The sequence below is a fragment of the Notamacropus eugenii genome, chromosome 2, assembly GCF_028372415.1.
Source record: "Notamacropus eugenii isolate mMacEug1 chromosome 2, mMacEug1.pri_v2, whole genome shotgun sequence".
In the NCBI taxonomy this organism is placed as follows: domain Eukaryota; kingdom Metazoa; phylum Chordata; class Mammalia; order Diprotodontia; family Macropodidae; genus Notamacropus; species Notamacropus eugenii.
Window position 1 is genome coordinate 508,449,725 of NC_092873.1, and position 71,590 is coordinate 508,521,314.

At 45.1% G+C, this 71,590-nt stretch overlaps 2 protein-coding genes across 2 annotated transcripts in view; both read left to right on the top strand.

The window, feature by feature from the left end:
• The first annotated feature begins 8,099 nt into the window (after window positions 1-8,099).
• CMPK1 (cytidine/uridine monophosphate kinase 1) lies at window positions 8,100-39,906 on the top strand. Its single transcript, XM_072649358.1, has 6 exons — window positions 8,100-8,518; window positions 29,734-29,880; window positions 34,545-34,697; window positions 36,019-36,095; window positions 36,495-36,591; window positions 38,886-39,906. The coding sequence occupies exons 1-6, from the start codon at window positions 8,294-8,296 to the stop codon at window positions 38,925-38,927; spliced, it is 741 nt and encodes a 246-aa protein (XP_072505459.1). The 5' UTR covers window positions 8,100-8,293; the 3' UTR covers window positions 38,928-39,906.
• Window positions 39,907-70,952: 31,046 nt separating this feature from the next.
• FOXE3 (forkhead box E3) overlaps window positions 70,953-71,590 on the top strand; it is a 1,257-nt gene continuing 619 nt past the window's right edge. Inside the window, exon 1 of the mRNA XM_072638201.1 lies at window positions 70,953-71,590. This exon is cut by the window's right edge and continues 619 nt beyond it. Coding sequence (XP_072494302.1) covers window positions 70,953-71,590 — 638 coding nt within the window.

Consider the following 71,590-nt stretch of genomic DNA (forward strand, 5'->3'; position numbering starts at 1 on the left):
CTTGTTCTGAAGGGAGTGAGTGGGACTGTGATGCAAACACAAGAAACCGGATCCAGGTTAGATCCAGTCTGATGGCTTTTTGACACACATAACAATGTCCGCTTTGTGATGCAGCTGGTATAGCAACAGAGGATCTTGATACAAGTCCCTTCACAATGTACTTGTGCTCAGGACCTTAAATAATTTTCTTTCTCAATTTTCTCAGTTAGATTGGGCACTGGGGGAGATTAATAAAAAATTAGACAGGACTCTTGGCCTTAGAGATCTATCGGAGGATATCAGATAGGTACATCATAGTCCCACAATAGAAAAGGAAGCACAATGGGTGTACAAGGGCAGTACTGGGCCACTGAGGCAGCTCAGTTCTGTATGGAAATTTTCCCTATCAAGGTGGCCCCAGGTACAAACAAGGTGCTATTCAGATTCAAGGAGGAAAAGATTTGAGAAGCATTCGGGTTCAAGCCATGTCAGCTGGCTGAGGCACCAAATGCCCTACTTGGAAGGAGTCCAAGGGCCCTTTGCCTTTGGTGCCAAGGCTATCTTCTTGACTAAGTTCTAACCCTGCCCTGCCTGATGAGTCTGCATTTATCCCTAGGCTCAGCACAGCACTAGGAAATTCTTCAAGGAATTTTCCCTTTCTCCTGGTGCTACATCCATAAGTAGCTGCCCAAGTCTGTCATCTTCCTCTTTCCCTTCTCTCCCAGTCTGTACATGCCCTCTAGACCACCAGAGTATATATCTAGGGCATACTCACAAGAGGAAAGAGGACATATAAATTAAAAACTAGGCTATGAGGAAATGGTGCTTGAAAGGCTAAATAAAAGAAATTAACCTAGCACCGAGTGAGGGGAGTTGGTCTTTAAACTCCCTAAGGAGTTCTGTACCATGTACTACCAATACTAGTAATATTTTCTCCTATTTCTGAACACTTATGAAATGCTTTTCTCACAACCTGCAGAGATAAGTAGTATAAAAATTGTTACAGTCATCGTATAGATGAAGAAACTCAGTCTCTGAAGAGTTGAGGGACTTAGTCATAGCAGGTACCTAATAAATGTGGTTAAATTGAAACGAATTGCCCAGCTTACACAGCTAGTCAACGTTGGAGTTGGGACCGAAACTCAAGTGTCCTGGCTCTGAGTCCAAAGTGGTTTTGTTCCAGTTTTATCTCTCTCCAGTTGCCCCCTCCCCTCCCCTCCAGGTCTACCTGACATCACAATATAATCTACTGCTCCCTTGTGGCTCCCTAATGAGAACAGAGCCGCCAAACCTTTGAAACATGTGAACTAAGCTCATTTATGTGCTCTGAAAATCCCAGGCTGCTTCCAAGACAACCTGAAGACCTGAGCTGAATGGTTATCTCCTCTTTCTCCCAATGTGTTCTTCTGCTGTTGTCTCAGCTGGGCTGGCTCCAGAATGTTGTTCTTTGCGTTTTGGGACACTGATGCTGGGCCTGCTGCAAAACCCATCAGGGACCCAACTCTCAGACTCTACGACATTAAGTGGTTTATTCCTTTGACCTTTTAAAACTCCAAAAGTCTTAGTTTCAAACTCACCTAAATGAAAAAACAAATACCAAGGGCAAAGGATTGAGTGCCATATTCATAGGGCACATGCCAACCTCAGAGGGAGAGGGCCAAAATCTCTCTTCTCATCATAATGTCTCTCACCAGATGCTGAGAGCCAGGGAAGGATCGATGAAGACAGGAGACATGCCTCCTGTTCTGGCCATGCACCCACAGTTAATCAAAGAGGCTATTATTTGCCAGAAGTTTGACCAGACTGGAACCAGTTCCAGGTTTGCACAGGATCCAGATATCTTTTAGGTTCTTTCATCATGATGTGTCTCCCAGAAGCAGACTTCCAAGCCATCAGCAACCCTCTGAGCCTGCTTCCAAGGATTGAGCTCAAGTGGCCAGCATCCTGCCACATCAGGTCTTGTTCTTTGATTCTTTTCTATTACTAGGAACTTATTTAACTTCACATGTCAATCAAGAGCATAACAATTTATAATGAAAAAACCATAAGTAAACACACGAATAGCAGCAGCAGTTTATCAACGACTCCTTCTCAATCCCTTTCTGGGGCCTAGATCTGTATATTCACATATATGACAAAGGGAATATGGCAGAGTGACGCGGTCTGGGCCTGGAGGCAGGAAAAGCTGGGTTCAAGTACTTCCTCTGCCATTTACTAGCAATGCAATTCTGGACAAGCGTCATGGTAAGCCTTTGCAAGCCTCATTTGGAAAATAGGGAGTCTAATCCTTGGTGGACCCTCTTTATAGAGCTGTTGTGAGCCTCAAATGAGATAATGCCCATAAAGTGTTCTGTAAACTTTAAGGGGCTTTAGAAATATCAGTGGTCACTGTAGACTTGTAGTCATCATGTACACCACTCTTTTAGACCTATCTTTTTTTCTGCTTTGCATTATTTTGTGTGTGGGGATGGGGATGGGGGTGGGGGTGTCTTTCCACACTTAAATTGAGATCTCAGGATCCTAGGTCTAAAGCTGGAAGGGACCTCAATCCCTCTATTTTACAGCTGAGGAAACTGAGGCCCAGGGAAGTTAAGTGACTTAGGATCTGATAAGATCAGAGAGCTATAGATGGAAAGGAAGTTAAAGCCTATCTAGTCAAATCCTTCCCCACTCCCATTTTACAGATGAGGAACTGAGGCCCAGGGAGGTTAAGGAAGTTGCCCAAAGTCATACAGTGTCAAGTTTATGTTCTCTGTTTCCACGACAAGTGGTCTTTCTACTATTTACATTTTTCACTATCATTATCTTTAATTATAGTAAATGACAATAACATTCATTTCAAAACCTCCAGGAACCAGAATTTTCCTGGTTCCTCAGTAGACACTCCCCTCATCAATATAGAGCACTAAGCCTCTCTGCCTGTGTAGTGACTGTGATGGCAAAAATTCAGCACCTGGTGGCTGGTCCCCGGTACAATTTGCAACTCAGAGACGTTAAAAGACTCACTCAAGGTCATAGAGGTATGGGAAGCTCCAGGTCTGGCACTCAGTTATTCTGATTCCAAATGCAGAGTTCCAATGGGCACTTAGGGGTTTTTTTTTTCATTTTTACACTATTACATGATTTTGTTATAAACAATTGCCAGGTGGTTGTTCTGTATTTTTTTTTAACTCCAACTCTGTTATAATAGATAGGAAATGAAACCAGAAAAAGGAAGCCACAAAATAAAAGAAGCTGATGCCTTGCAACAGTTGGACAAATCAAAGCTATTTCATTGGTATTGACTAAAATGATTCATGGAATTGTTTTTTACCTTTGTGGGGAGATTCCTGTATGATTCCCCCTGATTTTCTGGCTCCCTGAAAGCTGTTTTGAGGTTTCTGGAAAGAGAGCTGTACAACTTATCTAACAGGAGACCTCCAATATATGTGACAAAACTCAAGAGCCAACATCAGACTCAATTAGAATGTGAAATATTCCTGGCAGACCAGCATGGCTGGTGACAGCATGGCTCACTTCTGGGAGATCACAGATCCACCAAAGTCGATATACTAGCTGGCTAGTCATCTCTAAGCAGGAAATGCAGAGAGCTGCTGCCTTTCCCCTGCCACTACCATAGAGAAAGGCATAGAATAAGTGCTTATTGAGTTGAGAAAGGGGAAGGGTAATTATACAGCTTATCAGTAATTATACAGTTTATCAATTACATAGTTTATTCAGACTAGAGTAGACCTTCTCCCATTCAACCCTGCTCTGTAGACTTCTTGTTAGTAAAAGAACTTACAAACCTACTTAAGCATTCTCATAAAGGTTAAGAGACGCTTCCCTGAAGGTGAGGATGGATAGAGATGTAGCTCCCAGCATTTAATGAATTGACAATGCTGGAAATGAAGCTGATGAAATTTATGAGAACTTATTAGGGAAGGTAGAGAGAATTTCCAGCTTTATGGAATCAGACTTGCCTCACAAATATTTACGGACACATAACAGGGCAGGACAGGCCTGAGGAGAAAAGATCTCATTACCTAACCAAAGCAAACAGAGACTCTGTCAAACCACAGGATGTTAATATCCTGTGCGTACACGGTGTGACCAAACAGTGATATTGTGGTTATTTCAGGGATACTCTGAAAGGCCATGATTTTTGCTCACCACAGGTAAGACTGAATGCCAGGTATCTATCTTCCTTTCAGAATCCCAAAATAATGCTCAATTTTCTCCTAGTAGACAGTGTAGTGCTTTTTATGGCATTAAGTAAATCCTTAATCACCTTGGTTATTTTTACCAATAGGATGACATCAAGGATGAAAAGACTAATTATCACCATGAAAAGAGAAGTTGAAATTTGTTTCTGTAACCCCTATGCCTACTTCTGTGACTCATTTTTTCATATGTTGTAGCATCCTGCTGACTTCCTGGAGCTGTTTATACCTATCTTTCTGTCCAGAGTTAAGCTTAATCAGAAAGTTCTGAATACAAATAAGTACCACTTACTGGTCATGTCACTTACTAGCCCTTCCTCTGTATGTTAACACATCTGTTCCAGGAAACTAAGTTCACAGTAGCTCTCTTGGCTTCCATGTCACACTTTTGACCCCTCACATTATTCTTGTTGTTGAATCATTTTCCATTATGCCCAACTCTTTGTGACCCCATTTGGGGTTTTCTTGGCAGATACTGAAGGGGTTTGCCATTTCCTTCTCCAGCTCATTTTACAGATGAGGAAACTGAGGCAAACAGGGTGAAGTGACTTGCCCAGGGTCCCACCAGTAGTCAGTGTCTGAGGCTAGATTTGAAATCAGAAAGATGAGTCTTCCTGACTCTAGGCCAGGTGGGCTATGAATTATGAAGCCATCTAGCTGCCTCAAGTTACATCCCACTAGAAAGCTTAGGTCTTTTTCACAATAGCAGCCTCCTAGACACATCTATCCGAGAACAGTTGTTATTTTGTGCTGAAAAGTTGTCTGAAAGTAATTGCCAAGCTGCATTAAAATCTTAGCCTGTGGGTCTTCTGTTTTATCAAGTATTGAATCATTTTCCTTTGTTCTGCGGTATTTGTTCACAGCTGTTGCCACTCATTTACTGGCGGGGAGCCATATTTCCTTCTGTTGTTACTGTTTTTCCTGTTGATATGCTTATGTTCAAGGTTGTTGAGTTTTCTTTTTCCTGAAATCTTCAGTAACTTCACTCTTTCCCCTCCCTTATTTTTCCCTGTATGACTCATTTTATGAATCCCTCCTGATTGTGGTTTCCATAATGGTTAGGTCTTAAAGCCTCTCAGCCTCCTCTCACACTAGGCAGTTCACAGTTTCACAGCCTAGATCTCTGTCCCAAGTAGCTTTAGGTCAGAATTGGCCCCATTAGGATGTTGTACTTTTCCCCTCAGTGTTAAACAACCATCTCCCCACTCCCCCAAATAGTGTCCTGTCCTGATGTCCTATCCTGCTCCCTCTGTTCTTTGGTCTGGCATCAGCAGTTTGGAGTTTTGAGGTATTGATATTATAGGGTTGTTGGCCTGGCTGCAGTTCTGCTAGCGTTACAGGGTTGTCCACTAGACAGCATTGGCAGTTCAGAGCTTTGCAGTACTGGTGCTATAGGGTTGTGGCCCCTGGCTCATGTCCTTAGGTCTGCTAGATAGCTACTGCTGGTAGCTTCAGAGGTGGAGAAGTGACAAATGAGCTCAAGGTGAAAAAGTATCAGTTTGTGGGTTTGGATTTTGTTTTTTAAATTTATTTTGGGTTACAGGTGTCCTACATCATGGATGCAGCTGACATTGCTTTATCTTTGATGTGTAATTTAAGACGTGTAGGATCAGAGAAAATGTCTACTCCTCCATCTTGCTGCTCATGTGATATTCTATTAACTCTTAATCAGAAACATTTACAAAACAAAAGCCAATGCAAGAAGAATATTAGCATACCATTCAACCCATAAACTAGGGTGTATACTGGGGGAAAGTGGGTACAAACTTACAGAACTATATCAGGGAAACCCAAGCAGAAGGAACACAAATGCCCAGCACAACTGACAACTACAGATGATAGACATCATATACTTTGCTGTTCTCAAGAATGGCCTGAACAATTTACTGATGGGCTCCTCTCCTGGGCCTTTTGGCTCTTCTGAGTGACAGTACTGGCTGTCTCTTCTGCTGGCTTCTCTACTGGGACCACTCTACATCTATATTCTATCAGAAAAAAAAGCATACGCCCAAAGTTTGAAAATCTTCAGAGCTTTCCTACATCTCTTCTCTTGTTTGGGCTCTCCTGGTGGAAGTATCGATTGGTTTTTCCAGAGACAAAATCTTTTCTCTACTCAGTTCTTGCGAGTGGCAGGTAAGAGACAAAACTTGTTATACTCCAGCCTATTCTTCCAAGCAGATGATAGTGCAAGCTCTAAGTAGAACCTCTTCCCTGACCCAAGTGGAGATTTCTCTTGGGATCAGCATTGCTTCTGAATTAGCTCTTCTGTGAGTTACCCTATGATCCAAAGTAAGGTCCCCTCAGTGGAATGATTCACTTCTATCTTACGGTTATAAGCCCAAATCCACATTTTTGCCAACTAAGCCATAACTTGGCAATATACATAGTCACCAAATAGTTCTAGGGATCAGAGTGTCCCAGCTATTAACTAAAGTCCTCATAACAGGAATTTGCAAGTTATATGCTTAGAAAGAGGACACTTGGGACATTTTTATCCAAAGTAAGTATATTTTCTCCATGGGTTTTTTTTTTAAAAAACATTTCTCTCACAACTGTCTTTGTTTTTGCCCCTTTCAATGAATAAAACTGTCCATTTCTGAAAGGGATAGTCCCTTACATCAAGATATGCAAAAAATTACAAGGTAATAATAGGGGGAGGTACTAGTAGTTGAGGGAATCAGGAAGTCTATATGTTGAAGGTGGAGTCTGAGGTAAACTTTGAAGGAAACTTCTCAAAACTGGAATTGAGGAAGGCGTGCCTTCCAAGCATAAGGCACAGCCAGGTAGGGATGGGAAATGGAGTGACATGTATGAAGTTCAGTAAGGCTAGTTTGCCTGGACCATAAAATGCATGAAGTGGTGTAACATGGAGTAACCTTGGAAAGGTAGGTTGGAACTACATGGTTAGGGCATTCAATCACAAAGGAGAAAAGTTTGTATTTGATTCCAGTGGTAATTATGGCCAGTGGAGTTTTGTGCTGGGAAATGACACGGTCAGACCTGTGTTTTAGGAAGATTAGGTTAGCTGGCAGCTGTACAGAAGATGGACTGCAATGGGGAAAGACCAGAGGCAGGGAGTTCTATTAGAAAGATACTGTTGTAGTCCAGGGAAGCAAAGATGAGGTCTAAGCCAGTGAGTGGAAAGGAGAGGACACATTGGGGAGCTGATATGGAGGTCAGTCGCAGAGAATAATCCAGGCCCCCAGCCCTCTCTGTGGCCTCCTTCACCTTCGCTGCTCTGGGGCCAATGTTGGCCAGTTACACTGGCACAATCAGCCTTTCGGGATGATTCGTAATCGTGTCCTTGCCTGGGATTCCTTTAATGGATCATCTCCGATCCCTTAACAAAGGTTCTTTCTGGAAACCTATGACAGTAATTATCATGAAAGCTCTTATGCAAAGGCCTTTATTATCAAAAGCACATTAAGAACAGATTGGTGATAACATGGCCTGGGCATCCATCCAGGGTCAACAGATTGAGACTGACACGGACAGCCCCAGACAGGGCTCGGAGCTTGGAAGCCCTGGCTCCCCAAGGTCCTACTGGCTGTGTGACCCTGGGTAGGTCACTTAACCTCTCAATGTTTCAGGCAGCTCCAAACTCTCAAGAAGTGGCCGGAAGGGGCAGCTGGGCTTTGCTCATTTAGCAGTTCTCTACGGCAATCCTACTACGTGCCAGGTGCTGGGGTAGACAAAGGGCAGTCCTGCCCTGAGGGCTTACGGTCTAATGGGGTTAGACTGAAATCACAGGCCGGCCTTCCCCTGAATGGGGTCACAGGGAGTGGAAAGTGGTCCAGACCTCAGATTCTCAGCGTCAGGGATGGGAGGGGCGCTGGCGGGGCGGGGGCGGGGCCCGGAGCAGGGGGCGGGGCCCTCAGCAGGTACTGCCCAGGCTCGGTTGACCCAAGCCCTCTGGGCTCCCAGCACCTTCCGGCAGCCTCCCCTCCTTGCCCCGCCCCTTCCTGCCCATACGCCCTCCCTCGAGGCCCCGCCCACCGCGAGCGTTTCCCGAGCCCCTCCCTCCGGCCCCGCCCCATCGCCCTCGCGCCCCTCCCCATGCTCCTCCTCTTTCCAGGCAGCCAGAAGGAGACCGGGAGTCGAGGTTTTGGCGCATGCTGAGCTGCTGCCTTCGCCTCCGCGTCTCCGCGCCCGGCCTCACGCTCCCGCTGCCTTTTCTGCTGCAGCCGCCCCGGGCTCCGGGTCCAAGCGTCCGCCGCCTGCTGTCCCCGACCTCTGTCTTCGACTTCCGCCAGCCTCGCCTCATGAAGCCGTTCGTCGTGTTCGTGCTGGGCGGGCCTGGCGCCGGCAAGGGCACCCAGTGCTCCCGCATTGTGCAGGTGAGAGCGGGGCCTGCGGCTTCGGGGACCCCCGGACTACCGCTCCCGGCGTGCTCCGCGAGGCCACCCCGCAGTCCAAGCGCCGGGGGCTCGCGGGGCATGTCGGGATTTGTGGTCCTCCGAGGCGGGAGACGGAGGCCGGGACCCTCGGAGCCCAAGCGCCCCGCGGGGCATGTCGGGACTTGTGGTCCCAGGGCGGAGGGGAGGAGGCCGGGACCCCTCGGTGAGGGCCCGGGTCCGTGGGGCATGCCGGAACTTGTGGCGCACCGGCCGGCCCCACCTCCGCTGGAGGGCGGTGCCTCGGAGCCGCCAAAGGTCGCGGGCTGTGGCCACGTAGCGAGTGCCAGGCTGGCAGACGCGGCCCTTCGCTGGGCCTCAGTTTCCCCTTCAGCCTCGGCCGTCTGTGCTCCAGTCCCCGCCCAGCCCTTCTAGTCTGTGGGGCCACCTCTCTGAGCCTCAGTTTCCCCCTCTGTAACACACTAGATGCTCTGTCTATCCCTTGCAACTCTGCCTTGCCCCGAAGGACTGGGTTGGGGGCGCGGGATCTCCAGGGTCCGCCCTGGGTGTTGAGGATAAAGCCTGTCCCCAGGCCTCAAGTGGGAGGCTCCGAGCTGGGACAGCCTGGCCAGAAGTTCTCGGCTGCCCACAAAGGAGCAGCCCCGGGGCTGGAGCCTCCCTGGGGGTTAGCCCGGAGCTGCTCACTTGGGCCTCGGGGGGTTTGCAAGCGGCTGTGTCAGAAGTCTGGATTCGGGGTCAGCACTGTGGGGGCAAGCTCTGTCCTCCCTGGCAGGCGGTGAATTAAGTACTTCGTTATATCCTTTTGTTATTTATTGTGTTAACTATTTTCTCCAGTTACATCTTGATCGGGTTTAATTGGGGAGTTTTTGCACACCTTGAGTTTGACCCTGTGAGCTGTCCCAAGTCTTTCATCGAATCCATAAAGGATATGAGACCCAGAGACCAATGACTCATCTAAGGGTGCAGTTAGTCCAGGATTAGACAGTTCGGTTAGACAGGATTTGAACCCATATCCTAACTTCCCTTCTGTGTGTGTTCGTCCTTCCTTGCTGAAGAAGACCATGCCATCAGAGAGATGATGACATGACTTGCACTTGACTTCGTTTTGAGTGAGGGAGGGCTGTGCAGGTCACCAGCCTCACTTCTCCTCCAGAGCCATCTGAATCCAGTGACCAGATATTCATCAGGATGACTGGAGATGACCCAAGATGAGGCAATTGGGGTTAAGTGACTTGCCCAAGGTCACCCAGCTGGTGAGTGTCAAGTGTCTGAGGTGAGATTTGAACTCAGATCCTCCTGATTCCTGCACTGGTGCTCTATCCACTGTACCACCTTGCTGCCCGACTGCCCATCTAATAGTCTTTTAGTGGCAGTAAATAATTTAAGGGCCTGCTTGAGCCCAAGATCAGAGTTGGAAGTGACTTCAGAAGACAGCCAGTCCACCCTGCACCTGATTCAGGATACCAGTGAGACATCCCAGACCAGAACTTGCCCTGTACTTGCCAGCTTTCTCTGAAGGGCTCCAGGGTGGGCTGGAAACTCATTCTAGCCTGAAGCTGCCCATCCTTACACGTTGGACAGCTCCCACTTTGGGAAGGTTTTTTCTTACAGTGAGTCAACATCTACCTTGGCCACTGAGGAGAAATGAATGAATGGGATCAGCATTTGCATGGGCTGTGTCACCAAAATGCTGGCCTACAGAGAAGGAAGTGATTATGAGGAAAAAGAATCTGAAGGGGGGATCTTGACCTGGGCAGCCTGCAATGGGAGAGTTGCGGAGCTGCTGTTTTCCAAGATAATATCCTCCTTGGCCTCTCTGCTTCAAGGCCTTCACTGAATTGGGATTTGGGCCTTTACTAATTTGTCAGTGCTGTTCTCTTGAATTTCCTCCTGGGTTCTCTTCTGGACCATCCTAACAAAGTTGCTTTGTCCCAACTCTGAGATTTCAGTGTGTGTGTGTGTGTGTGTGTGTGTGTGTGTGTGTGTGTGTGTGTGTGTGTGTGTGTGTGTGTTGCATGGCTGTGCTCACTGGGTTCAGGATCAGAGGTTGTAAGCTCCCCAGCAGGGTTTTGTAACTGCAGCCTCTTTTTTTTATTTTAAAGAAAGAAGAAAAACAAATCCAACATGCTGACAAGGGAAATAATATATAAATTCCACTTTTCCCTAGTCTTTAGATTATTTTTGCCTCTTTCTTTCCTCCACTTTTTAAAAGGCAAATGATAAAGGGGAAGATTGGAAAAACAGCATGATTGTCCTCAAAGACTTGTAAATGAATAATTGGTCACAAACATAGATTCTAAATGATTTTCATAGTGTTTCAAGGCTAGAGGCAGTATTTTCTAGAGGAACTAATGCTGGATTCTTGTCAGGTGATCTGACTTTCAATGCCAGGTCTGTTACTTTCACCCTTTGACAAGCATCATGTATCTGAATTTCAGTTTCTCTGAAAAAAAAAAAACTGAGAGGGTTGGATTAGATTAGGGATTCTTAGCCTGAGGGCCACAGACCACCCTGGAGACTTGTGAATGGATTTCAGGGGGTCTGTGAACTTGGATGGAAAAAAAAAATGACATCTTAGTTTTCACTAAACTCTAATTGAAATTGAGCATTTCTTTCCATATGAATTAAAAACCAAACCAAACCTAAAGCATGATTGTGGCCAGGGGCCCCTTCTCAGGCCACCCCAGCTGGTGTACCTAAAGTGTCCAGCAGGTCCTGAAAGGTGAAGAGCCATTGGTCTTGAGGATCCCTAAGGGCCTTTTAAGAAGTCGAAATCATTCAACTTCATCAATCAGTTTCAAGTCCTATTATCCTCCTCTTTGCAGATAATAGGAAATCAAGGGTCAGGGAGGTGAGATCCTTGCCCAGAGTCTCTGAGGTAGGGAAGGTCAGAGCTGTGATTTATCTCTCCTGCTTTCTCCAAGTCTTGGGCTTTTACTAAACCCAGCCTCCCTCCCCCACCCCCAGCACACACACCCCCACTTGCCAGCTCCAGACATTTGGCTGGTTTTTACTTTAGTGACAAGTTTTGTTTTAATGTAGTTGATCAAGTGTGCTCCAACTCCCAAACCCAGCAACCAACCTGGTTTGTGCCTAATAATACCATATATAACTGCACCCTTATTTTAAAAGAGAAGAGATGACTGTGTGCTTTGACAAAGGTTATTGAGATAGGGCAGGCAGCCTCTGTGGTCTTTGACCTGAATTTTGTGGCCATGCAGTGTCACCTGTCTTGCCCCATGACTGCTTTCACTGTATATGTTTTTTCTCTTCTCTCTCACAAACCTCAGTTCTTCTTTGGGCTGGGATTGAGTTGTCCAGGGCAGGAATGTTAGCTGTAGTAAAATTCCTTTTCATGGCTAGGCTTGAGCTGTCTTAGATGAAGCTGTGGGTTATTCTGAGTGACTCTTAGTGATTTAGTGATGAGGCCAGTGATTCTGAGTCAGGAGTCACATAGATAGATCTCCACTCCCAAAGGGCCTACCACCCCCTGCTTTACTGAATCCAGAATGACCTCCAGGGTCTGGAGTTTGGCTTTTCTCATTGCTCGGCATGTCTCACCAGTGACTCCAAACACCTTCGGAAGCTTTGCATTGTCCATTCATTATAGGCTTGAGTTCCTGAGATCCAGGGATTTTAGGGTGAAGGATCATCTAGTACCTTGAACATCTGGGAGCCTTGTAGACCTAGATGGGATGCAGTCTCACAGGGATTCAAAGCCCCTGCTCCCAAGTGAGCATCTTGAGCTCTGTCCATCATCTGACCACCTGCCCTGCCTTGGGTCTTCTCTCCTGTCCTTTCTCTTTCCAAGCCTCTACAGTTTGTCTAGACCAGAAGTGTGCTGCCTACAACCCAGGACATTCCTGACTCTCCAGACTGCTGCCTGAACCAGATGAAAGTGTCATTGAGAAATATTTAACAGAATAAATAAAAAGACAGTAAAACATAGATAATGCTAATATGTGGTTTTCTAAGTCAGTATGCAGCCATCCCAGTTTCTATTTGAATTGGACCCAACTGATCTAGATCTTAGGCTCCTCTCTTCCCATTGTCTGTCTTGTCAGTCAACTTCCAGGGTCCCTACCACCTTCCTCAGTGACTTTAGCACCAGCACCAGCCACCCTGCCTCCATGCAGTCCCCATTTATCATCCTTAGGCCTATACTACTGTCTCATTGTGGGGAAAGCATTTGTTAGCTCTAAAGCACCATAGAAATGTGAGTTGTTATCATATAATGGCCAGGAAAATGATGAAGAGTCATTTTATAACAAAACTCTCCATCTTTAAATTGTAGATTTGTTCTTGACATAAGCCAGTTATACCAGACCTGAAATCTGCTCCCCCAAGGGGATATCCTTGCCAGGCTATTATTACTGATTGCTTCTTAAAATACCAGAAAAGCCTCTGTCCTTCTGGAGTCAATCACAAAAACTCAAGAATCGGGCCCTTAGGCCAGCTGATTTCTCCTGGAGAGCCTCCTTGCAGGTATTTTCCAGCTTGTAAATTCCTTTGAGGGCAGGGCCCTCAGTTAAGTTATTTTTACTTTGCCACATTCAGTGACCTGACCCAGGCTTGAGCTAGACCGCCCAAACATGGAGCTCACACTGGCTCCCAGAGGATGCCCAGGCTTTGGTCATCTCTTCATGGTCAGTTGCCTCAAATAACCATGGAGTTGTAGAATCTGAATGAGAAACTGATGGGAATCTTTAGGGGTCCTCAGAGAATGGGGCTGGACTGGGGCTGAGGTGAGGTAGGGGAGACAGTAGGAAAAAGGGAAAGGTGAGATGGTGGGAGATGGAGGGAGAGGGGGCTATAGATGAGGGAACAGCAAATGGCCTGCCTGGGCTGGGAGGCGAGGCATGAATGGGGAGGTGGAGATGAGATGATAGCCTTTGGCAGTGGTGGAGGAGAGGGAAGACTCCAGAATGGATTGAGGGGATCAGGAGAATGGTGGTTTATCCAGAAGAAATAGGGGCGTTTGGAGGAGGGTTGGGTTCAGAGAGGGAACAAAAACAGTAAGAATAATGGCTAGTATTTCTGAAGCAGTTTAAGGTTTGTAAAACACTTGCTTTATATACAGCATCACTTTCATCCTCACTACGACTCTGTAGTGGACATCATTCTTCTCCCTTTTACAGATGAGGAAATGGAGAGAAACAAAGGTGGAGTGACTTGTCCAGGGTCTCATGGCTAGTATCTGAGGCAGAATTTGAACTCAGGTCTTTCTGAGTCCCAAGTCCAACTGCGCTACCTAGTTGCCCCACAGATACCAGAAAAAAAAAAAAAAAGACATCCCTTGGCCTCAAGGAGCCTCTGGTTCGGGACACCTCCACATAGAGGAATAGTGACTGGGGAGGGGCACTTTGGTTGCATAATTACAGGGGTGGGGGCCCTAGGGGAGTAGGTTGACATATCCTATCCAGAAATAATAACAGAGTTGATTTGATAGTGGTTCCTGAAAAGGGGTGCAGGGGTGGTGGACAGGGGAAGGAAGGCCCAGCAACTGGGGAAGGCAGTTGGCAGTTTGAGGGTTGCCTGTTGTGTGTAGTCACAGAGGAGATATCCAGAAAGCAGGGAGGGCATTGAAGTGTGGTGGTTCGGAGGGACGCTGTCCTCGTGCTGACATCTGGGCTCCCAGGCATGCCCTGTGTTTGGAGAAGAGAGAGTGAAGTCTGGAACCACAGGATGCAGTACAAGCAGCAAGCTGAGATCCAGGCTGACCTCCACACACCACGACTGGCTCCTCAGTTTCCCTGCAGTGCAGATCCAGCATTCTGTTCCCTGCGCTCCAGGGGAGGAGGGGTCATCATGTCGGAGGCACAGCCTTGCAGGGCTGTGAGCCTTCCCTGGTGGTGGAGGAGATGCTCCCTTCCCTGTAGAGGTGGTCTTTGAGCCAGTCTTCAAAGATCAATGGGAGACTCAGCAGATGATTCACATTTAAGTTATTTTTAATCCACATTGTATACAGAAGTGAGGTGAGGATTAAAATTGACTAAAAACTTCATTCCCTCTCCTCTTCTCTTACCAGAGAAAGGGGTTACAGGGTGAATGCTGTGTCTCCCTGAATCATTGCTATGGGAGCGCCCCCTTGTGGTAAAGGCTGAGTGAACTCTGGGATTTCTCTATGAAGCCTAGATGTGGGCAGACTTCCGGAGGACCAGGGGCATGTTCCCCTTCCTCTGCCCTTCCCTGGCCCCAGGTGTGAAAAGTAAAGATACCTCTGTCTTAGCTGCAGGATTTGGACAAGCACTTCCTTAACTTCCTTCCCAAAGGGAAGCAAGAGCCTTCAGGATTTACTCTTCCTGTCTCTTGTCCAGAGCAGCTAGAGGTTTCAGCACCTCCCACAATGCTACCAAGCTGCTTGATTAGCGCTTGTTGTTGATTAATGGCATGTATGCAAATAAGTCTAATGCAAACGATAATTTCCATAAAATAACTGTCAAGTGCCATGGTGAGGAAATGCTCACTTCAGGCAGAGAAAGTCTGAGAAGGTTTCCTTTGGGAGGGGGCAGCTTCCAGGGAGGGATGAGGGCCTCAGGAATGAGTAGTGATGGTAGATATTGGTGAATGGAAAGCTTGCAATGTTTGGCATGCCTTCCTCCGTTCAAGCTCCATATCCTCCCTTGGAGGACAGGAGGGGAAGGCAGACCCCCAGTAGGCCCATTTACTTGGAGTGTCTAATCGAACATGAAGAGGGAGCTGGTAGACAAAGGCTGGAGAGCCTTGAGGAGGCCCTCACCAGAGTCCTTGGAGACATATCCCTCTGGCAGCCTGTCCAGGATGGCTGGACCCTGTCCTATCGAAGCACTGTTTCCCCAGACCCAAAGCACTTGACCTCTTGACCTCACTTGGTATTACTTGCTGATGTCTATTTGCTGCATCTTCCAAGTAGAATGTAAGGTTCTTGAGGGCAGGTGGTTTTGTTTTGTTTTGTTTTTGTCTTTTTATTCCTAGCATGGAGCCTTGCACTTGATTCACTTAATAAATATCTGTTGAATCTAATTGTGCCAGGAACAGGTAATAAAGGCCTGGGGTGGGGGGGTGGCAGGTGGTAGTGGAAATTCTGAGACCAATACAGAGCTAAAATTTGCCTAGGTTAAAGGAGACAGTGGGGCACGTCTCACTTATATGTTGGCTGTCTTTCAGGTCTGTCTCCTGAACTGTAACTAGCTAATCTGATAAACCCAGCCTAGCCAATGAATGAATAAGAGAGGTCCAAGGCCCCCTTGGTCACACATGGGTATTTTATAGGTTGGCCACCCAAAGAGAATTCTTGGCTGGGGGAGGAGGGAGGAAAGAAGTGGTAGGAATTTCAGTCCAGGTGGTGGTAGAAGTGATGGGGGATGGAGGGGCTAGAGGGGGGTTGGAGGGGGGGCTAACCCAGGTGGTGAGGGATGAAGGAGGAGCTTTGGCTGCCTCCTCATACCTCACCTGATGTAGGAATAACATCCCTCTTCATACTAATTCTGGACTGCTGGGTGGGGGTGCTGCTTAATTGGCTATAAGCTGTTACTTTCAATGCAATTACCATGTGAAAACATATTTGCCCTAACATTCCAGCAGCCTTAACCTGACAAATTTGGAACATTTCCCCAGACTAAACATTTGATAAGAGTATTTAGAGCTTAATGGGGAACAGGTGTGATTGACATTGTGCTAGCCAGACTATCTTCTGCCGCCTGGTGATCAGATTCGAGTTCATACAGCATCATTGCAGGAAAAGCCACTCTTGAGAGCCTTTCCCTGGGGCTGGGATGGTGCTTTCTGGGCTCTTCATCTGAGCAGCAGCTGTATAGCCATGGAAGTGATGGAGATGGGCTGGACGCAAATGGGGAGCTCTGGCCTGGACTCTCACTAGGCCAGTCTCCTTTCTGAGACTCAGCTTTCTCAGAAGGGAGAGAACAATACTGGGACAGGGACTTCTTTTTTACATCACCTATGTTTCCCAAGTATCCTTTCCCCTTTGCTTTTTTTAGAGTCAACCCTTATAACAGAGAATAAAAAAGGGGAAAACCCCCACCTATATCACTGATCATACAGGGTTGTTGTGTTGCTTCAATGAAATAATGGCTGTTTCTTAATCCAGAAAGTACGATAGCAATGTCCCCTACCCCCAGCATGTTGTGCTGGATCCTGGGGGATGGGGGCCTCAGGAAGCAGTTTGATCAAAAATAGCAGTGTCTCCCTCAGATCGCATTAGGAAGCTGTGGTCTAAATGTTAATGACCATGATACCCAGGAATATATGAGAAGCACATTAAATGATTCAAAATAGTGCTTTATGAGACCCAACCAAGACTTCCTGGAGTTGGTGGCATTTGGGTTTGGCTTTAGGTGGAGGGGAGGAACATCATTAACAAAATCAAGGAATAAGTCCTACTTCTGTGGCTTTGAGATGCTGTCTATGAAGGGTGATTCTAGGCATGGGGCTAAGGGGTGCTGCCTCCTGGACCATTCACCTTTAACGTGGCATTTGTTCAGACAAATCACAAAATGCCCTCCTCTGATTCACACCCTGTCAGGCAGGCTGGAGGTCCATTTGTGCAGATGAGATATGACTGGTGGTGATGGATCCAACCTCTTGCTCTCTCCATGTCTTTACCCAGTGGTGGTCATGCCTGTTTCCTGCTGAAAACCTAGGCCCCTTTCCCCTCTCCCAAACCATGGTGCTGGTCTGTCTGTCCTCCCTTGTGACCCTTTAACTCCATTTCCCACCAAACTGGGGCCCTGACTGTTTCCTGAGCTGGTCCTGGGTTTTCCTGCCCCTGGGATGTGTCAATTCCCAGAGATTCTCTTCTCAGCCATTTCTTCAGCTGAAATCTATCATGAATCATTTCGTGAAAAATAAATGTTTATTGTCTTTTTATGTCACATACATTTCCCCATAGATCCCTCTTTTCTCCTCCCTTCCAGAGTCACCACCCATAACAAAGAATGAAAAACAAACCCCACGACAATCTTAGCAAAACTAACTACCATGTTACATGTAGTATTCATAGCTGTGGCCCCCACCTCTGCAGGGAAGGCAAGGAGGCAGCGTCTTCCCTCTTTCCTTTGAGGCCAGGCCTGCTCATGACAGTGCTCTTTTCATTTCCATTCACATTGTGGTTCCTGGGTGGCTCTGCTTGTTTCCCTTTGCGTCAATTCCTATCAGTCTGCCCGTGGATCATGTTCCTTGTGCCTCAGAGCTCAGTCATGGTCCGTCGCATTCAGGTACCTACCACACCTCGCTTTGCCGTGCCCTCATTGCTGGATATCTACTTTGTTTCTGCCAAAAGTGCTGAATCTTCTTTAAGGCCTAGTTCAAATAGTGTCTGCGTGAAGTCTTCCTGCTTCCCTCCCTCATTCCCCTCCTTGAAATACAGGGCATTTCCAACTCTGTCCTGCTGGCTTCTTCTCCTGATACCTTGATGGAGGACCTTTCTAAGCTTCACCTTCATCTTTAAAACAAGAAGGGACTGAATCAGAGTAGGGGGTTTTCCCCATTTTTGTGAGCCCCTTTGACAGGCAGTCTGGTGATACCTAAGGTTGGACCCCTTAGGATGATATTTTTAACTGCATAAAGCAAAATACACAGGATTACAAATGAGATTATTTGAAATACAGTTATCCAAATGTTAAAAACAAAACCAAATATAGCTTCCTGTTTCCTAGATCACAAAGAAGAAATCCTGGCCTGGATGTTCTTCAAAGGGAGGTAGTATAGAAGAACAGAAAGAAATAGAGCTAGGAATCAGGAGATCTGGGTTCAAGTCCCTTCTCCCTGGACCTCAGTTTCCTTATTTGAAGATGAGGGGATTACACTGGATCAGTGGTGTCACTCAACTAATCCGTACAGAAGGATTCTTGCAGGCTGCATATTGACTTAGGCTTAAAATGTAGCATTATTGGCTTTTTTAATGTTGTTAACCATTTCCCAGTTTAATCTGGTTCTAGCCACACTCTGGGCCACATGAGGGCCTTGTGTCTGACACCTCTGGATTAGATGATCCCTAACATCCTTATAACTAGTTATCACTGATGATATATTGTTCCTGTGCTTAGTATGGACAAAGTTTCAAATGGTATCTCTTTCATTTTCCTAGGTTGTGAATTCATTTTTCTTAATGTTATTTTGGTAGCTACAGTCCCCTAGTCACCACTGACCAGGTGGCCAAGAGCAAGACTGACTTTGTGATTGGGGTGGGGGCTTAAAAACAAAGTTTCCTGTCTCTGTCTTAAGGGCGATGGAGGAACTGCTAGGTCTTTTAGATGCCTAGCAGTCAGGGAATGCATTAGACTCTTCTGTCTTAAATACCCATTATGAGCCATTTCTAGACCTATGAGCTTGTTATTGTTACTATGGAAAATCCATTTTTTTTTCACATACAGGATTTTATTTTTCTAATTGAGCCTCACACACCCCATACTGGGGTAATTTATCATATTTTAAAACGTTTGGGATAAAATTCCAAGGCAGAATAACAGACTGTATGGACTGACGTGGTAAAGCACTCTGTGGGCTCTGTATTAAACAGTGGGGATAGTGAATGTGTCTCCATGTTTGATTTTTATCCAGTCGAGAGATGGCCCTGAGAGCCTGGCCAATATACTACTCCTTATATAAGAAGTTCCAAAGCCCGAGGCTGCTTGGAAATCTTGTTCTTTCTTATAAGGTGAGTCCTTTTTGGGCCTTCTCACCTTGTTACCAGGAAAAGAAAGTGCTGCCCAGAAACCAACTATAAGAAATGATTGAGTCAGTTCCATTCTATTTCCAGATGTAGGTAGGAGGAAAAACAAACATGAATGTCCTCGTTGGGGCAGATGGAAGTCCTCCTCTTCCACTTAAGTTGGGCCATTTGTTTTCCCTATTTCCTTCACCCTCTAATGTGACCCTACCTGTGCTCTATCCTGTCATTAAACAAAGTTATTTCTGATTCCTGAATCTGAAGACTGAGATGCCAATTTGCATCAGCCTGAAATAATTCAGTCTCACGATCCCCTGTGTTAAGCTCCTGCTATGAGCAAAACTCTGGGACATAGGCATAGAGGATGAAAAAAAAAGAAAAAAGTCATAATCTCTGCCCTCGAAGCTTTCAGCCTATTTGGGAATAAGGAATGTGCATAGGTGATGAGATTTAAAATGTGCCGAGGAGAAACTGGGTTTTTCTGGTTCCTTAAAAAGACATATTTTTCCTGTGGTATCATTCCCTGGAACCGATATAAAATTGAAGAAATTCTGAGGGTTCCCATCTTTTTAAGTTGGTAACCTGGAGACAAGACCTCTTCCACCTTCTGCCCTTCAGACCCTTCTACAGTAGGCAAGGTACCTTTGCTTCCTGACCAGGCTCCCAGATCTGCTACTATACCTGCTTGTTGGGAGGTGGGTCTCCTGGGGCCTCATCGGACCCATTGCTACCTGCCATTAAGGGAAGACCTCGAAGTTTAATCATGTTCCTTTCTCAGTAGACATGTTTCCATCACAGATTCTCTGCTCGGACTCACTTTTCAATGGTTAGCATGATTTCATCTCTTTATCCTCATCCCATCTCAGTGATTCTGAATCCTCAGCTGGACTTCATTCTCCATCTCCAACTGACCTGTCTTTTATTCTTATCTGTCCCAACCTTACCCCCAAAATGTTCCATTCCACATCTGACCACTGCTTTGACTGTGGCCTCCAAAAAGCTTGCTCTGTAATGAACAAGATTCCTTTCATCTTCAATGCATATTCTTTCTCCTTCCTTCCATCTTGCAGCAGTTACTGAGACATGGCTCTTTCCTGATAACATGGCCTCCCTTGGCCACCCTTTTCCAGTACAGGTGACACTTTCTCTCACAGTGCAGGGAGTGAAAACACTCCTTGCTTCTTGGTGACGCCTCCAGACTTCCCTTCTATCTCTGTTACTCAATAGCCTGGCTTCCTCTGAGGACAGTTTATCCATATTTATCAGCCAGTCTTCACCTTCATGGTGGTCCTCTGTCAGCCCCCAGGACATTCTTCTTCCTTACTCAATGAGGTCAGTGCCTGGCTCACTGCTCTTTCCTCATCTTCTTTCCTCAGACTAGGGAACTTTGACATACATATTATTGCTCCCTTAAATACCTTGCCTTCTTAGTTCCTCAATCTACTCAGTTCCCATGACCTCCTCCTTCATTCCATCCCAGCCACACAGAGGTGGTCATACCCTTGGTCTTGCCATCGTCCACACACGTTCCACTTTTGTGTTCATGAACTCTGAAATTCTGTAATACAATAATAATGTTTTATCATTCCATTTTTCCCCGTGTCTCACAACTCCTAACCCTCTTCTTTGTCCTCGCTGTGATCTCCATCCTCCCTGCACCAGCTCATGGTTCCTCCCATAATAATGATAATAATATCTAGCATTTCTGTAACACTATATATATTAACTTCCTTTCTTACCTCATTCCCTTGTTGAACCAACTCAGCTGTACATATGAAACACAATTTGCCAAAGTCCAGCCTTGAATTACCCTCACCATCCACTGGTTTTGCTTCTATCTAAGCTACAGAAAATCACAAAACTGTGGTAACCAGGTCCACGGAAATTTATGTTACATAATCTTGGGTTCTCACTGCAGCAAAGCAATTCTTCTACCTCCCTCATTGAGTCACTATTCTACTTTCCATTTTCTGAACCTTTTCATCCGTCAAACTCCCCATGGTTCCCTCTCTCCACCATCTCAACTGAGAACCTTGCCTCATATTTCATTGAAAAAATTGAGGCCATTTTCCGAGAGCTTCCTTTTTTTCCCTCCTCATTTCACATCACTCGGGTGACTATTTCTGCTTCCTCCTCCTTTCATCCCTATCTCACTTGAAAATAAATCCTTCTCTTGGCCAAGGCCAACCCTTCTCCATTCACAAATGATCCCATTCCATCCTGGCTTCTTCAGCAGACTGCCCTCTCTGTCATCCCTGCTGCTCTCATTTATATCTGGTCTCTCTCTGTGTTTCAGCTCCTTCCCTCTTGTCTACAAGCACACTAAGGTTACCCTATCATTAAAAACCCTCACTTGATCCAGCTACCCCTGCTAGCTGTCATGCAATATCTCTTCTCCCTTTTATGGCCAAATTCCTTAAGGAAGCTATTTGTGCTAATTCCCTCTACATCCTCCCTTCTAAGCCCTCTGCAGTCTGACTTCCAAATTCATCTTCCGACTGAAACAACTCTCTACAAGGTTACCAGTGATCTCTAAGTTGTCAAGTTGAATGGCCTTTCTCAAGCCTTAGCAGCCTTTGGCTCTATTCATCTCCTATCTGGATGTTTGTGACATGATTCTTCCTGGTTGTTCTCCTCTGCCCTACAATGTTTCAGGCTATTTTGCTGGTTCTTTATCCATGTCATTCCTGTTGACTGCGGACTCCATCTCCCCACACGTGTCTGACTTGGAACCTCCTCTCTTTTTGGTGTGTAAGTTCACTCTAACTTGGTGATCCTCTTAGCTCCTGTGGTTTTAAATATTAGTTGTATTTGTGTGATTCCGAGATCTTCATCTTTTTCCTGAGCAAGTCATGTATCTTCAGCTGCCTTCTGGCCATCTTGAACTGGGTGTCTCATAGGTAGCTCAAAGTCAACATTCTGTCAACTTTCTTTCTCCCACAAACTCACCCTTCTTTCCAACTTGCCTTACTGTCAAAGGTCCCCCCAGTCACAGTCTTGGTGACATCCTTGGCTGCTTCCCCTCATTCACCCTGTACACCCAGTCTTGCTAAATCTGATCACATCCATCTTTGCAGCATCTGCCATATATGTCCCCTTCTTTCCAGTCACATTGCCACCGCCCTCCTTCAGGGCCTTCTTATCTCTTCCCTGGACCATTGTGGTCACCTTTTCACTGATCTTGAGTCCATCCTCCACTCCCCTGCAGAAGTGGTTCTTCTGAAAATCTCGACTTGGCCACTTTGCCGTTACTCAGTAGCTCCCTATCGCCTCCCAGATCACTTTGCTGGCCCCTCCATGCTCTCTAGTCTTGCTCTTTTCTCCCCCTTCTCCCCCGTTGTTTGATTCAGCTGAGCTTACTGCTTGTTGATCCTTCAGCTTGACCCTCTAGCTAGTGTCCTGAGGGCATAATGGACAGAGGCCTGGGCCCTCAGACACTCACTAACTGTGACCCTGGCAAGCCACTTTACCTCCTTCTCAGTTTCCTCCTCTGTAAAATGGAGATCATAACAGCAGCTACCTCCCAGATTATGAGGATCAGATGTGATACTCGTTGTAAAGTGCTTAGCACAGTGCCATGTACAAGGTAGACACTGCGAAAACATTAGCTGTAATCAATGTCAGCCTTCATCTCCCATCTCCATGTTTCTGTATGGGCTGTCTCCTAGGCATTCAGCGCTCTGCCCCCTCACCTCCATCTCTTAGCAGTCCTCACTCCTTTAAGATGTTGCAGAAATCCCATGATCCGCAGGAGACCCGAGGCCTGCTATGGGAGATTACCCTCCATCTCCCTGGCTCCATTGGCCCTGGCTACTTCTGTCTTGTCTCCCTTAGCAGAGTGAGCCTTTTTTGTCTCCCCCATGTGTAGCAATCTGCCTGCTTGTTCTGGGTTAGGGCTTGTGAATGTGAACCTTCTTGTTGCTGTTTTTCCCTTTCTCCAACTCGTAGGCAGATGCAGAAAGTGTCCCTAGTAGTTCTGTTTGTTATTAGTTTATGGTTAGGTTGGGGACTTGATGCCTTCGAGATGTGTGGATTATTTGAGGGTGCTTTTGTCTCTCTCATTTCTGACCTAGCTGTCTGTGTATGTGTTTGGAGTGACTGAATAGAGTAATTTTCACCTTCCAGATCCCCAGGTGCCTGTGTCTCCACCGCAGGGGGCATCAGGGATAGCTCCGCTGGAACCCTGTGTTGATAGCTCCTGGACCTCCAAAATGCAGGGGGTCCCTGGTTAGCTGTGGTTGGCATACACGTTCTTGTTGTGTGTGGTCTGATATTAGTGACACACCACAGAGGGTGTGGGCACATCTGAGTACTTTCCTATATTATATCAGCCAATCTGCTTCCAGAATGGCTCATGACTGCATTTCCCAGATGAATTTGGCCACAGAGCTCTGTTTTTGGCTGGAAATATATTGATGGAACCAATCAGAGTGTCTGGGTGTGTGGGATGTCCTGGGATGAAGCAGAGTTTAGTACATTTGGGAGCAAATGAAAAAAAAATTAAGGCTATTTTCCTGTTGAGAAGTTGCTTTATGTAACATTTTTGATTCATACATAAATTCATATTAAATATTTTGGAATAAAAATATTGATGGCATTGGAATTTTCTCATGAATCCACATTTGTGTCAGATGGAACTCAAGAATCATAAAACAACAGTTTGGGAAACTCCGGTTTGTGCTCATACCTCTGTATGACCCTCTGACAAAAGGTTGGTTTTATAGATATCCAGAAAGAGGTACCAAGGGAGATTCTGACTCTGTATCAGCAGTGGGCTGCTGTGTGAGCTGTGCTCCAGAAACATCCATATGTCTCTATTACCTCTGTGATAAAATATAGGCTCCTCTAGACTTCAAAGCTCTTCGTACTTTTTAAAATTGATTTCATGCTACCTCTTCCTTTCCCCTCCTTCCTGGCATATTTCAGCCAAACTGTGTCATACACGGTATCCCTTCTCTATCCTCTGTAGCCTACCCCTTCCAGGCTTAGCTCTGGGGTCACTTCCTGCTGAGGCCCTTCCTGATCTACAGTCTCTCCATCCCCACCCAAATTTCTTTTTATTTGTTTATCTCCTTGGTGGCTGGCATTGATCAGATTTTTATCTTTGCATCCCTATTAATGAATGTCTGGCAAATTTTCTGTAGAGGGGATGCTGTGGTGTAAGCTATAGCTCTTCCAGAGCTTAGATTCCAGGAGGTCGAGGCAGGCAGACATCTCAAGCCCCACAATTTCATGGGAAATGCACTGGGTTCTACCTCTGTGCCCAAAGGCCAATGTAGGCTTGATGCTAACAAAGCTTTCCTCAAATGAGAGCTTCCCCCCAGCGTCCTGGGCTGCCTGAAAAGGAGCCAGAAGACTCTAGGCTGGACTACTGCTTGGCTAGTGTGTCACGGTGGGGCATTCCTCATGGACACGGCCGATTGATTCTGGGAGTGCGGGCACATTGCTTCTCCAGGCTGCACTGGGCGATGAGTTCCTTTCCAGCGCCGACAGTCAGTGGTGTTCCCTGGATCTCCCTTACAGTCTGTTTCTAAGAAGTGGCCTTCTTGTCCTTCTCCTGTAGGCAGGCTCTATAAATGCAGAGTGTGCATTCGCAGCCATTTTTGCTGGGCTTGGCTCAGCTGGTCTCCCCCAGGTCCTGCTTTACACAATACCTTGTAAATTTCACCTTTTCTCAATGACATTTTTCCCTTTCTCTTCAGAAGCTCAGAACTGTTTCAGGTTGTCTTGTGCCTGAGTTCCACATTTTTCTTGCATGAATGACAAAACATGTCAGGGAATTTAAGTGAAACTGTAATCCCTTGAAGCTGGAGGGAGCCGGGCTGCAGTCTCCTATCCCCTCCGCCCTTCTCCTTTGTGGGATGTGAGTCCTTGAAGCTCCATGTTGGTTTGGAGGTGGCTGGCACCAGTTTGTTTATGAAAAGGACAAGTGGCTTTAGAGCTTCTGAAGTTCATAGTTAATATGTAGACTTCCAGTTAAACAGACTTGGCCCAGCACATTTGTATGGGGGGGGAGGGCGGGCAGGAAGGATGATGACGTAATGAGACTGGCTTCACTGAAGGCAAATCTTGACCCTCTAATTCTCCCACTGGAGGCTGCCTGTTTTATAATAATAACTTTCCTTAAATCGTTGGTATGGGGTGGGGGGGTTGACTTTTTTCAACTCTCCATGAGTGGAATTGGAAAGAAACTGGCAAGGTTTGAAACATCTGGGAACTATGGAGAAATATACTAAGCCTCAAAAAAAAGTTCTCTGATGTTGTTGTATGGTCATTTTCAGTTGTGTCTAACTCTTTGGGAGTTAAATCTCCCATTTGAGATTTTCTTGGCAAAGATACTGGAGTGGTTTGGTTTGCCATTTTTTTCTCCAGCTCATTTTACAGATGAGGAAACTGAGGCAAACAGGATGAAGTTACTTGTCCAGGATCACACAGCTAGTAGGTGTCTGAGGTCAGATTTGAACTCAGGTCTTCCAGTCTCCAGGCCTGAGCTCTATTGATACACTGTGCCACCCAGCAGTTTCTTTGATGTTGGGGGCTGAGAGGGATCATTATCAGCTATTTCAACCAGTACATCTTGGAAAAAGTTCTTCTAGAGAACTGAAAGGAAGGTAGGGTAGATGCATATGCTTTTCTGAGGTGTGCTGGCCCTCATGGGCTCGGAGCACCCTCAGCCCTGCTTATGGCAGAGGGGATGGATAATAGCGTCATCTTCAAACAAGAAAGATAACCTTTCTTGGTGGTAATCATTGAATGTGCATCTTGGAATGGTGCTCAGAAGTAGATTTTAAGGATAAAAGAGATGCCTAGTACATTTACCCAATGTCTCTGTAAGATCTCTGAGCTGTGAGTTGAACGTTCAAGGAGCTGGCAGGTGATTTTGAGGTATATGTGCAAATGACAACGTCTCTGCCCATCCTGGCGGGATGGTGTGGGACAGGGAACACTAATTATCCATAGCCTGTGAGTGGAAGCCTGAAGGGGGCACCTGGCACCCAAGGAGCTCAGCAGGGAAGTGGGAGAAGAGCCCAGGGATGTGCCAAGAAAGAGAAACAGATCAAGACTGTCTGAGATGGCTGGTGTCATGGAATTGTCAACATGAGAGCTGGTTGTAACAGTAATCACAAAGTAAAAAAGGTCTTGTGCTTTTTTTTTTTAAACCTCAGACTGAGAGTGCTACATAAAGCATTTATTAGATTGTGTTGTAATTTAATAACAAGGGATCGGAAAATGAAGATTAAGGCAGTGGCTGGTGGCATATTGATTTGATTCCTTTCCCACTGGAGGCTGAAGAGAAAGGTTGAAATTTTCATTCCTGTAGTTTATGATATTTCTAACCTGTTGTGGTTTTGTGTCCTGATGCTGAGGCTGCAGTTAAGCCTTATTTTCAATTGTGAGGAGCTTTTGGGGAATGGGAAAATGTTTGGGTTTTAAGGCTCCATAGTTTCTATCCCTGCTTTTCTCAGAATCTGCTTTGGCTGTCACGTGATTATGGTGGAATACTTTTAAAAGCATTAAGCTTTTCTTGTTTAAACTCTGCTTATTATGATAAATGCCCTAATCATTAAAGTACCAGTGATTGATTAAAAAACAAACAACCCACAACTTTGGGATGCGGGAACAGCAAACAGAGCCTTCAGTCCCTTGAGAGGTAAAACACCAGACAGAGAAATTGTAAACTGTAATGCACAGCTCTCAAAGAAGCTTTAGCTATACAACGCAGAAAGAAATTTTCAATGGGTAGAAAGGTCATTGTGTGGGTCTGACCCATTCCCAATAAATATTTCAGGTCATCCTCAGAGTGAGTTAAATTCTAGGGCTTGTCAAAGAAGCATATTTTTGCTTCCTAAGTGATGCAGCTTCTATTTTTAGAGACCATTCTGTACCTCCATAACTCACTGCTCTTTTTCTCCCTAAAAAAAATCCCAACCAAACGAGAATGTAATTGCTAAAACCCACTTTAGTGCAGGCCCCAGTTTGGCAATCTCAGCTCTCCGAAGTCAGGAAGCACACCGCAGATGCACTAATTTCTAAATTACTAGCTGGGCTTCATAATGTATATGTTGCATGCACAGCAGAACATTATGGAGCAAGCCTTCTTGGGTGGGGGCGAGAGTAGAGCATGAACTCCGATGGCTGTTTGCTAATGTTTGTGTCTTCATTTGGGCCTGGAATCACTAGGCCCAGCAGCAGGCCAGCGGGGACCCTGCCAAGACAGCGCCAAAACAAACACGGGAAACAATGGAGCTGCCGGAAAATTGTGTGGACAGGAGTTGCTGGTGGTTGTAAAATGCTTTCAAAAGAAAAGAAATTGTGTACCCTGAGAGTGAAAGCAGCTGAGCCCCAAACATTGTGTAGGCAGCTGGCTTGGAGAAGCTTCCAGGGGATCTGGGACCCAAGAGGGTGTTTGGGAAGAGGCCAGAAAGCCTTTTCCAAAGGCATGGTAGGGAGTGCTGGAAGGATGCTGCCAGGGCTCTCCAGGACTCCTGCATGGGAAGCAGGAGGGAACAGCAGAGTGCAGACCTTCAGAGAAGGAAGAGGCCTTCCCAGTGGGCATGTTGTCTCCCCAGGGCCTGTTACAGAGAAGGTGCCTAATCTGTGCTTGTTGACTGACTTTTAAGGGTTGCAAAGCTCTTTATAAAGCTCCCTGCCTTCCATCCTCATAACAGCCCTATTAGGTGAATTACAGGTATTGCCATCCCCATTTTACAAATGAGGAAAGAAGCTGAGGGAGGTTGGAATAGAACATGGAGTGTCAGAGCTGGCAAGGGTCCTCTAATGCCAGACCTAGGCCACCCCCTCAATTTGTAGGAGAAACTGTCACCCAGAGAGCCATACAGCGTGGCCAAGGCCAAAGCTGTTACTGGATTCTAGCCTGTCATTTGGTCCTTTCCCACATCTCACACATTTGTAGAAGCTGGTAGGCATTGAAGTGAATCATTGAAGGAGCCTTGGAAACCATTCAGGTTGGCCACACTCTTCCTTTTGCAGACCAGAGTGTTGGACTTGGAATTTTGGGAGGCCTGGGAATGAATTCTGGTTCAGGGACTTTCCTGATGGAAGACCCTCAGGAAATCATTTACTCTTGCTAAGCCTTTCTCCGGATCCATAGACTTGAGGTATTACAAGCTTCTCAGTGTCCCCTAAGGTCCCAAATCATCTGATGCTGGTCTCTTTGTGGATATTTCACATTCCCAGCATATACACTACATTCCAGCCCAGCTGGCTGACTTACTATTTCCTGGATGAAATATAAACTACTTTATTATTTCAAGCCCTTCACAAACAGCCCCTTCCCACCTTTCCATTCTTCTCACGCTTGACTCTCTGATCTCCTTGTTCCTTGTACACAATGCTCCATCTCTCAGATGTGGAGGGAGGAGGGAGTGATCTGCAGTATCAGAGGCCTTAGAGAGGTCAAGGAAAATGAGAATGGAGAAAAGGCCATTGGATCTGGCTGCTAAGAAATCCTTGGTCACTTTGGAGAAGGCAGCTTCAGTGGAAGGAAGCTCTGAGCCAGTACTGCCTTAGTCTTCCTCAGCTGTTACTCATTAAACAAATACTCATTGAATTGGATTATTACAGTCAGTTGAAGTTGTGACAGTTACCTGGTGGCAGAGGGTCCCTCGTTGTGTTAGGGCATGACCTATTTCTGTTTAGAAAGACTGTTTCCTTGTTCTGCTCAGCGTAGGGGGAGGGGATGACAGTAGGTGTGTGTGTGTGTGGGGGGGGTGTCATGGGAGATTGGAGGAAGAGAACATTTGTGAGCTGCTAGGTTAGGTTGTTCCCCCTTCCTTTTATTATGGATATTTCTATTTTATTAAGAGGCTCTGAGGCCTTGTTGGAAAGCTTTGTGCTGAGCATGCTGGTGACACCAGGTACAGGGCAGGGCCCCTGCCCTTAGGGTGCTCATGATTGAATTAGGAAAATAGACTTCTCCATGTGAACCCCTTTATGCAAGGCAGTGCATGGAATGAGATTCCAGCAGGAGCAGGCTAATTAAGAAAATGGAAGTTAGAGCTTAGTACCAAGAAGGAAGGAATCACCCTGGGTGGAGGGGGCATTGAGAAGAACTTCAGGAAGGAAGCAGCTCCTTAACCCCCTGATAAAGACTTGGGATTCCAGGAAAAACATCAGCTGCTGTGAGTTTTGAGTCAAAATAGTTAGAGATGGAAAGGGTTCTATTGCTCATCTAGGCTGGCCTCCTCATTGTACAGCCTGGGAAGCCGCCCCAAAGGGGTGAGAGCAGGAGTAAGTGCAGATATTCAAGGTTCAAAGCCCGGGCCTCTGATTGCAAATCCCACTATGCTGCATTGCTCCCCCCCTGCTCTGTCTCTCTCTCTGTCTCTCCCCCTCCTTCTTTCTTCTCTCCCCTTATGTTATTAAATTTACATGTTATTAAATTTAGCTCTGTAGGAATGTCAATTATTAATCATAATATTTTTACCCTTGAGACTCTGAATGTAACAGCTCTATAGAAATTCAGGACCTTGGTTAAGACTGGATTATATGTGGTTTTTTTTTTTCCTAGAAATATGGCTATACTCACCTTTCTGCGGGAGATCTTCTTCGTGATGAGAGGAATAAGCCAGATTCTCAGTATGGTGAGCTCATTGAAAAGTACATAAGAGAAGGAAAGATTGTGCCAGTTGAGATAACCATCAGCTTGCTAAAAAGGGTAAGGAGTGTAAATGATGACTAATTCATTCCAACAAACCACCAATAAATTAAACCCATCTTTCACTTGAACAAACTAAAAGAAAACAACAGGGGATTGTGTTTCCATCGTATGGGCAGTGACCACATTGTGGAGAGCTAACAGTGTTAGAGAATGAAACAAGGAGAAATATTCTTCCTGATAAAAAATTACAAATAAATTCATCTATATTATTAAATACATTTAATATCATCTATTTATTATTTACTATTAATTAGTTATTATTTATTTATAATAAATATTAAATTAACTATAATAGATATCTTATAAATAAACATAAATCCATCCTCATTCTCCTTGACCTCTCTGAGACCTCTGATACTGCTGATCACTCCCTCCTCCCTCCACATCTGAGAGATGGAGCATGGTGTGCAAGGGACAAGAAGAGCAGGGCCACCAGGTCAGAGAACCAAACAAAAAATTAATTATTATTAATTAACTAGTTAATTTACTAAGATTAATATTAAATATATAAATAAGTAATATATATATTTTAAAATATAAATAAATAATAACTTCCTAAGGGATTGTCTACACTAGGTCTCTCCATGTGACCAGCCTCCTCTTTGTATGGGTGTAGCATGTATGTATGTGTACACATATGTGGATAAAAGAGGAAAAATTAAGAGGAATAAAAGGAACGGAACTATAGGGAAGAATTACTAAAGCAAAAAGAAAGAGTACAAGGAGGAAGAGAGAAGAGTGGTAAGGGATCCACAACTGTCCTAACTGCTCCTCAGCAACAGGTCATTTATTCACAGAAAAAATGTTGGAAACCTTTGTTACTATATAATGACAGCTGTCCCTCATGGCTCTGAATGACAGTTATTACACCCATTCGGATTGTGGTATTACATATATAACATCTATCATAATAACGTATACATGTATATAATTGCATACGTATGTAATGTAGATGTACATAGTAAGTGATATGGACGTGACTGCTAATCTGTACATAAATATCTCTGGGAGACGCATTTTGACTTAGTTTTAAAATATAATATCGTCTGTGTTTTATTGTATTATTTATTTTGTTAAGTATTTCCCAGTTAGATTTTAATCTTGTTTTGGCTCTACATGGAATTATTTTGGCCAAGTGTTTGACACCTCTCAGCCGAAGCTTTGGGCAGAATTTAATAAGATGAAATTCAGCAGCAATAAATGTAAAATCTTGCACTCACATTCAGAAACTTGACTTCCAGTCCAGGATGGGGGAGGACATGGTTAGGTAGTAGAACACCTAAAGAGGGAGCCTGTAAGCAGTCAGTGGTGTGCTGTGACGGTCAGAAAAGCTAACAGATTTTAGGATACATTTAAGAGAGTCAGAGCTTCCAGAAATAAGCAGGCAGTTATCTTTCTGTACTCTCTTCTTGTGAGATCACATCCCAGAGTATTGTATTCTAACTGGGAGACATCATTTAAGAAGAACCTTGATAAGACAATTCCAAAAGTCCCATGATGACAGGTGCTATCTATCTCCAGAGAGAGAAGTGAGGAATTCTGAATGCAGACTTTTTTTTAGTCTGTGTTTTCTTTTGCAACATGACTAAAACAGAAATATGTTTTGGATGACTTCACATGTAAAATCAATATCAAGTTGCTTGCCTTCTTGAGGAGAGGGGGAGAAGTGGAAGGGAAGGAGAGAATTTGGAACTCAGCATTTAAAAAAAATGATTGTTAAAATTTCTTTTACATGGAATTGGGAGATATTTAATGAAATAAATAAAAGTGGATCTAAAAAGAAGTATAACCTTGATAAGCCTACAGAGCACCTGGAGAAGGATAAACAGAATGGATCTTGAGCCCAAGTCATGCACAGGTCAATTTGAAAAGTCTGAAGACGAGAAGGAAAGACTTTGGCAGTGGAGCAAAGAGGAGCTGAGAGTGGTCTTCAAGAAGACTTGTGTGAAGTCCTGTGAAGGAGGGGTTAGGCAGAACACTTGGGGGAAAGAACATGGATGCCAGTGGAGGCTGGATGGCAGAAGAACTCTCTAGGCCTGAGAGCTGTGCCATAGTGAGAGGGGCTGCCTGGACAGCTTACAAATTCCTCTTCTGACATCTCCAAGCAGAGGCTGGTTGACCATTTTCATGGATGTTCTAATGGACATCCTTTGGGGTATAGGCTGGACTAGAGGTATTTTTCTTATAATTTTTTATCTTTTCCCAAATTACATGTTAGAACAATTCTTAACATTTGGTTTTAAGTTTTGAATTCCAAATTCTATCTCTCCCTCCCTTCCTTCCCACAGATATAGGTTATATCCATGTGGAATCATGTAGAACATTTCCAGATAAGTCATTTTGTACAAGAAGACTCAAACAAACAAAAAAGACTGAAAGAAAGTAAGAAGGACAGTGAAAAACAGTATGCTTCAGTCTGTATTTAGACAATATAATTCCTTTCTCTGGAGGTAGATAGAATTTTTCATCATGAGCTCTTTGGGATTCTCTTGAATCATTATTTTGCTGAGAATGAGCAAAGTCATTCACAGTTTTTCATCACGCAATATTGCTTTTACTGTGTACAGTGTTCTCCTGGTCCTGCTCCCTTCACTCAGCATCAGTTCATCTAAGTCTTTCCATGTTTTTCTGAAGTTGTCCTGTTCATCATTCTTATAGCATATTAGTATACCATTATGTTCATATACCATAACTTGTTCTACCATTCCTCAGTTGATGGGCATCCTCTTGATTTCCAGTTCTTATCTACCACAAAAAGAGCTGCTATAAATATTTTTGTACAAGTAGGTCCTTCTCCTTTTTTAAAAAATTTCTTTGGGACATAGACCTAACAATGTTATTGCTGCATCAAAAGGTATGCATAATTTTATAGCCTTTTGGGTATAGTCCCATAGTGCTCTCCTGAATGGTTGAATCAATTCACAACTCCACCAACAGGGCTTTATGGACTAGAGCTCTTTAAGGTCTCTATCAACTCTCAAATCCTGTGATTCTGGGTCCAAAATAGATCTGAGTTGTATCTTGGGGACCTATCAAGGGAACAGGCAGATTGCCCAGAGAAGAACGAGCCAGAGCTAAACTGGACACCATGGCTGTGAGAATGATGACTGAGAGACCTTAGGTCACTGTAAAGTCCTTCTCATCCCCAGAAATGGTGAGATGGATGCAGCCTGGAACATGGTGTGGCAAAAAGTTCCTGGACTCAGCCTCTTAGAGAGAGGAAGGACCTTTTGACCTTTAATGGCTAGGTGACCTCACTTTAAGCTCCCAGGCAACTCTATCAAAACTCTAAATTGTAGAGCAAGTGCCATCAAGGAAGGGAATATTCTTCATCTGGAGTCTACTCTACCAATGAAGTCCTAGGTCCGGCCCCAAAAACGACAGTGAGATTGAGAGACAAAGAATTCATGGACTATACCAAGTTTTTAAAACCATCCTTCTGTAAGGAGGAGGAAGAGCTCCATTTGAATTTCTGAATCAGAGTTCTTGGAGAGAAGAGGAACAAAGTCACGTGGCTCCTGTAACTGGAGGGACAGCAAGGGGCAGTCCCAAGGTCCTATTGTGAGCTCTTTGGACTGTGCAGGTCCAATGGAGGGGCCCTACACTCCCTTGCAAGCACTCAAGTTAACAGTATCTGTCAGATACAGGACAGTCTTTATTTCTCCCTTCAGAAAGAATTAAAGAGAAAAAAAAGCCCATGCCTCAAAGGACTCAATTCAAAGGATTCAACATTACTATTCAAAACAATTCTCCTTCCCTGTCCCATGAGCCATGCTTCCACCTATTTTCTCCCTCTTCTTGACCTATGTAGTCCTCCAGACTAATAGTGCCACCTTGTGGTTGAGACTCCTGGAAGGAAGACACGCTTGGGGCCAGGGAGGAGTCAATGCCCTTCTCACTGGAATTTTCCTTTTTGGGAACACAATAATATTCCTTATTGCTCCCATCTACCAATGAAGTCCTTTGGCAGTCAGGTCATGAGTTTCTCTGAGCTTAACGAATATGGTTCTTGGGCAAAAGATAGGTCTGGTGGGACCTGTCGGAGCTGGGGCACTGCTAGCACTGACTGAGGAGTGACCAGTCCCCGGGGAATCTGGCCTCCAGAGTGAGGCGTCTAAAGAGGGCTTTAATGGGAGGTTAAGGACTCAGCTGATGTGTTAGTGTACTTGTACTCCTTTACATCTACTTTGTGCTTTTTAGGAAAGCTCCAGGGCCCTAACAGAGCCCACTTTGTCTAATTCCTTTGTTTTTATAGCTGATGGACTTCAGACTCCAAAGGGTCCCAAAGGGAAAAGATGTGGCCATGAACAGATTTGTTCTAAGCAGCAGAGTTGACTCCAGATTCCTTCCCATTCTGCTTCCCACTTTCTGCTCCCTACTTTCTGAGGGGTTTTGCATACATTATAGATCACAATATTGCCTAGTCCCCACTGTGGGAATTTGTACCAAGGGGAGAGAAAAAGAAAGCATGAATTTTAATTTGACAAAGGTAAGAAATGGACCATGGAGTGACGATGGTCTCCGCATGTATGTCAAGTAGGAGAGAGGATTCCCATTGGCTTCAGGGATCTTTTCCCAAAAAGCTCTTCTTTTGCCTTTCTCCTTGTTGTAACTTTCCATGAATAAGCCCTGGAACACACAAATCTCTCTTTATCCCCTAGGAAATGGATCAAACAATGGAGGTCAATGCCCAGAAGAATAAATTCTTGATTGATGGGTTTCCACGAAATCAGGACAACCTTCAAGGCTGGAACAAGACCATGGATGGGAAGGCTGATGTAGCTTTCATTCTGTTTTTTGACTGTGATAATGAGGTAATGAGCATCTTAACAGTTTCTTGGTTAATTAGTACCAGGTCTATAAGATATTGGCCTTTAACAGCAGAAACCTACCTGAACCCTCAGTACTTGCAGAGTATGCCAATAGCAGTGAATTCAGCCTGGAAAGACAGTAACCCTATGTCTTACTGTATGAACATGAAAACACTTTGGCGTTGGCCGTGGGGCTGTTGGCCTACCAGAACCAGAATTACCTTTCTTTTCACAGTACTCAGGCCCGAGTTATTTATTGACAGAAATGGCTGGGTTGAACCATTAGGCTAGACCATGCTTGTCTTAGTGAACCCTGGGATCAGAGTTACTATTTCACTTTACATGGGGAAAGGGAAAAAATGTATATTCCTGGGACTTTCCCAGCTAGCCACAGCATACAGGAGGGTCTGATGCTGACACTATCTCCAGATATGGGAGACAGGTCGGGTTTATTTTTTTCCTTCCTAAGGTGACTTAGAATGCCTTTAAACACGTGTGTGTATGTGTGTGTGTGTGTGTATTTTTTAAATTTGGTGTTTAAATACCTGGATTTCCAGGAATTGTTTAACTAACATACTTAGTTCCATTTGACAATTGCTCTAATATGAAGTTTATTAAGTTCATGTCAATAACTGGACAAGCTGTGGATTGGAAATGGCCCTTTGAAGACTCTGCGGGATGTGTGCTTGGATACACGAACAAGTGTGCCCTTGTTTGTGCTAATAGAGGATTCCCGGAGACTTTGCATTATTTGAAAATGCACCCTCTTCTTCTCCTAACCCCAAACCAATCTGTTTTCACTTATTGTTCAAAGCCAGCACTAGAATGTTACCACAGCTTTGTAATGAAGGAATGTTTATTTGTTATTAACAAGAGATGCTTTATTTAAGTGCAGATATGTTGGTGATTAAATATTGGGATATTTATGGTGCTATTGACAAGCAAGCCAACATGGGACCCAAACGGAGGCATGTAATTCCTACCTAATAAGTTAATAACATGTCCTGGAGGAGCCACATTCATATAGATCTTCTTTTTATTGCGGTTTGTAAAAGAATACCCAGGAAAAACTGAGTCATGAATGGATTCTTAGGGTGCTCTGGACTTGTTTAACCTCATTTATATAAATTGAACCACATGCTTCAGCGTCGAAGGCTTTGCTTGTTGATGAATGAATCAGACACTTGGAGCTCCATTCAGGGAATCTTGTGCTTTTTGGGTTTTTCTTTTTTTCTGCTTCTTTTAAGCTGTTCAGGTTAAGAGAATGGCAGGTTTGGGATCAGTGTCTCCATCTAGTAATCGTTCTCACATTCCTTTTGGCCAGATCTGCATTGAGCGCTGTCTCGAGAGGGGCAAGAGCAGTGGGAGGAGTGATGACAACCGAGAAAGCCTAGCAAAGAGGTACCGTTATTTGTGTAACCCCTGCCTGCCCCTCGTGACAGGTCGCTCAGCCCTTATCAAAGGGTGCTCTCAGCCATCATCCCAGGGGTACTCTTGGCTGACATTCTCATCCTGGGGCTGCTCTTGGCCAACATCCTGGGAATGGATCCTCTCAGCTGGGCTGGGGCAGCTGGGGCTGCCAGAGTTCATGCTCCTTTTGTTCAGAGGGCCAGGGAGAGGAAGAACCCAGCCTCCAAAGGTTGGATACCTTACCTGAGAACCCCCGAGTCCAGTGGCAGGGTCATGATTAGGATGTGGTGGTGTCCACAAGGATTAGCCCACTGAACCTCACTCGAACATGACAGTGAAAGGGAAGGTAACTTTTTAGCCTATAATCCGGTCATGTTTTCTTTGTTATAGAATTCAGACCTATCTTCAATGCACTAAACCTATTATTGACCTCTATGAGGAGATGGGGAAAGTCAGGAAGGTGGACGCCTCTAAATCTGTTGATGAGGTAAGAATCCAATACCATTCCTGCTCCCCTTTGAAAAGGGGAAATTATTTCAGTCACAGTGTGGTCGATGTCTCCCAGGGTGGGCAGGAGAGGAAGGAGTATTTGAAGGATTAGTATGTTTCAAATCATTGGTAACTGGGTAAAAATAGACCTTCTCTCTGTCTAGCATGGATTTTATAAGTTCAGGCTTGCTCTTTGTGAGAAGTATGTGATTTATTATGAACTTTAACCCTTTTTCCCTATACTTAGGAAGATAGAGACTTAGATAACTCTGAGTCTTCATGGGCTCATGAAAAGACTTTTGTAGCTTGGGTGAGTCAGCCATACAGTTCAGAAGCCCCAAACTGTTTCTTTGTCTTCCCTGGCCCCACTTAGTGTAGGTCACAGCTCCAGAGGTGCCATATTCCCTTGAGTCATCATTTCCCTCTTCTCATTCTTTTTTCTAAAATCAGTGATCTCCAGACTGTGGTCTGAGGGCCATCAGAGCTCTCCAAAGGACTTCTGGCTACACTTGCTGTGCCCACTTCACTCTTCTGGCTCTCCTAATCATTTTGTTCAGGGCTGCTACTTGTGCTGGAGAGAGGCCAGGTCAGCAAGATGAGGCCAAGGGAAAGATCAGAGGATGAGAATCGAGAAAAGATGATAATCCTACTGGAAAATTGCTAGAGATTCTAGTCCCTTATCTTTGTAGAGAGACAAAAATGGAATACAGTGCAGCTACGTGTAAATCAGAGGCGAATCTGTTTGTAGCTCCCTTAATTTACAACATAAACCTCCAGTAGATGGGCACAGGAAATAGAACTGCAGAACTCCACAGCCCACGCGTCTGCTGCCACTGCTAATGGAATTCTTAGGGGAAGGGTGGACTAGTTCACCAATACCTGCACAAGCCATCCTGAGAGGGTAATATTTTGCTGAAAGATTAGACAAGAAAACAATTAACCAGGGTGACTGGGTGTTCTTGATGAGCTTCTAAAATAATAGATCTCTGTGCTAAATAATAGATCAGCTAAAATGCTGATCTCTGTGGCATGTAGAGGTTTGTAAAGTGCTTTGTCTATACAATCTCATTTGATCTACACAGCAACCCTGAAAGGCAGCTAATGTACGTATTAGCATTCTTGCTATACAGATGAGGAAACTGAGGCACAAAGAAGGTGAAGTGATTAGCCCAAGGCCAAACAGTTAACAAATGACAGATTCAGAATTAGAACTGTGACACCTTCCACCCCACTCCAAACCCTTGGTTCTCCCCAGTGCACCATGGTTGCTACCACCACAAAGCCTGTGAGGAAAGTCTTTATCACCAGTGGTGGGGCATGTGACTTTCTACACAGTGTTTGCATAGTGCTTTTCATTCGTTTGGAGATGGGGCAGCATAGGAAGGGGGCTGCACTTGGGGGGTTTGTATGTCAGCTCAGCCTCTGGCTTAACTGTGTGACCCTGAAAAGTGGCTTCCTGTCTTTGGCTTCTCATCTGTAGGATGGAGATGATAATCTGAGGGTACATTGGTATCTGCTGGAGAGTGCCCCAGTAAGGGCTCTGCAGAGTGCTGGGAACATGCCCAGGGTCATTGCCACCTCCCCCCCTGATGATACTGCAGGTCCTGTTTTATAGATGAGGACAACATGTTCATTTAGTCTGTTGTTTAACAGTGCTGTGCTCATTCTCCTCTAACACTCTGCTTTTTACTGCCCTCTTTGTACACCAAGGCCAGGCCTAAGAGGAAGCCGTGGCGTTCCCCCGTGGATCGCCATCTGTGGCTGGCTTGGCCTGCCAGGCAGCATTTTCCTCCTCTTACAAAGTACATATAGAAATATTTAAAATACACATAGAAATGTTTGCCTAAGCATATGTTTATTCATTACCACACCATGTTCATGGTCCAGTAGAAGAGACTGATAAAGTCCTCTAAGAAACCAAAGCAAACTTGGGCCCCTGGAGTCTGAAGGGGTCCCAGGACCACAGATTCTGAGAGCTGGGCGGGGGGGGAACCTCAATGGGCTTCTAGTCCAGGAATCCTCTGTGCTAGGCTTTCAATGAGGGGTTGGGGTCCTTGCTACTCTATAGCAGCTGTGATGATGAGGTTTGCCTTTGCCCAGATCCCAAATCTGTTTGGACAGCTTCCACCCACTGCTCCTGCTCTGCCTTCAGGGCCAAGAAGGATGTGCCTCATTGCTCTTGCTCTCACTCTTAAAAAATGACAGACCTTGCTAGAACCACAAGCCATTAGGAAGGCCTTCCAGTTATGAATCCTTCAATGACATGGGCTGTATTTCTCTTTCTTCTTTCAGGTGTTTGAAGATGTCTTGAAGATCTTTGACAAAGAAGGCTAATTTCACTCCATAAATCGTGCTTGACCCTTGCTTCGATAGCTGCTACTTCAGTCTACCCTTTGTTTAAAGAAGTTTTTTAATCTTTTTGTCATTATGTCTCAATGGATGACTGGAAAATAAATAGTAATTAAGTAAAATTTTTTTTTACCGTGGTCATTTTACATGACTCTAGTAGACAGTAACTTCAGGGTCTTGCTTAATATTAGTCAGGGCTCTCACTCAGCAAAGAAGGCCCTCCCCTCCTCTCCTGCTCGTGCCTTCGGGAGCCAAGCTTGCTCTGTGTGTCCAAGACCCACTCCGTAGCGACAGGATGTCCCTCATGGCTTTTCCAAACAACAAGTTAAAAGCAGTTGCCTCCTGCTGTGTGGAACCGTGGACCGAATGTCAGGAATCTTTTCATGAAGTCACTGTTTGCTCAATTTTTTTTTTAAATGAAGTGAGAAAACAAGGACCCAGGGTTATTTTCATGTTTGTTACTTAACTGACCATAAGAAATCTGGCCCTGATTTGAACTTCTTTGGCTCTTGGCAGTCAGTAGTGGGAGAGAGGGGCACGCTCGGGGTTCCAGGATTTTAGGCCATCTTGTTTCAGTCACAAACTTAGGCCATGGCAGGTGGAGGGGTGAGGGAACAGGTCTCTTCAGACCAACTTGACCTACCTCTTCCTGGTTCAAAGGAACCTCAGCAAAATTCCTTGACAGTGACAAACCTGAAAACACATGCTGGGGCTAAGGGAAAAGGAGATTTTCAACAGTTTGATTTTTGGAACACTTAAAAGAGACTTTTGGGGTCTTCTGGATAATAATAAGGTCTGATATTGGCTAGTGGGGGAAAATTCTCTTAAAGGTTGAATTTGAAATTTGTTATGTTGGTGGATTCATTTTTTCATAGTCATTTGTTTAAAAGGATTTTTCCAAAAATAATTGCACTTTGGTTTGTTCAAGAAAAGAATTAATAAATAAATACGTCTTGTAAGTGTTTGACTCTGTCCTCAGATGTTTTTGTTCAGTCATTCCTGTTGATAGATGGCGTCCTTTGGACTCAGTGAGCTGTACTTAATCAGTCCTATCACCAGGAAGCGCAGAATGCATCCTGCCCCTCCCCAGCCCATCCGAAAGGAGCCTTGCCTTCTTTCTCCCCTTCACACCCCTGCACCTCCTCCTCTTTCAGCTGCTGTTGTACCTGGTGGACTCTGACTCAGAAAACTTAAAATAAGTTTTCTTAAAACTTTTATTCATTCCCCATTGCTTCAAGATACTGCCTAGCTTTCTGCCCCAGCTGCCTTGAGAAGAGGTATTTTGACTGGGAACAGTTAAGAAGTTATTACAAATCAGTTGTATGAAGATAGACACATTCTTGGGCATGGTAGGGAAGTTGCTTCTTTCAGATTAATTTTCTAGCTGATAGAAAGCCCAGTCCATCCCCACCTGCCGATGCTGTGAAGTATTTGACCCCCACCAAAGCTGGGAGAAGGATTAATTATCTTGGTTTCTTAGGAGAGAGACACTTCTAGAAGCCCTTCTCTGCCGAATTAGTACAGCTAATAGGGAAGGGCCATCCTGGGGTCTCCATTTGAGTGCCCACTTCAGTGACGACTGAGAGGAAGCTTGTAGAGACTTCTGCCCACTCACCCCCAGCTCCGGAGCTGGAGAGAAAGAGAGAGACAGATGTCCTCCAATGCTCCTCTCAGACTGCTGAGAAGAGATACCTTGGTTCTTTTTATCCGTTATCTCTTGGTGGCTTCTCAAGCAGAAACCTAGAAACTCAGAAATGGCTCGATTGGGTGACTGTTCTTTTGTTTGTAAGTAGAAAAACATATTGGTCCCAATGGAACACATCTACCTTTGCTAGTCTGGTCATTCCTTTTGTTAAAGTAACAGTCACTGTGAAGTGCACAGGGGATGAAGAGTTTTCTCATTTGAAGTCTCTTTTGGTTGTTTTTTTAACAGTTCTTAGCACAGTGCCTGGCCTCAAGTAGGAGCTTAATAAATGCTTATTGATTCAGTTATTATTGTTATTTCTGCCTGCCTATGTTAAAGAGCGTAAATTATTTAAACAGTGATACCAATAAATGTGTGCTGTCGCCTTTGCTGGTTCAGATCCAAGTGGAGCTTTGGGCTCTTGTGGAGGCAGGATTAGGGGACAAGGGAGCCAGGTTCTAGTCTGGGCCCTTGCCAGTTAGTAGCTCTGGGGCCTTGGACCAGTCACTGCTTCTCAGTTGCCCCCTCTTTAAAATGAGCATAGACAGGCCAGATGATTTCGAAGACCTTTCTGTTCTGACATTCTGTGATTCTGTAACTCCAACCACTACCAAAGGGAAGAGCCCATGAGACTTCTGCCATAGTGTCCTGAAAGAAAAGTCAGGGCCACTGCACAAAAAGCCTGCTCTGGTACCTGCCCCACTATCCTTGGCTTGTCTCTCCTCTGGGGAAACTGGCACCAGGTGTTGGGTTTAGGGGATGAAGTATTTTTAATAGGCTTGTGGCCCTCCTGCTTAGGTCCTTTTGTGGTTGCCTGATCTTCCTGTGGTCCCAATGATGCATGTGCCCAGTTAACTCTTCTCCGTGCATACATAGACTCACAAAACTCATCCCAAGCTTGAGTCAAGACCAACCTCACAGGGATGTGGTCCATTGTCGTTTATACTTAAAAAATGGGCACATATCTGTTCCTTTTCTCCCCTTCTCCTTCCCTCCCCACCTCCCCTTTCCCCCCAATCTTGTATCTTTAGTGCCTAGCATGGATGTTACTCTCGGATGCTTAGAGGGTCTGTCAGGGCAGGTCCCAGTCACAGTGACACAGATCAGTCCTCCCTGGCCTCAACTGACAGATTTTCATGGGTTGCTTTGTGCTGTGTCATGCCTCACGTAGCCAAGCTAGCCCTCAGATATTGACGGGTGTTTTGCACTCAAAGCTTGTGGCCCTGTGGCCCCTGTTGGAGTTTGGCCTTGCAGAGCCCTGGATACGTCCGCCTCCATGAGGAAGCATCCAAGGAAGATGACCGAGAAAGAACATCTTGAAGCATTTATGAAGCTGCACGTGATGTTGTGGCAGGCATCCCACAGAGTCCTGTAGACACACCAAGGCCCTCCGGGGATGTTTGATCTGAGCTGGCCCCCACGTTGCTACGGCTAGACACGTAGAGCAGCGGACTAAGAAAGGTGAAATACTGTTTGTGATGGGGTTGAGGGTAAAGGAGCGCAGAGCAAGATGCTGATAGCTGCTGAGGGACATCTCCCAGTAAGGCCGGAAGGGGAAAAGTCCTTTGAAGAGTAATAATACATCTCAAACAACTCATCATCTTTCCCCTTCAACCTACCCACCACTCCCAACCTCTCCCTGTGTGTCAGATGCACCTCAGTCCTCCCAGGGAACATCCCTGACTTCACTCACTGGTTTCCCCTCCCCCTCTCCCTTTCGTTGGTTTTCACAAAATGAATGGCATGTGTTTGGTCAAGGCATGACCTGGTTTGACTTAAACAGTTCAAGGAGGCCACCTAAGGTGAATAATATTAATAATAAATAATAGCGTTTATATAGTGTTTCAAGGTTTGCAAGTGACTAAGTTATCTCTTGAGGTCACAACAAGCCCGTTCTGCTGATGAGGAAGCCAAAGCAGGCACAGGTTGAGTGACTCGCCTGGAGTCATACAGTTAGTGTCTGAAGTCAGATTTGACCTAGGGTCTTCCTGTTTCCAAGTTCCAAGGGAGGTGGGTGCTATTATTATCCCCACTTTATAGCTGAGGAAATCAGGGTGGGCAGAGGTTAAGTGACGTCCAAAGTCACACAGCTAGTGAGTGTCTAAGGCCAGATTTGACCCAAGATCTTCCTGCTTCTAAGTTCAAGGTTCTAGCCACTGCACTACCCAGCTCTCTGGGTGGAATAAGAAAGGACTTGATTGAATTTCGCAGTCCAGTTACTTTCTTTCTTATTTCAATAGTTATAACCACACTCGTATGTGTATACACTTCAAAATTTACACAATGCTTTTCTCACAATGGTCCTGGGACATTGGTCATAGAATCATTGTGATCTCCATTTTACAGAGCTAGTAACTCTGCAGTTGGATCTCAGTCTAAGACCTGTTTCCTCTGACCCCACATCAACACTTTTCTCTGCTCACCTGTGTAACAGTCAAGGACTTGAGTACCAGTCGTCAACGGAGAAATTAACTGACATCTGGCTGTATGGGGGCTGGGTAGGGAGGCAGTTCTATTATACTTTTGATCAATTCATTCAGGCCTCCTTATCATGCCACATCCTGTAACCAGATTCTGTCTTAGAATGGACAATTTTTTGTTTTAATTTTTTTCTTTCAATTACAAAAAAATTATTTTCTTTTGCCCATTAAAAAAAAGAAAAATGCTTATAATTAATGAATAGCTGATGTTTATGGAAAAATCTATTTTCTAAATAAATTTTTGTTGATGTCTTTTCCCCCACATCATTGTAGCTTTCACCAGTATCTGGCCCCATCCAATGTCAAAATAATATCTTTTTGACAACCAAAAAGAAAAGGGAAAAAAAGGAACACAATCAATCCATACATTAGAGAAGCCTGAAAATACTTGTGGATATTCCATCTTCACAAAAAGGAAGTCCTTTTGAGGGAGTCCTTTGAGTGAGTCCTCTCATCCCTCTTCATTTGGGTCCTGTTGAAAAAAGTGTTTCTGAAAATAACTATGTCCCAGTGTGGTTCTATCCCTGAAACTAGAAGTCATCTCTGATTCCTTTTCTCTCTACCTTCTTTGTAGCTCCTTCTCTGTACTTAATCATCTCTTAATTCTTTCTTTGGAATTCTGTACCCACCCTGCTGTATTAGATTTTAAGCACTGGCTCCTTCTCTGTCCCTCTTCACACTCTACTTTGGAAGGGACCTTAGGAGACCTCTTGTCTAGACCGTGGCTAAGCTGTCGTGACCCACTCTTGATGAAGTCCATACTTGCTACTCCTGATCTCTGCAGCTCTTTAAAAATGCTCATATAAGGGAGTCCCTGTTTGGACTTCAACAAATCTGAAAGTTGGAAGGGATAAAAAAGATGAAAGATCAAGAGGAAGAAGCCTTTTCAATGGTGAAGAAGGCACTTAGGGTCCAGAGTTTCAGTAGCACAACTGAAGGCCAAAAGAATCATTGAAGTTCTCTAACCACTATAACAAACTGCCTTATAAAAGACAAAAATAATTATAAGGTGTTCGTCGGGGGAGGGTACTCAACACCAAAGGAGGGGATCCAGAAATGCCTCATGTTGGTCATGGCTCTTAAGCTCAACCTTGAAGGGAACTAAGGATTCTAAGAGGCAGAGGTGAGAGGAAAGAACATTCTGGGTACCAGAAACAGCTTGTGCAAAATAATTTCCTTCGCATACTATTTCAGAATTTTGCCAGGAATCAAAGATCAAGCTCACCAGCAATACTTTAAGAAGAACTCTCCATCTTTTGTTTTTGATCATTGAGACATCTGCCCAAATCCTGCAACCTTTCTCTGGTTCTCCACCCATGGGGGCTCTCTATGGTGCCCTTGTCTATAGTTCATAGCAGAGTTGAACTCACTGAGGGAAACCAGGCCCTCCCTTTCCATCTCAGGTTACAGGTCCCTGATAACTTTTTTTTCATAATCCTGAGAATGTGGTGTGAGGAGATGATTGTTCTCTGTGGTAGAGAAAACAAACAAAAATTAGAATTTCCTGGTTCAGCCTTCTGTTTACCATTGTGTCCATCTCAGGTCTCTCCTCTGATCTTCCATTTACTTCCAAAACAGCTGAAAAACCATTTTTTTTTTTTGTCTTTCCCCTCACCCAATAGCACCCTCAGCTCATTCTAGGCTTAAGTGATTGGGACATTATTAATAACAGAGCTGATGTTTCTATCATATTTTCAAGTTCCCCAAAGTGCTTTATAAACACAGTCTCACTTGATCCCCACAATGGCCCTTGGAAGGTGAGTATTGCTATTATCCCCATTTTACAGATGGAGAAGTTAAGGGGCTTGCCCAGCATTGCAGAGCTGGACTCTGGGGTTGAATTTGAATTCAGGTCTTTTGGATTCCAAATCCATGATTCTTTCTACTGTGACATGCTAACTCTCCCCATTCTTGCAGAAGGATCTCTTCTATGCCACTAGCATTTGCTTCCACCTTCTGCATGTCTTTTCAAAATATAAGTTGGTGGATGAATGAGAATGCACTGATTTATTTTAATTTTAGGTCTTTGTTTATTATTATTATTAATTTATTTATTTTAATGTTCTACAATCACTACCATAAAATTAAGATTTTAACCCCTCCACACTTACCCCCCACTACCCCCCTCCCTCCCCAAGATGGCATACAATTCTGTATAGGTTCTACATATACTTTCCTATTGAATACGTTTTCACTTTAATCGTGCTGTGTAGACGAACTAAAATAAATGGAAGAAATCATATACCAAATCAAAACAGAATACACAAGCACACCCACACACAAACATGATCTGCTACATTCTGCGAATGAATTCCATAGTTCTTTCTCTGAGTGTGGAAGGCATTTTGCCTTAGAAAACCGTTGGAATTTTTTTTTTTAAAAGTTCTTGCGTTATTACGAAGTTCCAAGTCTACCAGAAAAAACTCTCGCACACTGTGGTCGTTGCTGTGCACAAAGTTCTTCTGGTTCTGCTCCTTTCGCTCAGCATCAGGTCATATAAGTCCTTCCAGGCCTCTCTGAAGTCTTCTTGTTCATCATTTCTTATGGCGCGATAGTATTCCATTACATTCATATACCATAATTTATTCAGCCATTCCCCAATTGAGGGCCATCCCTTTGACTTCCAGTTTTTGGCAACTTCAAAGAATGCTGCTATAAATATTTTTGTACATGTGGGACCCTTTCCCATTTTTATGATCTCTTGGAGATACAGTCCTGAAGCGATATTGCTGGGTCAAAGGGTATGCACATTTTTGTAGCCCTTTGGACATAGTTCCAAACCGCTCTCCAGAATAGTTGGATCAGCTCACAGCTCCACCAACAAGGAATTAGTGTTCCAACTCTCCCACATCCTCTCCAACATTTATCATTTTCCTTTTCTGTCATGTTTGCCAATCTTACAGGTGTGATGTGGTACCTCAGAGTTGTTTTGATTTGCATCTCTCTAATCAATAGTGATTTAGAGCATTTTTTTCAAATGATTATAGATAACTTTAATTTCTTTCTCTGAAAATTGCCTGTTCATATCCTTCGACCATTTCTCAATTGGGGAATGACTTGTATAGTTGTACATTTGAGTCAGTATTATTATTATTATTTTAATAAAGCATTTATTAAGTGCTTACCAGGCACCACGCACTATTCTATGGGAATAAAAGAGAAAAGCAAGGTGGTCCTAGCTAACGAGAGACTCGCTTTCCACTAGGAAGAGACAATACATAAAGGAGGTTTTTCTTCAGGCCAGCTGGAAGGGCTCTGGGGGTTCAGAAGTGGGAATGGGAGTTAGAATAGTAGCCTCAGAATGGATGCTTGTAATGGAAATGACTCTTAAAGAACATTCACGACCATCAGATAGGGGGCAGCTAGGTGGGCCAAGAGTCAGGAAGACCTGAATTCAAATCCAGCCTCTGATGCTTGCTAGATGTGTGACCTTGGATAAGTCACTTGTTTGCCTCAGTTTCCTCAACCGTAAAGTGGGGATAATAATAGAATCTACCTTGAAGGGTTGTTGTGAGGATCAAATGAGATCATATTTGAAAGCACTTAGCATATAGTAGGTGCTCTATAAATGCTTCTCCCTCCCAATGTATCTCTCTTCACTATAATCCCCTTCTCTCAGTTGGGTATGGCAATCTTCTCCCAATGGGTCTCCCTGCCTCAATTCTCTCTTATCTCCAATCCATTCACCACTTAGCTACCCAAATAATCACCATCAGACACAAATCTGAACACATCACCCCTTACCCCACGGAGTTCACTAGCTTCTTTGTCATGGAGGTTATCAGGGTTAGGTGACTTGACCAAGGTCACACAGCTAGTAAATATCTGAAGGCAGATTTGAATTCAGGTCCTCCTGACTCCAGGCCTGGCACTCTATCCACTTTGACACCTAGCTGCCCCTCCAGTGACTTCTTAGATAAATCAGCCTACAATGTCTAAGGTGCAAGGTCTACAATATTTCTGACTGACTTTCCCAGAATTATTCCACATTTATCTTCTTCTTGTGCTTGATGTTCAAGCCAAACTGGATTCCTAGCTGTTATTTGGACCCACGATTCCATTTCCCATTTCCTTGTTTGTGCACATATATTGCCTGTGCCTGGAAAACTCTGCTCCTCCTCTCCTTAGGACGTTTAGTTCCTTGCCAGGCTCATCTCAGATGCCACATCCCATAGGGGGCCTTTTCTGACCCCCTGCTCAGTTCTGCTCTCCTTGAACTAAGGTGTGCCCACCTTATCTGTGTACATGGCATTTCCCTCCATAGACTGTGAGTTCCTTGACAGCAGAGACTGGGCAGTTTTGTCAGTTTCTCCAGTCTCTAGAGCAATGCCTGACTGTGTAGACCCTTCACATATGCTTATTTAACTTACAGTTAACACCAACTTGATGTTCCCCCTTCCTCTGTTTTCTTCTTGTCCCTCTCCTCTTCTTTCTCCTCCCCCTCTTCCTCCTTCATCATTTTTGCATCTTTTCCTTTCCCTTCTCTCCCTCCTCTTTCTTCCCTCCTCCCCTCCTCCTTTTCCAATGTGGCATTTCCCTTCTGGTGAGTCTGCATCCGAATGCTATTTGGAAAACTCTGGTGCCTTTTTCCATCTCACTGGGGATCGCTTGCAAACAAAGCCCTCCCTGGGGTGGGTTTGGCCAGCCTGGCCAGGAGAGGGGTGGCTCCCAGCGATCAACATCCCACAGAATTGTGTTTGTTATTTAAGAAAAGTCTCTGGATTTTCGGCTAATTGCAAAAATACATAATGGCTGCTCCGCGCATCTGCTCTTTATTTCTGGCCCGGCCCTTGTCCAAAAGCAAATTTTAAACAAACAGTACGATTATGGGGCCTTAACTGCTTCAATGTGTACCCCCAAACAAGGATCCGGGCTCACACACGCTTACTCGCACAAGCACAGACCTAGGTATGCATGCATGCATGCAAGTGTGCTCACAGACTCTACATGCCTTAACACAGCACAGACATGCTTAGGGACTCATATGATTTACACATATGGAGACACAGACATGGGCACGTGCAAAGGCAGATCTATGTAGACGTGTTGCACACAGACTCATAGACATTAGCCCCTTATGGGCACACAGAGACAAACATGCAAGCAAAGATGTATGTGGACATACACATAGATACTTGCACATATACACACACACACACATCACCCTGTTTTTATACAAGTCAGTTGTCTTCACGCTGACAGCATGTGTCAGTACCTGGCATGGCTGTACATGGCAAGGGGTGGCAAGGGGACAATTTTTAGATGTCCTCTCTGGAGTGGTCAGATTTTCCTGGGCCAGGTCTGACACGGGCTCAGGCATTTCCATGTCAGCCACCAGAGGGCAGATTGGATCCATCAGGCCATCCTCAGGTCTTTTCTCCAAGGGGGAGACAAGAAGGGTAGGGATGGAGAGAAGCTATGTTTGCTGAATTTACAAGGCTGTCTTTGCTCCATTCCCACCTCCCCTCCTGTGCTTCTACCCACCGGATCACAGAAAGTCAGGACCTTACACCTCATAGAGGCTATGCTAGAGATGAAGCATCCCAGGTTGGGCAATGGACTTGCCCAGGGTCTACAGCTTGGGAAGCAAAGCCATTATTCACAGTCTTTGGACATTAGTCACACCTCAGTCTTCTGGTTCCAAACCTTTCTCGGGAAAGTGCTCTGTACACTCTAGCATGCTATAGAAGGGCGAATTCTTTCCTTCCTGGAATCCACTGCTGGTACCTCTATAGGCATGGGCTGGGTTCCAGAATGCCCTGGGTTCCCAAAGGCTCTGCCAGTGGGGTAAAGGCTCCAACAGGATACATCAAGTTGAACAGTGAACTCAGTGGCAGATGGTGTGTTGTCCTCAAAGACCAGCCCAGCTCATCCAAATAAACTCAGCACTGGAAAGCTGACCTCCGCCCTAGCCCAGGTGAGGAATCATCTCCATCATGGGACTCCCTGTCCCAATGGCATCTCAACTTTTCCAACTCTTAAAGTTATTATTATTATTGTTTCCAGCACTGTGTAGAGAGAGGGAGAAGGCCCTCCAAGCTGAGCCTGCCACCCTCTCCTCCACAAACACTATCCTCAAGCCAAGCTAAATGATTCTCTGTTCCCAGAAAACACCCCATGCTCTTAAATCTCCAGAAATGGAACTAGGGTGGGGTGATTGGAGCTGTGCTCAGGGTGCCAGATTTAGAGGGCATTGGTAACATAGTTCTTCAGCAGTTTAGTGCCTGGCTAGCAAGATGAATTTGTCAGAATAGGGAACTACCATATACACACACACACACACACACACACACACACGCACGCACATATATGCATATATACACATGTGCATGCAGCCACAATGCACATCTACATACGTACATATGTGTATACAGACATATACATACATACATGTATATACTGCTTTCTCCACCTTCACCTGTACCCTCCTGCCTTCCCCACCTCTACCAGAAAAAAATGCTGGATTGGGAGAATGTTCTCTGCCACTTATCCCTCTGTGCAGAAATGGCTGGTACTGGCCCTGTCTGATTTGGGGACCTTGTTCATTCATTTCTCTCTGCCTTGAATGACCTCACTTCCTCACTCAGCCTGCTGAATACTGACCTAGACTTTAAAATTCAAATCAATGCCCCCTCTTCCAAGAAGGCTTTCCTGACCTCTGGTTAATAATGGTCTTCCCCTGGATCATATCCCTGTCCCATTTTGTTTCACTCATTCTCATCTGTGTTAGTGTTTCACCCCCTCCTAGGCTGTAAGAGAGGGAAGGGGCTTTCTCAGCTCAATCTTACTTGTGCTAAATGAATGAATGCCCACTCTTTGGGAGGTTTTTCTCTTTGTGAATCTCTTCCCCCTACCTCCTTAGGGGAAGGAGTTGTCTAAAGGTGCTACCTGACCCCTCTTTTCAGGATTTCTCCACATACTCTGACACTTGGTGCCTGGACTCCAATCTATTCTGGACTCCAATCTCACAATAGTCTCAATAAAGTTGAGGCCCTGAGAAAGAAAGGGACATCGTAAGCCAGGGTGAGACTGAGACCTGAAGCCAGGAGTCCTGACTCTGGAGAAATCCAAGATCCTGAAGCTTACTTTCACCTGTCTCTGGGTGCATCAAATCTCTGAGTCCAGGAAGGCTGGTGGGAGGGTTAGGAGGGGCAGTCCTGTATCTTGATTTGGAGGTTCAGGGATCAGAAAGGAATGAAACATGAAAACTGTCAGACTGCTGCTGAAGGTCTCCTGGACTGACTCTGAGGAGGAGCTGGTGCTCCAGGATGCTGCTGCCTGTGACCAGCAAGACCTAATGTCCAGAGTATGATTTTCCTCAGGACTTCCTTCTTTTGCGTCCTGAAGGCCTATTGGTTTTATTAGAATAGGGAGCATACCAACCCTCTCCTCGCTCTTCCAACTCCCATTCTTCTGAGGCTGCTCTGATACAAGAAGGGACATGAGGACAAAAAGATACCCAGACACATGTGGATTTGGAGAGAGGCCTACAGACCTATTCGACCCCTTTCTGGGACTGAGAAGCCAGTACCAAACAGAGATATTGGAATATTGACAAAGCCACGAGAGCAAGAAGTAAAGCTGCAGATCTTTCTGGGAGTTTTCTGTTACTGAGAAGCAAACCAGACATATCCCCTCCTTGGCATTGTGAGTCATGAGGACTGTACAGTTCTGGGCTAAAGATGGGACCCATGAGAAAGCAAATTGCTTGATGCTCTTTAGAAAGAGGAGGAGCTTGAACACAAGCCTGCTTAGAGGTAAAATGTGTCCTGAGTTCATAGGATCAGGGGTTTAAAGTTGGAAAGTGTACAAGGATGCTCACTGCCTAGAAATATAAGATCATTGAATCTACTTTCTAACCTCCTTTACCATGAGGTTAAGGACCAGATGGTCTCTTTACCATCCAAAACAGATCAGGAAGCTTGAATTCTAGCACTTGCTCACCACAGACCCACTTTATAATCTTGAAGAAACCTCATTCCCTCTCTTGGCCTCAGTTTCCTGCTTTGTAAAGTGAGAGGATTAGATTTCCCAGAGTCACAGAATTTGACAGATCAAAGGCACCTCAGCAGACAGTCACCAATCTCTCGGAATCACATCATTTGAGTCAGAGACAACTTATTGATCTGTTAAGTCCAACCCATTCCCACCTCCCAAATGGTCATTGCTGAATCTTCTTTTCTCCAGCCTCCAGACATTCTCAGTTCCTCCAATCAATTCTCACACAACTCAAGGCCTTTCATTAATTAAGCTGGTTGTCCTCTGGAAACTCTTCTCAATGTCCTTCCTAAGCTATGGTGCCCAGAGCTGAACACAATCCTCCAGATGGGGTCTGATAAGGAAAGAAGGCTGTGTGACTATCACCCTGTCTTTGGAAGCTCTGCTTCTCTTAGTGCAGATCATGACTGAATTCACATGGTTGGCTTCTACATCACACAACTGGACCCTGTTGAGCTTGTGGTCCACTAAAACCCCCATATCTCTTTCAGACACACTGCTATCTCTTCACTCTCTACTTGGAAAGCAAAGATAGCACTGTGATTAGGAGTGCTGGGCCAAGAGTCAGGAAGACCCGAGTTCAAATCTGGGCTCAGATACTTACTAGCTGTGTGACCCTGGACAAGTAACTTAACCTCTGCCTTCCTTGATTTCCCTTGTCTGTAAGATGGAGATAATAATAGTACCTCTCTCCCAGGGTTGTTGTGAGTCTCAAATGAGATATTTGTAAAGTGTTTAGCATAGTGCTTGGCACATAGTAGGTGATTAATTAATACTTGTTCCCTTGTGAAGGTGACATTTTGTATCCAAGTACACAATTTTAAATTTATCCTTATTGAATTTCCTTTTATTAGATTCTGCCCTAGGCTCTGGCAGTTGGATCCTGACCGCTATCCACTGTGTCAGCTCTCTGCAAATTTGATGTACCTTTATCTATTTGCACCTCTATCCAAGTATCTGTAAACATATCAAACAGCCTAGGGCCAACTCCTGGGGTGTGTGCTTTGTCATGCTGAAGGACCTCAAAGGTCTTTTCTAGTTCTGACGTTCTCTGTTCTACAGACCTAACTCAGCTCTGATGTTCCATGTTCTAAGAGTCCTCTAAGATTTTCTGTTCTAAGGTCCTTTTCAGCTTATCATCTCAGTTTTGTGGTTCCTCCTGGTATTCTGATGTTCTATATTCTCAGGTCTCTCAATGCTAACTGTCTCTGTTCTAGATTCTAAGAACTTCCCCAACTTTAATATTCTATGGCCCCTCTGAGCTTTGTCATTCCATGTTCTACGTTGTAGGGTTCTTCCCAGCACTAAAACTCTGTATTCTATGTTCCTAAGTCTCCCCTGGCTCTGAAATTCTCTGTTCTAAGACCTCTTCCACCTCTGACATTCTCTGATTCGTATTATGAGTTCTTGTCCCACTCTGAAATCCTCTGTTCTAAGCTCTAAGGTCTCTTCCAGTTCTGATAGTCTCTTTTCTAGGTTCTAAGAAAATTCTCAGTTTAAAGGGACTGTCTGGGGAATGTTTTCACCATCTTTCCTGTCTTCAAACTTCCCCAACTTGGAAAGCAAAAACTCCCCTGGGCATGTTCTGTGTTTTATGGAGAGATGTTGCAAAAGCCTTGTTGCCTCCTTGACTATTTGTGGAGTGAGTGAGAAGAAAGAGTTGAAGGCTGTTTCAAATTGGGAACCGGGGGAATTGGAAGGCAAGGGGTGCCCTTGTCAGAAATAGGTGTGTTTTGGAGGGGAGAATTGGAGGGGAAGATAATGTTTTAGGCCTGTTGAGTTTAAGATTCCTTGGGACATAGTGTTAGAGATATCTAACAGGCAGATGTTCAATAATCTCTCAGGAGAAAAACTAGGGCTGGATATGTATACATAACCTCCCACCCCAATGGGGCAAAAGTGGGTTGGATCTGCATAGGCCTGGAAGGATTGAGGGTTTTGATCTCCTGAGTCAAGGAAACATTCCATGGTTTGGAACTAGGCTAAGACTAAAAGGAGAGAGAGGACTTGTGAAGATGAAGGAAGTAGTCTAGAGAAGTCTCAGGAGGAGAATATTTAGGCTGTCCAAAGTGTCAGACATCACAGAGAAGTCAAGATGGGAGAATATGAGAAAAGTCTTCTGGAATGAACAAATAAGAGGCTATTGGTAACCTTGGAGAGAGCGATTTCAGTGGGAAGATGATGGTTGTATAGACAGAAAGATGGATATATGGTTGATAGATAGATAGATGGATGGATAGACAAGTGGACAGAGAGATAAACAGATAGGTGGAAAAAACAGATATATAAATGGACAGATAGATAAATAGCTGGATGGATAGATGGGTTAGATAGATATATAAACAGATAGATAGATGGATATATAGATGGACAGATGGATGGATGCAAGGATGGCTAGATGGAAAAATGGATGGATGGATAAGCAGATGATAGGTGGATGGATGGATAGATGGATGGGTAGAGAAATGGATGGATAGGTATGGAAAACAGAAGGATTAAAGGAGAAGAGAGGCATATACTTGGTCTGAGAAGCAATGGAAAGGGCTGTGGGCATGAGGAGAATGCTGGAGGGGAGACGGTCCAGGCCAAGAATAGCATTCCTTGGCTATATGATCTTGAGTGAGTCATTAAACTTGCCTGGACCTTGTTTTGCTGAGGTATAGAGGGGGATCATGCTGCCCTGCTCAGCCCATGCCTCGCTTCCTCCCTACCCTCCACCCCTGGAGAATGGGATAATTGAAGAGAAAGTACCAGTGCAATGACGTGGCATCGTTGGCACCCTTGTGTTGGTAATTCTCACTCCCCTGGCCTTGTGGATGCTGTAAGGAATTTTCTCTGTAGCTGTGGGGAGGGCTGTCCTGAACCATCCCACAGCCCCTCCCTGTGTTCCTGTAATGCGGGGTCAGGGTTCAGTCTGGAAGCAGTGGGAGAACTCATATAATCACTGAGTCAGAAGAGAAGCCCCAGAGCACCTGGAGAAGGCTCTGGCCTGTGATGGGGAGCCTCCCTGCTGCTGCGGCAAGCCCCTTCTATTCTGGGCTTCCATTGGATTGTTAGGAAGTAGAGACTGCCATCAGGTTTAGATCTGTCTCTGTGACTTCCCTGGCTGTTCCTGGCTCTGCCCTCTTAGGCCAAGCAGAAGGAATCGAATGCCTCTTCTGCATGATCACCCTTTGGACACTTGAATGTAGTTGCTAGATGTATTTTCTTAACTTTGTCTTCCCCAGGCAGAATCAATTAATCAGTCAGTCAACAAGCATTTTTAAAGTGCCTACCATGTGCCAGGCCCTGTGCTAAGCTTTGGGGATACAAAGAAGAGCAAAACATAGTCCCTACCCCCGGTGAACTCCTAATTTCTTTAACAGGCCCTCATAGCCAAATGCAGCCTCAGACACTTACTAGCTGTGTGACCTTGGGCAAGTCACTTAACTTAGTTTGCCTCAGTTTCCTCATCTGTAAAATGGAGAAGGACATGGCAAACCTCTTTGGTATCTTTGCCAAGAAAACCCCCAATGGGGTCACAAAGAGTTGGACAGGACTGAACAACAATAACTTTATTATTATTATGGAATCCTGTTCTCTCATTGTCCAGTCACCATCTTCTAGATGTTTGCTAATACCCGAAGTGAGATTTTGGAAATCAAGCTTTTATCTCACATTTTCATCACATTTTGTGGCTTTTATTTTACATTTAACTCTATTAAAGTTCATTTTATTAAATTCATCTCACTGTTTTAGAATGTCCCAATTGTTTTGGCTCATGAGTCTGACCTCCTTCTTAGCCACCCCTCTCAAGTACATGTTCTCTGAAAACTTAGTAGTAGTGCTAGCAGTAGTAGTAGCAGTAGCAGCAGCAGCAGCAGCAGCAGCAGCAGCAAGTAGTAGGAGAGAAAGGAGGAGGAAGAGGGGTAGAAGGAGATATAAGATCAGCAGTTAGCATTTCTATAGAATTGCAAGATTTGCAAAGCAAAAGTTATTGATAGAATTCAAGGATCATGAAACAAATACCAAATGATGGTTCATTCTCTGTGACTCTCTCTTCTGTCAGCAGTGTGCGTGCGTGCGTGCATGAGTGCGTGTGTGTGCGCATGTGTGCGTGCATGTGTGTGCATACGTGTGTGTGTGTGTGTGTGTGTGTATGGAGACAGAAAGGGCTAAAAATCAGATTGCTTCTGGATCATCTACAAACTTGAATTTGGCTGCTAAGATCCTTAGGAGAACCTTGTTCAAGGCCCATTGAGTGGACATGTTGGTGGAGCTGAATCCCATAATTTTTTCTTGACATTCTTGCTTTAAATGAAGCCAGAAGTAAGAAGGGAGTGGTAACTCAGTGGAAGGTTGGCACACAGGTCCTCTTCTTCCTCCTCCTCCTCCTGGCTCACATGTACTTACCCCTTGGAGAGGCAAAGAAAGGAATTGGCAAAGTGGGCTTTATCAGAGTCCAAAAGGAACGAGAAACATTATTTCCCGGAATATCTGTTTGTCTTTTATTGTAGTTCTAATGATAAAAATGAATGAAAGAAAGAAAACTTATTGAACATTACATGCCACACACTGGGCTAAGCTCTGGGTATATAGATATAAACAAGAAAGACCATCTGTGCTATAATAGAGATTATATCTTAAATGGGGAAAATAACTGATATAAAGAGAAGCTAGAATGAAGGCAAAGATAATTGTAACTGATGCACCAACATTAGTTGCTAAGATGAAGAGATAAGAGAAATTCTATGAAGAATCTGATAAAAATTCTCCCTATTTAAATCAATATAGTCAAATTAATGAGCATTTATTGAGTACCTACTATATGCTAGGTGCTGTGATAAGTAATGGGATGAAGACAAAGGCAAAACAAAGCCTCTGCTCTCAAGGAGTCCCCAGTCTAAGGGAGGAGCCAACACACAAATGTACGTGTGTTGTTGTTCAGTCATTTCAGTCATGTCAGATTCTCTGTGATCCCATTTGGAGTTTTCTTGGCAGAGATCCTGCAGTGGTTTGCCATTTCCTTCTCCAGTTTATTTTACAGATGAGGAAACTGAGGCAATCAGGATTAAGTGACTAGCCAGGGGTCACACAGCTCATAAGTGTCACAGGCTGGATTTGAACTCAGGTCTTCCTCACTCCAGCCACAGTGCCTTAGGAACTATGGCGCCACCTAACTGCCCATCTCCTATAAATGGGAGATCATTACCAGAAAGAAGGCACGAGCATTATTATAAATAATATACACTGGATCCTATCTATTCTCTCTCTGAAAAGTCTGTAATCACCCTCCTCCCCACCAACATGGGCTGCTCATCAGACTGCCCTGATTTCCTCTCCTCAACTGTGAATTTCAAGATGTGTACGTCAATTACTTGCCCCACCCCCCAAATTCACATCATTTCTTCACTAGTCAATGCTCCCGGTTGGCCAGAATCAGGTCTGCAGATGCATCTCCCTTTGGTACCATTTGCCTTTTGAAGGATGAAATGATCACTAAGGCAAGTCACAGATTTTTCTCAGCTGCTCTGCTTTTAGGAGGAGGATCCCAGCAGATCTGTGGCTAGCTGAAGTTCCCCATCACAACTCTCATGTCATCCTGGAAGGCAATTCCCTCTCCCCCATTCTTTTTTCAAATTTGAAACCTCTGATGAGATTCCTTAGGTTCTAGGCTCTTGTTAGGGTCACTCCTTCCCTTTCTAAGAACTCATATTTTTAGCCCTGGTCCATTAATCCAAAACCTGTTTTTAGATACCGCTATGTTCTACGGGTCCTCCCAACTGAATTTCTGTTTGTTGTTCCAAGATCTCTCCCAGCTCTGAAATTCCATATTCTATGTTCCAAGGGCCTTTCCAGGTTCATCATTCTATGTTCTTAGGGACCTTCTAGCTCTGACTTTCTATGTTTTTGTTCTAAAATAATGATGATGATAACAATAGCTAACAGTTTCATATAATACTTAATATGCACCAGGTGCTGTGTTAGAACTTTATAATTATTATCCTATTTGATAATTAAAAATTAAAAATAAAAATCTCCTTAAACTAGAACATTCTGTGTTCTATATTCTGCTGGCATACTCTGTTCTTTCTTGCTAGAATGTGAGCCTCTGGAGAGCAGGGATTATTTCATATTTATTTTCACACCCACAATGCCTAGAATAGTTCCTGGCTTATAAGCGACATTAATGAATGTTCATTAATTGATAGATTCTGAGGTTTCTTCTGGATCTAAGAAATGAGAAAGGTCCCTGTGATCTCTGAGGGGTGTTGGCTTTCTCTGGATGTTTCTACCCTTTAGGTGGGCAGCTCTTGGCTGCTGGGGGAACCTCCCTCCTGCATCCCTGGGATACCAGGCTTCTCAGGTGGTCTTTGGCATGGTGGCCTGGTTTTATTAGAGAAGGGATGGGTAACAACTTACACTGGACTAGATGCCTTTGCCACCCTTGGGTATCTGAGCTACTGAGATTCAAAGTTTCTCCAGATCTACTACCAAACCTCCTAACAGAAGTCCTGTTGATTCTTGTTGTCTGCCTGTGGAATATGTTTCATTTTGAGTCTCTTTTCCCTACCCTGTCCTCACAACCAGGACCTCCCCTACCAGCATCAGGGAAGGCGTGTGTGTGTCTGTGTGTGTGTGTGTATGTGTGTGTGTGTGTGTGAGCATGTGCATGAGTGTCTGGGAGTGTAGCTTTACAGGCTATAGAGCCACTAAGCTAATGATTCACAGTACCCTTGTGTCCCACTAAGGGCAAATATCCCAAGTTTAGATCCTGTAATCCCTGCCCTGAAGGGAGAACTAAGGGCAGAGGGAAGGGAGACTGGAGTTCAGGATAGTCACAAAGACTGTTCCACTGGGCTGCTGGCTGTGGCTGCCCTGAACAGCATTGCATTGGGTTTTATGGGAGAGTCATATGGGGTCTCCCATGGGTCCCTTCTCTCCCTCTTGCTTCATCAAGGCCCAATTCCTTTCTATCCCTTGCCCTGTCTTTCTCAGCCCAACCTGACCTCTCCATAATTTGCTAACTCAGTCCCACTCTCCTTCTTCCTCCACCTCCCTCCATTTATTTGTACTGTTTCCCATACCTCCTCTACCTCCCCCAACTACCAACCTGAAAGTCCTTCCTCACAATGAGAAATGTCACAAAGTGGAATATTCTACCCTGGGAGGTGGTGAGCTCCCCATCCTTGGAGGTCTCCAAGCAAAAACTAGACCACCACTTGCCAGGTATGTTATAGAGAGGAATTGTTTTGTGTATGGACCAGATTGAACTGGCCACTGGGATCCCTTCCAACACTCCCATGCTGAGATTCTATGGAATCTTAGTGGTCTGCCCTAGCTTCTGCCCCGTGAGTGTCAGAGCACTCAATCTACCTCAACTTACCCACTATGCATTGTTGGGTGATACTATCTGTGTGAAAGTCTTCTTCCACTCCTAGACTAGAACCTCCTTGAGTTCCGGGCCTGGTCTTCCCTAAATTGTGTGTCTCTACTTCCCCAATACAGTTTTCTGCATGCAGAATGTTTTTAATAAATGCATGTTGAATGAGCAAATGAGTGAATGCTAAATGAAAAAATTAACACACCAGTCTATCTTATTCTTTCTTCTATGGATGAGTCCTGTTGCCCCTTCCCCCTCTCAATGGACAGGGTCCAACTCTCTTCTGACTCCCACTTTATACACTGAAGAGCAGGTTACAGGGCTAGGCTGTAACAGGATGCAGAAAAGAGTAGGGTGGGTGTGGGGAGGTGGAGGCTGTATGGCTTAGCACATAAAACAGTAGATTTGGAGTTGGAGGGCATGAGTTAGAATCCTTGCTCTACTACTGAATACATATGTATTGGCTAGGTCCCTGTTCCTAGGATCTGTCCCTTCCCATTTCTGAACCTTGGTTTCCCCATCTATAAAATGGGAGAGTTGGATTATATTATCTCTTAGTTCCTAGTCAGCCCCATAGTCTGTGTACTGCATTTCAAAGACAAGGCTCCCCCTGAGGACTCTTCCAGACTACCACCTTCCAGGCTCCATGGTTTCCATGAAGAAGACAAGGAGTAAGACTCTTGAATGTTCTGACTCTTAGAAAACTGTTCTAGAAATGCTGCCCCAGGGAGCAAGAAGATAGGACTTGAACCCTCCATCCAGCACTTGTCTCCTTGACATGGGCTCTAAAAATGGTATGACTCCCTTAAGGGGTGGTGGGTCCCTCTCCTTCCAAGTCTTCCAGCAAAGTCCAGATGACCACTTCTTAGGTACATTACAGCAGGGATTCCTTCTGGATATTGTTTGAGTTTGATGGCTAATAATTTAAAATTTATGATATAATTACAATATATAATACATAATAATATTACAATTAATAATAATTTATAATTCCTGTGATTCTGCAGATCTCTCTAGTCATATGACCTCCACCATTATCCAAGTTCAGGACTTTGTCATCTCTTCGTCTGGACTATTAGAACAGCTTTACAGAATTAAATCTTCTCTTCTAATTGGCTTCTCTCTAGTCTCCCCCGTCTCTCCAAGAGCCAGTCCAGCTATATTTCCTCTCAGGGTCCCAGAGGGTAACTCTGAGATGTTGGAGAGACTCTTCTCTACTTCCATTGGCTCAAGTTACCTTCACCCAATTGCTATGGTCCTGTGACTGGCATCTCAATTCCACTTAGCCACTTAACACTGACTAGATTTTACAAAGAGATATTTACTTTAAAGATACAGCAGGAAAAAATGTTCAGGTAGTTTATCCAACACCGCTGGGACATATTCTTCCATCTCTGGGGACGGTAGCCCAAATTCAGCTTAGTTCTTACATAGCATTGGTCCTACTGGGTTCATGTCCAGATATAGCATGACTCCTGGTTGGAACTTTCCACTGGGCTGGGATCCTGAAGGTCATTCCTGAAAATTACATCATGTTCTTTAGGGTATTAATGCTTTGATGGCTATGAAACCTAGCCTGGACTCTCACTTCCAGGTTTCTGTGGCTTTCTTGACTTTTAACACCCCCAATATTGGGGACTCTACTCCCTTTATCCAAGAGGGAAAAGAACAAGTGAAAAGGCCAAGTACCAGGCCCTGCTTACTGAGGCTGCATGGCTTCAGAAGGGAGAAGGTTCCAAGACCTCTCTTTATTTGCTTCTCACCAAACACCACCAGTGAGGGCATCGCTAAGCCCCTTCTGATGGGAATAAAGCAAAGAGAAGCAAAGAGAAAGTAGATGAAACTGGCAGAGCTTTTTGTATGCTTCTGAGACCATGCAAAAAGGCTACCCTTCACCAAATGAAACTATTCCGGACAGTCTACAAATGCTCTCCAGTCTCTTTCCTTATGTGTCATCACAGTTCTAGAATCAAGATACCTGGTGTCTTCCACATGGAGAGGTTGCATCCGCTGAGGAAGATGATAAGGTCTGCACATTCACTGGTTCCCCATTGCAAACCCAGCTTCCATAACTTTCCAAGGAAATATTTCTAAAGCACTGGTCTGACTATTTCAAGAAACATCAATGACCTCTTATTGTTTCTAGCATAAAATATAAACTTTTGTGATTGTCCTTTTTAAGACCTTCACAATCAGGTTCTAACCCATATCTATAGCCTGATTTCACATTATGTCCCATCATATACTATATGTTCAAGTGAAACTGTCTTAACTTGGTGTTCCCCAAACATGACATACTATCCCCCATTTCCACGCCTTTGTGCACACCTGCAATTCTCTCTCTCATTGTTGATGTCTCTTTGGATCCCTATATCCAATCAAGGCTCTGGTCTAGGTCTATAATATTCATTGAGTGCCAGTGAAATATTTGGATTTTCCATTGGTTGAACTGCCTTCTTGCTGGATAACTAGCCCATCTTATCTTTCTGGCTAAGTGGATGGACTCAAAGAGTAACCATTAATGGTTCCATGTCAACTTGGAAGGAGGTCTCCAGTGGAGTGCCCTAAGGATCTGTCTTTGGCCCTGTGTTATTTTAACATATTGGTCAGTGACTTCGATAAAGGTGTGAGTAGATGGTATGCTTATCAAATCTGAATCTGGAAGAGATATCTAGTACATGGGATAGCAGGGTGAGAATCCAAAAACATCTTGTCAGAATAGTACATTGGGATGAATCTAAGAATATGAAATTAACAGCAAAATCTTACACGGGCTCAAAAAGATCAACTTCACAAATATAAAATGGGGTCGTATGAAAAAGATCTGAGGCTCTTAGTGGACTGCCCATTTAATTTAAGCTGAGAGTATGGCACATCTAATGTGCCAGAACACATCTAATGTAATCATTAAGAGAGGCATTGCTTTCACAGCTGGGGAGGTCCCACTGTCTTCCACCCTGATCAGATCACATCTAGAGAACTGGATTCAGTTCTGGGCAACACAATCTAAGAAGAACATTGATAAACTGGAAAGTGTCCAGAGGAAGGTGACCAGGCTGGGAAAGGACCTCAAGATCATATTACATGAAGATCAGGTAAAAGAACTAGGCATGGTTAGCCCAAAGAAGATTCAGGGAGGACATCAAATATTTGAAGGGCTGTCATGTAAATAAGGGTTCAGCCTTGTTCAGAGGGAAGAACTAAGAGAAATGGGTAGGAGTTGTGAAAGGCAGATTTAGATGTGCTGTAAGGAGAGATTTCCTGATAGACTAGTGAAGGAGGTAGTGAGCTCTCCTGCACCGGAGGTTTTGAACTGAGGCTAGAAGACCACTGAGTGGGGATATCGTTGGAGTGTATGATGAATGTTCAACCATCAGCTCACTGTACATTTAAACTGCATTTTTATCATTTTCTCCATCACTTTAAGATCAGAAAATAATATATTATATATTTGTACATACAGAAATACATGTGTGTGTGTGTGTGTATATACATATATATTATATATCTGATTTGTAGTGTTTGCCAATTTCCAAGGTATAAATGTTCACATTAAAAATTTTACAGCTGGCTCTCCTGAGCTGTTTGAGCTGGTTCCAGTAGAGTCCTGATTGTCTTTTGCAGTGTCTCTTGTAACCTTCAGGTTCTGTGAGTCTGTGACAAAGACGGGTCCTAGTCACAAGAGGCTGCTACCTGGGGACCTTGAAAGTACTCCTCAGTATCCCCCATGGGGCCCAATCTGATCAGTTCTGCCCATGGCAGGGAGAATTCATAGGATGATTGCTTCAAAGCCTGTTCTCAGGGAGGAGGGAGGGCTGAGGGGCAGTGTGGTGCAGTGGAAAGGACACAAACTCTGGAGTCCGGAGGAATGGCCTCAAATGGTGCCTCTGTCATTTCCTCCCAGGGTGGTTTTGGGCAGATCGCTCGCTTCGCTGAACCTAAGTTTTCTCTTTGGGTAAGGCTCCCTCAGTCCTAAATCCATGATCCTATGAGTGCTTAATAAATGATTATTGACTGACCGACTGAGAAGTAGAGGACTGAGTCTGTACCCCTCATGTTTGGGGAACACAAAAGGATGGGCAAGAGGACTCCTGGAGGTATCCCTGCCCTTCTGGAGCCAGTTATAAAGAATTTTTGCATTCCCTTCTCCCAGGATATAGGATTATCTTTAAGGAATGATTTCACATTACGTCCTGTCATATACTATATGCTCAAGTGAAAATGTGTCCAACCCCCAATGGGGAGAGAATGGGAGCAGGGATGCCATCCTGAGGCCCTTCCACCTCACCCAAGGCCAACGGAACCTAGGGATTCCATTCCTTTGTCCCTAGGAAGGGATAGGAGTAGTATTGTTTCAGCCACATGAGGCTCCAGTGCTTGGTTTTCCTGAAGGAAGGACTGAAGTGAGTATAATGGGGGTTGAGAGGGGAGATATCCCACCAAACAGGGGTCTAGAGCCCACAACATTCCCTCTAGTCTGGGTGCTAATCCCTGCTCGTCTCTGGACCCCTGGATCCTGTGTCTGAAATGTCTGATGTTGAAGGGGTTGGTTGGGGGCCAGGCCCAATTTCTAGTTGAGGCCAAGTATTCACCCAGAGAGCTATGGGGCCAATCAGTCAAGCTCCCCCTGGGCTCCAGCAGCCAGGGGCAGGGGGCAGGGTACTAATCCTCCTTTTCAGCCTGGCTGGGCCCCTCTTTTCACAAGCCCTGGGCCGAACGTGATTCGGCTGAGCAGCCCATGCTACAAGGACCCGCCGGCCCCTTTCTCATGGGGCCCGAATGGCTTCCAAGTGACCGCTCCGGGGGGAGAGGTTAGGTGGGGAGGGCAGCCCTTTGTCTGACTGCCGGGGCCCATGGGCGATGACCCATGTGCACGGAGATCCAGGCTGGCAGGAGGGATTAAGGGCCAGCTCCATTTCCCTGGGGGCCTGTCCTTCCCTTCTGAAATGGCACTGGGCAGTGAGGCCTGCTTGGAAGGCTGACCAGCCAAGAGCAGGACTCCCTCCAGCAGGAGATCCCTCCCCAGATAGGAGGGTGGGAACTCCCACCCCTGTCCAAAGCTGTTAGTGTCTGGCTCTAAGGCTCCCCTCTCTGGCTCACCAGTCTTAGTCACTGCCCTTCTGGGCTCCCCGCCTTGTCTCTCCCTATGTCTGCCTTTGGGGCAGGGGGCCTCTCTGGCATTGTTTGGCAGGAGATGTCAAAGCTGGCCTTCCAACCAGGCCTCTGAGTCACTGAAGGAGCCTCAGGGTGTGAGGAAGGGGCTGGAGAGGAAGGGAAAGGGGGATGGTGGGGCACCCTGGTCAGAGGCTGCCCAGAGACAACCAGGCCAGAGGCTCAGACCACGGGAAGGAGCAAGCCATCTTCTCTCTCCTTCACTTTCTCCTAGAACCAGATATTTGGGCTGATAGACACTTCCAGAAAGAAACAGCCCAGTATGGGAGTAAGAGTGCTGCTTTTGGACTCAGAATTTGGGTTCTAGTCCCGATTCTGTTACTTACTTGTGATCTTAGACAAGTTAACAACTCTTTAGGACTCAGTTTTTTCATCTGTAAGATGAGGGGCTCAGAAGAGTTGATTGCTGGGGCCCTATCCAGATCTAAGCACTCCGATGGGCAGACAGCAAGCCCTAAAGGAAGCGCTACCTCCATCCTCAATGTTCTCGACAGCCTCCCCCCACTCCCCCAGGTCCTAGGGCCCTGAGGAATGCCTGGAGCCAGGCCTCCACGGCACTTGTGACCATTACAAACCACATCAAGTGCAAGCTCCCCTGGCTCCCCTCTTTGTGTGGTTCTTCCACTTTGGAATAGAAGTTCCCTGTGGGCAGGGACTGTCTGGTGTGCTTCTGTACAGACTGTAGCCACAGCAGCCTGACACAGTGCTTGGCACATAGTAAGCACGTAGCAAATGTTTTTTCTTTCTTTCTTTCATTCATTCATTCACTCACCTACAGATAAAAGTGTGTGTTTGTCCTTCGTTGCCGAAGAAGACCATGCCATCAGAGAAATAATGACATGACTTGCACTTGACTTTGTTTTGTGTGAGGAAGGGCTGTGCAGGTCACCAGCCTCACTTCTCCTCTAGAGCCATCTGAATCCAGTGACCAGATATTCATCAGGATGACTGGAGATGACCCAGGATGAGGCAATTGGGGTTAAGTGACTTGTCCAAGGTCACACAGCTAGTGAGTGTCAAGATAAAAGTACAGTAAGTTTAAATAACTCAGCTGAAGTCATATAGCTAATAAATGACACATAGAGAATGAATACCCAAGTCTCTTAACTTAGTGTAAGGGCCTCCTCCCACCTCCACCCCAGGGATCCTAGGCAGGAAGATTTCTAGTTCCAGACTGAACCCTGATCCTGGTCCTAGGCTGAGCTCTAACCTCAGACTGCATTTTACAAATCCATTCTCTTTGGAACGAGAGAGAGCATGTATGGTTGGCCTATGCTGGTTTTACGGTTCAGAGTTGTCCTCCTGCTGCGGGAGAGTCACGAGCACCCTTACCATGTACAGAAAGGGCATTTAAAAACAACCAGCCAACCAGCCTCACCACAGATTTTTGTAGAGCCTTCGGGACTTGGAAGGGACCTCCGACCCCATCAGTTCCAAATTCTCATTGAACATAGAAATGTCTTCCAGGGCCTGCTTCATTTTGACTGCCTTGGAAGCAATCCATTGCATTGTTGAACTTTTTGGGAAATAATTGACATTAACCCCACATTTGCCTTTTTGCAATTCCTCCTCTCCTCCCCTCCCAGCTCTGCCCCTCTGGGGCCAAAGTGAACAAGGCTAAGCCTTCCTCCCTGTGATGGATGACTAGTGCATCCCTCCCTGTGCCCTCTCTTCTCCATACCAAATATGTCCAGTTCTTTGGATTGTCCTATGGAATGGTTTGTACCTGAGAGCTCCATACCTGGGGAGGAGGGGGAAGAGGAGGCAGAGCCAGCTGGGCCAGACCCAGCAATTTTTCCTGAAAGGAGTGGCCAAGAGCTGGCTAAACAATTTTCTTCCAGTTGCCTGAGCAAACTGTCATTTGGATGGTAGCATCTCTATATGCTGAGATCTTGGGAACTCGGGGAGAGTCTGGGAGTAGAAGGGGGGGAGAAGGGGGGAAGGTTTCCTGATTGGTATTCAACTGCCCCAGGACAGGAAGTCACACAAACTCATCTTTCTCAGCTTACCTACCTCTTGCCCTGAGCATTAGTAAAAGAGGTCATTGGTTTGGCGCCAGTTTGGGGAAAGAAGGCTGGGAGGGCTGGTCCTAGTTGGAGGCTCCAGGCTTAGCGTATAATGTGGGGGAGGGGAAAGAACCCTTGATTCGATCTCAAAGAACCTGGTTTGAATCCTGGCTGGGATATTTACCAGCTGTGTCATCATTCTGGCCAAGTCATCCAAGTAACCTGTGCCTCAGTTTCCTCATTTATTAAATAGGAATAATAATAACACCTATATTACCTTCCTCACAGGGCTGTTGTAAGAAAATACTTTATAAATGCTATATGTTCATTCAACAAATATTTTTTACTTTGAAGTGTTACAAGAATGATAACACTGGGAAGGAAGGCTGCACTTAGGGGAGAGGTTTCTCACAGGGTTGGTTTTGTGTGTGTGTGTGTCATGGCCTCATGGCCAATCCATTTGGTAAAGCCTAAAACGAGATTCTTATCATTGTGTTTTTAAATGTATAAGCTAAAATACACAGAATTACAGAGGGAACCAATTATATTGAAGTATAGTTATCCAAATAACAGAGCCCGTGTTCAGAACCCTGACCCCAGGAAATCTTGGAGTTTGAATTCCATCTTTAGGAATCTTCACCTGTGAGACCACAGACAACTTCTTTAAGCTTTTTGTGTCTCGATTTACCATTTTCACACCAACTCACAGAGCTCTCTATGGTGTGAGACTGTAAAGAATACAGTAGCTTCCCCTCTCCACCACAATCTGCTAAACAAGGAATGCGCAAAAACCGATTACCTTTCTCAGGATAAGGCCAGCAACAAACAGGGAAGCTCCATTTCCCCATTATTCAAAAGATCAGGGAATTTGGTTATCAACTAGCCACCAATTCCCCAGGCATTCTCCCCTAGCATAAGCAGCTCTAGTCTGGAACCTTGTTCTTGACCCCATGTTCCCTGTCTCCAGTGCCTGGTCCTATTTGATCCATATGAAAACCCTATAAAAACCCACATTGCTTCCCTGTGTTGGGCACCTAAATCCATCTAGGACCCCAGAGGCTTGTCCTGTCTATCCTCCCTGATTGTCCCTTCATTCTATGAGGATCCCCATCTCTATTAAATGTGATTACTTTACCCTGTCCCTTCCTGTCTATGCATCCCAGTCCTGTCTGTTCTCACCTTTGAAGCATGAGCTGTTGTTCAGGACTGTGACTAGTGTTTAGCAGCTGAACCTACAACCTGAGTCTTTTGATTCTCAAGGAAATGTTGAATACAAGGATGCAGGTCCCACTCCCTCTTTCTCCTGTACACTGATGCTGTAACTAGGGATCCTGCCCTGAACCATGTGTCCCTAAGACTTTTCTCCCTGTCAATGTAAGTGGCAGATTACTGCTTTTCCCTTTCCTGGACCTTGCTATTCTAAACCTTCCTAAGTTTTCATTAAGACAGGAACCAAGTGGCATAATGTACGTAGTACACTCTGCATGTAGCAAAGTGCTACAGAAATATCATTATTGTTCTCTGTTTCTGCCCATAGTACCTAGTTTTGTGCTGTGACTTCAAGGACCTTCTTCAACAGTGGGTCAAAGAGGGTCAGGGCAAATGAAGCTGGCAAGACCCAGTAGAGACCCAAAATAGTGTGATACGTGAGGGGGGCATCCCACCAATGGAGGGATGAGAATTTGCCCATGATTTTCTCCTTTGGGGTAAGGCATGTATCAATCGATCAACAAGCAGTTGTTACTAGAATATATTATGAGAGAGGGCACCTCACTGTGTAATTTGGGACATGATAACACCTCTCTGGGACTCAGTTTCCCCATCTGTATAAGAGAGGGCTAGACTAGATCAAAGTTTTATATTGCAGAATCATAGAATTGGGAGGAACCTCAGTGCTCATCTTTTCTAGTCCTTACATGAACAAGAATTCCCAACAGCTGGTCATCCAACTTGGCCTGAAGCCTTCCAGGGAGGGGGAGCTGCTCTCCTGAGGAACCCCAGCAGAGTGTTAGATTACTCTCAATTGTAAGGAAATCTTTTTTTTGTTTTTTTGACATCAGGCTCACACTTGCCTCCTCTTGACTGTTAGCACATTCCCCTTTGGGGCCAAGACTGATCGCTCTTCAAAACAGTCCCTCAGATACTCAAAGACAGTCACCATGATCCTCCATCCAAATTTACTCTTCAGGTCAAGGGTCCTCGGTTCTTTTAGATCATTCCCTCATGACATTACCTGGAAGGCTTTCACCATCCTGCTTGTATGTCACGACCTTGGATCACAGTAAAAGATTTAGAGCTGGAAGACCCTAGAGACCATCAAATGCAGCCCTTTTGTTTTACAGATGTGGAAACTGAGGCATGGAGAGGTTAAGAAACTTGTCCAGGATCACGACTAATAAGTGTCTGAGGCAGAATTTGAACTTAGCTCTTCCTGACTCTGATTCCAACACTTGATCCACTGTGCCCTCCACCGCAGCCCAGCCCCCTCACTTTATCCATGAGGAGACTGAGATCCAGTGAGGATCCAGCGACTTGCTTAAGATTATACAGCTAGTGGGTGGCAGAGCTGGGAGCCCTCTCACTCCCAATCAAGACCTTTCTTCTCATTCTATATCCACTGATGTTCATTTTTGTCATTGCATTTACCCTGAGCTGTGAGTGGTCCCAGCTCTTCTTGTCCCCAGCATAGTTTAAAACCATGACTTTTGGCTGCCTTAACATTCATCACCAGCTTTGGTTCACTCTGAGTTGGTGCACATGTCATTCTTCTCACAGGACCATGACGTACTTTTGTTTCCTACCCACGCATCCATATTTTATACATATCTTTTAAACTGGGAATTCCTCAGCTCCCATATATGTTCATACATACATATATACATACTGATGTGTACATACATACATGTATGTATATGTGTTTATAGGCATGTATATATACATAAAGAGAAAGAGGGGGAGGGAGAAAGGAGAGAGATTGAAAGATGTGAGAGAAAGAAAGAGAGAGAGAGAGAGAGAGAGAGAGAGAGAGAGAGAGTGAGCATGTTGGACAGCAGAGAAAAATGCTGCTTTAATTACTTACCTCCAACAGATCATCTCCTACATGTCAAATTTATGTATTATTTCTTATAAGTCAAATCAAATTATTGAATGTTTACTATGTGCCAGATCCTGTCCTAAACCCTGGTGACACAGAGAAAAACTAAAATATGGTTTCAGCTTTCAAGGAGCTAGGTAGCCCAGTGGACAGCATGCCAGGCCTGGAGTAAACAACATCTGAATTCAAAACCGTCTTCAAACATTTAACTAGCTGTGACTAACCCTGGGAAAGTGATTTAACCTCTCTTTCCACCTATTTCCTTATCTGTAAAATGAAGATGAAAATGCTATCATCTACCTTCCAGGGTTATTGGGAGGGATTCAGATGCATAAATTCTGGCTATTTATTATTCTAATGGGGGGAATCAACTTGGTACATAGTAACAAGATATATACAGTCAAAGGGAGGTAATCTTAGTGAGAAGGCACTATCACTGAGAAGACAGGTAGGGTCAGGAAAAAGGTTTCCCGAAGAAGACAGGATTTGAGACAGAGAAGCCAGGAGGTAGAGGTGAGGAAAGAAAACATTTTTTTTTTTCATTTCAAATATTTGACTTTCCCCCAATTATGTGTAAAAGCTTTATAACATTCATTTCAGAAAAAAATTGAGTTCCAAATCCTCTCCCTTCCTGTCCCAGCATGGAGAAGGCAAGTAATTTGACAGACAAAAAAACCCCAGAAAAAGTTTTTAAAAAAGTATGCTTCGATCTGCATTCAGAATCTATAGTTCTTTCTCTGGAGATGTATAGCATTTTTCATCACAAATCCTTCAGAATATTCTTGGTTCGTTGTATTGGTGAGAATAGCTAAATCAATCACAGTTTGTACAATATTGCTGTCACTGTGTACATGGTTTTCCTGGTTCTGCTCACTTCACTTTGCATCATTTAAGTCTTTCCAGATTTTTTCTGAAAGGGTCCTGCTCTTACAACACCTTGGTAGTGTAACCCAATCATGTACCACAGCTTGTTCAGTCATTCCCCATTGATGGACATCCTCTCAATTTCCAATTCTTTGCCAGCACAAAAAGAGCTACTATAAATATTTTAGAACATATAGGTCGTTTTTCTTTTTAAATCTCTTTGAGATACAGACCTAGTATGCTATTGCTGGGTCAAAGGGTATGCACAATTGCTTTAGTTTTTTGGGCATAGTTCCAAATTGAGAAGGAGGGCATTCTAAACAGGAGGGACAGCCAGTGCAAAGATGCAGAGGAACAGGAAAAAGGCCAGTGTCATCAGATCATCACTAACAGTGAAGGGGAATCGTGTAAAAGACTGAAACTTTAGACGGGCCAACTTGTGAAAGGTTTTGAATGCCAGAGAACTGTAACTGATTCTGATGGGATTGGGAGCCACTGGCCTTTAGGAAGGTCAGTTTCACAGCTGATAGGGGATAGACTAGACTGGAGGCTTGGACACCCACTAGCCTGCAGAAGTCCGGTTTGAGTGGTGAGGGCTGTACCGAGGTGGGGAGTGCTTGTGAAGGCAGACATAACAAGACTTGGACATGCCCGGTGAGTCAAGATTGCTCAAATCGTGAATCTAGATGACCAGGTTGGATGGGAATAATTTGTCCTTGTTATCACAGAGGATTTAGAGATTACACAGCTCAGCCAGTCTCATTTCAGAGATCAGGAAACTGAGGATGAGATCTGTTGTGAGGAAAGTCTTAGAAAGCCGGGGGGAGTTATTGTAAATATGTGGTTCACACAAAGAACCAGGGTCTGTCTTTTCCAAACCTGATTCTGTCTTTACCATAAGAGATGGAGAGCAGAGGGGAGGAGGGGAAGAGATTGTCACCCTGCCTAGAAACCAGAGAACATCCTTTTTGGGATGCCCTCCCGCTCTGCCTCCCCTAAGGGCAGAATCCGGACAGCCTTTGGCCTAGTCCTCCAAGATCCCCCTCATCCACTCCCCCTTGCCCCGGCTCGAATCTCTCGCCCCACTGCCTTGCAATAGTGAGGATGAGACTCAGGTTGGGACAGAGACAGGAGGGGCTGAGGGGCGGAGAGGTGGGCGGCTCTCGGTTGGCAGAGCCACAGGGCGAGGGGTGGTTCTCCCTCCCCCTCTTTAGGGGCGGGTAACAGCTGCTGTGGCCCCTACATAAGGAGGCTGGGTGCCTGGGCCGCCCTTCCTCTCTACAGGGGCGCGGGAGCCGGGGCCGGGGGCCAGGTGACCTGGGTCCCCCGAGACCGGGAGCGGGAAGTTTATGAATCCTCCGGAGGCCTTCTCCTGCTTCCCCAGCCTGGGCTTGGCGCTGGCGCCACCCTCTCCGTCGGGGTTGCCTTCATCTCCTGTGCCCCCGCCGCAGCTGCCAGCCAAGGCGGAGTCGAGCGGGGCCGGGCCGGGTAGGGAGGAGCCGGCGACCGTCGGTCCCGGCCGAGGGGAGCCGGGGGCTGTCGCAGCCGTCGGGGGCGGGAGGCGGCGCAAACGGCCGGTGCAGCGCGGGAAACCACCTTTCAGCTACATCGCCCTAATCGCCATGGCCATAGCGCACTCAGCCGAGCGCCGACTCACCTTGGGGGGCATCTACCGTTTCATCACCGAGCGCTTCGCCTTCTATCGGGACAACCCACGAAAGTGGCAGAACAGCATCCGCCACAACCTCACGCTCAATGACTGCTTCGTCAAGATTCCCCGCGAGCCGGGCCACCCGGGCAAGGGCAACTACTGGGCCCTGGACCCTGCGGCCCAGGATATGTTTGACAGCGGCAGCTTCCTACGCAGGAGGAAGCGCTTCAAGCGCAGCGACCTCAGCACCTACCCCGGCTACTCTCCGACCCCCAGACCCGGGCCTCCGGCTCCTCCCGCCGCCAGCGCGTTCGGACCTCCCCCTCCGGCAGCGGC

Bases quoted from the DNA above. Each gene is read 5' to 3' on its own strand.
- CMPK1 (XM_072649358.1), top strand. From the start codon at position 8,294: ATGCTGAGCTGCTGCCTTCGCCTCCGCGTCTCCGCGCCCGGCCTCACG. The intron at 8,519-29,733 runs GTGAGAGCGGGG...TTTTTTTCCTAG, and splicing joins AGTGCTCCCGCATTGTGCAG to AAATATGGCTATACTCACCT. The intron at 36,096-36,494 runs GTACCGTTATTT...TCTTTGTTATAG, and splicing joins CGAGAAAGCCTAGCAAAGAG to AATTCAGACCTATCTTCAAT.